The 72,089-nt window shown below is 34.5% G+C and overlaps 1 long non-coding RNA gene and 1 pseudogene across 3 annotated transcripts; both read left to right on the top strand.

Moving 5' to 3' along the window:
- Positions 1–20,728: 20,728 nt before the first annotated feature.
- LOC141696505 (EP1-like glycoprotein 1) lies at positions 20,729–43,574 on the top strand (annotated as a pseudogene).
- Positions 43,575–47,044: 3,470 nt separating this feature from the next.
- LOC141698236 (uncharacterized) lies at positions 47,045–49,737 on the top strand. Of its 3 annotated transcripts, none has more exons than XR_012565011.1 (4): positions 47,045–47,203; positions 47,697–48,157; positions 48,240–48,464; positions 49,224–49,737. It is a non-coding gene; the product is annotated as an uncharacterized LOC141698236 (long non-coding RNA). The 3 variants fall into 3 exon arrangements; XR_012565012.1 differs by having other exon boundaries at positions 47,066–47,203; positions 47,690–48,157; XR_012565013.1 differs by lacking the exon at positions 47,045–47,203 and adding an exon at positions 47,433–47,449.
- The last annotated feature ends 22,352 nt before the right edge of the window (positions 49,738–72,089 follow it).

The following is a 72,089-nucleotide window of genomic DNA, read 5'->3' as shown; positions in this document are numbered from 1 at the left end:
CTAAATTTGTAGCAACATTACCAGTAGCATCAACATTTGCAGCATCAGAACTGACAGAGTCAACATCCTTTGATAAAAGAACAGCATGGGAGGCTATGGAGGCTTCAACATCATCCTCTAAGTGCTGATCTGCTTCCAAGTTCTGATCAACGCCCATATTCTGATGCTCACCTATAGTCTGACCTTCAATGTCTAGATGCAGAGAAGGTGTTGTAGGCAATTCTGGAGTAACATCAGCATCATGAATTGGTGTTGTTGATGGATTGATTGGAGCTGGTGGAGCTTCTAAGTAGAGAACCTCAGGCACAATTAGGTTGTAAATATCAATCTCAGCACTTGTGCCTGGGTCTTCAGTAGATACTGGTTCATTTATAGGAGACACAGGTGGTGTAGATACTTTATCTTGAGCAGTTTCCTGAGTTGGTGACAATGGAGTTGTAGATGCAGTAGCTTCAGCAAATTATGGCTCTTGTGAGATTAGAGATTCCTGATCTCCTTCCTGAGTTGCTGCTTCCTCATCCTATGAAACTGGCTTAGCCCTGTCCCTGTGTGCTCTCTGTTTCTTGTATCTCTTTGAAGGTGGAGATATCTTGGGAGTTTCATCAGAATACATCCTTCTAAGCCTTTTGAGAAGCTTAGAACCCCCAATTCCAATATCCTTCTGAGAAGAGACCTTCTCAGCTTCTTTGACAACAGGTTCTGACACATGAAGCTGTTCCTCACTGTCTGACTCATCTCTTAGAACAATCCTCCTTCTCTTCTGTTGTGTCTGAGTTATAGTCTTTGTCCTCTTGGGCTTTGAAGATAAAGGCCTCACAGTATGTGTTGATGATGAAGGTTGAGATATCTGTGAAGGTTTGAAATATGTTCTGATGGAGGGTTGAGTTGGTTGAGGTGTATGTGTGTTGTGTTCTGATGGTTATTGTGGTGTCTGGGATGTGCTGGTGGGTTGAATATCAGGGTAAACAGATCTATAGGTGTGAGGATCAGCATTTACCAGGATATGTTTTACAGACTGAGGTATCTGTAAGGGTCTAACCACCTTCTTCTTAAGGTCAACATTTACCAAGTCATTAAAAGCCCGTTTTGCAAGCTTGAAGGGTGGAATTAAATTAGTGGTAGGTTGGGGTTCATCAGCACAACAGAAGGTATATATAAGCTGACAGAATCGAGAAAAGTACACTACATTCCTGTCTTCTGTCATCTTATCCCCTATAAAACCTAGCACAACACTTGCAAAATCAAAGTGAGTTTAGTGAATAATAGCATACCCGATGTGCTGACTCATAATTGGAATGGCATCAAAGTTGGAACACTTATTGGCGAATGCCTTAGTGATGCAGTCGAAGAAAAAGCACCATTCCTTCCTGATATGTGCCCTTTTCAACTGTCCAAGCTTGGCCAAACTCTTCTCATAACCCAAATTGGCCATGAGCTGCTGTAGAACATGGTCCTCCGCTGTTGAAAAAGTGCAGCCTTCTGGTAAGTGGAGAGCTTTACGAACTGCTCCAAGAGTTACCACATGCTCAACATCATTCACTTCAAAAATAATGCTTGTAGTGCCAATAGCACCACCATTATCAAAATGCCCAGTTCGCCAGAACGTCAGAACTTGTTGGCTTGAAATGACTGGAGGTTGGGTCAGCACATACCCAATCTCACTGTGTGCTAGAAGATATTGCACAAAGTGCAAATCAGATGGAGCTTCAGCCTTGTTTAAGATTGCAGCATAGTTGTTGGGTACAAACTTGGCTCCATCTATAATCAAAACCTTATGTGCCATGAGAAAAATTGAGAAATTAGGTTGCCTGTAAGGTGTTTGATAAATGTCTGTATGAAAAAGCGTCAGTAGATGAGAGAGAATAAAAGTAAAGAGAGAGAGAGATAAAATATGAAAGTAAATAAAAGAGTTTACAATCTTTTCTCTCTTTTACTTATACACGGTAGAAAAAGTAACCGTTGGGACACCTGTCAGACATGCAGCAGTAAAAGATAATTAATGGGCACATGTATTCAGTAATCATTACTTATCATATGCAGTTTTTCAAGGAAAAGCCGTTTCACTTACCAAGTAATCCCATTAATCAAGGTAGTTCAGTTTTATTTTAAAATTTAAAACTGTTCCCACTTAATAAATTATTTTCACTGCGAGACCAATATTCTGTAAAAATATGACCAATGAGAGAATGACCATAAAGAAACCAAGTAAACAAATACTGCCACGTCAGAATCAGAACTTGATTTGTATCAGAGCTAAAAAGGTTATCTGAATATGGTTAGTATCAGGATTTAAAAATGCATCAGAATATCAAACGACTCAGAGATAAAATCTTGCATAAATATAAAATTTCATTAATATATTGAGCAAATACATTTCATGAAATTTAAATTACATGCTGAAAAGTACAAGATTGTCCTAAGCTACAAATCCTAACATCAACAGTTTTTGTCCTAAGCTAAGAAGCTAGACAAAGCTGACGGTGAAGAGAAACAGGGAGCAAAAATTATTTCTTCTTCCTACTCTCAATAAAAAGAACAGCGAGACGAATGATTCGCTCTTGCTGTCGGAGATGACGGAGATGTAGATCTCTTTGGACTGTCAACAGGTCACGTTTAATGATCTCTGGAAATTGAATCCAGAGATTATGAGGAATGTTGTTGATATGGTATGGAGTTGGAATTCCATTTTGAAAAATATGTACAGTCTCAGTGCCATAATTGTAAAACCAGCCAAACTCAGCCATTTGCGGTGATAAGAATAAGAAGAGAGTGAGTTTGTGAGAAAATGAGAGATGTGCTGGCTGGAATGAAGTGTTGGTTAAATAGGCAATAGAATGCCAAGAGACACAAAGAAAATTGAATGATTACAGGTAGAAATAATTCTACCTCGTCTCCCTAGACTGAGGAGAATAATAACAACCATTGGAAGTGTAAAACAGGATTTAATGTGCACAAGAAACAAGTAAAAATTACTGACCATAGACGTGTACCACTAACCCAAATTATATTGACTATTAATATCTCACCCAAACATATTCTGATTTTAAATAAGACTGTTTCAGATTTTAACCACAAATAAGTCAAGTAAAGAATCAGAGTGTAATATCAGAACTTAGACTTATATCAGAACTTAACAGTCATCAGAACATGATTTCTTAACTCGAAAAATGAATGCCTATTTCTGTAATTCTTCACACAAATTCTGATTTCATTTCTTCAGAACTTAATCATCAGAACTTCCATCATAACTTGTCCTCGGAATTTATATAACTGACACTTAAACCTTCATCTAAAACACCATTTATCACCACAGTAATTTTCATCATTCATATGGAGTGTATGTGTGTGCAGTAAGCTAAATATCAGATAAAGATTAAAGTCTGATTCACTTCAGTACATCTTAGAAATAAGGCATAACTAAGAACTTTGCTCAAAATCTGTCATGATTCTGAAGTGTACTTTAGAATGAGTTCATGCATGAGTCCACCTCAACTGTTTTGTGCTCATTTTATGCATCTTTTGAAATTCCATTTTACAGTGGCTTCTCAGTGTAAGTGAGTCACGACTGCTTATCAGAATTTATGCTATTATCAGAGTATTTCTCCAGTAATCATAGAGTGTGAAAAGTCACCAAGAAAAAATATTTATTCTTGCTTTTCTGATGCATATTACTTAATACCAGCAATGCACTTGGGTCTTCCCTTCCACAGTTTTTACTCTAGATCTCAAAGGAGTACCTGATTTTTATTTCTTTTTCTTTTCTTTTGATAAGTGAGGCTTATCAGCACTTAGTACATTCACAAGATTTACTAACATTAGAACTTATCAGATGAGAAGCACTATTCTAGTTGTTGACTTAGTAATAAGATAGACAAAGTAAACTTAACTAAGCTCAATATCAGAATTTGCTTGTGTCAATAGATTTCCACATAAACAATTACTTCAAACATGGGATTTGTTAGTAAATTAAAGACTACTAGGTCAACATCTAGCATATTTATCCTCATTGGATTGAACAATCACAGAAACATTCATATCACTGTCAGAGTTTAGAAATTCACATCAGACAACAATCAGTACTTAAGCAATTTTCAATTAAGCACAAAATACACAAAGATAGTAATATCTGTAAATACTGATCATAAAGTCTGATGCATCAGAACAAAAACTAAGCAGATTTAGAGAAAGAACCTGAAACCATTCCAAGTTCATTTACCAATCTTGTAAAAGTAGCTTCACATAGTGGTTTTGTGAAGATATCTACTAGTTGTTGATCTGTTGGAATAAAGTGCAATTCCACTGTACCTTCATCCACATGTTCCCTTATGAAGTGGTACCTTATGCTGATGTGCTTTGTCATTGAGTGTTGAACTGGATTGCCTGTAATAGCAATAGCACTTTGATTATCACAGTAAATAGGGATTTTGAAATATGTTAACCCATAATCCAGTAACTGATTCTTCATCCAAAGAATCTGTGCACAACAGCTTCCTGCAGCAATGTACTCTGCTTCTGCAGTTGATGTGGAAACTGACTTTTATTTCTTGCTAAACCAAGAAACCAATCTGCCTCCAAGAAATTGGCAGCTTCCACTTGTGCTTTTCCTGTCAATTTTGTAACCTGCAAAATCTGTATCTGAGTAACCTATTAGCTTAAAGTCTGATTATCTAGGATACCACAATCCCAGATCAGCTGTTCCCTTAAGATACTTGAAAATTCTTTTCACAGCTGTTAAGTGAGGTTCTCTTGGATCGGCTTGAAATCTTGCATAAAGACAGGTATCATACATGATATCAGGTCTACTAGCAGTTAGATAGAGTAGAGAGCCAATCATACCTCTATAATCAGTAATATCTACTGATTTACCAGTATCCTTATCCAATTTTGTTGCAGTGGCCATGGGAGTGGATGCACTTGAACAATCTTGTATTCCGAATTTCTTCAGCAAATTTCTAGTGTACTTGTTTTGACAAATAAAAGTGCCTTCTTCATTCTGCTTGACTTGAAGGCCCAGAAAATAGCTAAGTTCCCCCATCATACTCATTTGATATCTTGACTGCATTAGTTTGGAAAACTTCTTGTAAAGTCTGTCATTTGTAGAACCAAAGATGATATCATCAACATATATCTGAACCAAAAGTAAGTCCTTTCCATGGTTGAGGTAGAACAGAGTTTTGTCAATAGTTCCTCTGTTAAATCCACTTTCCAGAAGAAACTGAGCTAAAGTCTCATACCATGCTCTTGGAGCTTGCTTAAGGCCATAAAGTGCTTTATCAAGGCTGTAGACATGATTTGGAAATTTGGAATCTACAAAGCCTGGAGGTTGTTCAACATATACTTCCTCTTCCAACTCTCCATAGAGAAAAGCACTTTTCACATCCATTTGAAAGACATTAAACTTTTTGTGAGCAGCATAAGCCAAAAATATCCTTATGGCTTCCAATCTAGCAACTGGTGCAAATGTTTCATCATAATCAATTCCCTCCTATTGAGAATATCCTTTTGCAACCAACCTTGCTTTATTCCTTGTAATTATGCCATCACTATCAGTTTTGTTTCTGAACACCCACTTTGTACCAACAACAAATCTGTTCTTTGGTCTTGGCACTAAGGTCCAGACTTTGTTTCTTTCAAATTCATTTAACTCTTCCTGCATTGCTTGCACCCAATCAACATCTTGAAGAGCTTCTTCCACTTTCTTTGGTTAAGTCTGAGAAAGAAAAGAATTATAGAGACATTTACTTGAAGTAGCTGTTCTAGTTCTGACACCTGCATCAGGATTTCCAATAATTAAGTCAGGTGTATGTGATTTAGTCCACTTCCTTGCAGATGGAAGGTTTTCTCTAGAACTGGATGCTCCCCCATGATCATGATCATTGAAATCTTCAAGTCCAGTAATCTTCTTATCATCAAAGGAGACATTGATAGATTCCATGAAAACCCTTGTTCTTAAATTATAGACTCTGAAGGCTTTTGTGGAAAGTGGATACCCAACAAAAATTCCTTCATCAGCTTTTAAGTCAAATTTGGATAGCTGTTCAGGGTGAGTCTTAAGAACAAAACACTTGCATCCAAATACATGAAAATACTTCAGATTTGGCTTCATTTTCTTCACCGTCTCATATGGTATCTTTCCATGCTTGTTAATGAGTGTTGCATTCTGAGTAAAACAAGCAGTCTGCACAGCTTCAGCCCAAAAAATAGGTTGGTAGCTTTGCTTCATCAAGCATAGTTCGTGCAGCTTCAATGAGAGTTCTATTCTTTCTTTCAACAACTCCATTTTGATGTGGAGTTCCAGGAGCAGAAAATTTCTGCTTGATTCCATGGTCTTTGCAGAACTCTTCCATTGTCAAATTCTTGAACTCAGTGCCATTATCACTTCTTATGATCTTCACAGAATCTTTGACCAATTTATCCAGTTGCTTGACATGATCAATCAAGATAGATGCAGTTTCACTTTTTGTGTGCAAGAAATACACCCATGTGTATCTGGTGAACTCATCCACTATGACCATAGCATTTTTCTTCTTTGCAATAGACATGACATTCACTGAACCAAATAGATCTACATGAAGTAGGTGATAAGGCTTAAGAATTGATGATTCAGTCTTGCTCTTGAATGAAGATTTTCTTTGTTTAGCCTTCTGACATGAATCACAAAGGCCATCAGGAGCAAATACTGATTTTGGCAGTCCTCTCACAAGATCTTTCTTGACCAGTTCATTTATATTATTGAAATTTAAATGAGAGAGTTTCTTGTGCCAATTCCAGCTTTCTTCAATCGATGCTCTACTCACCAGATAGATTGCAGACCCATCAGTACTTGTTGAAAGCTTGGCTTCATAAATGTTATCATGCCTGTATCCTTTCAGAACAACTTTTCCTGTAGATTTGCTTACAACTTCACAGTGTTATTCAAAGAAATCCACATGATAACCTCTGTCACAGATTTGACTAACACTCAGCAGATTGTGTTTAAATCCCGAGACTATAGCTACTTCTTTAATGATGACATTCCCAAGATTGATGTTGCCATATCCCAATATTTTTCCAATGTCGCCATCTCCATAAGAAACACTTGGGCCAGCCTTCTCCACAAAGTCTGATAGCAGGGCTTTATTTCCAGTCATATATACTTAGCATCCACTGTCCAGAACTAGGATGTTTTTCCTGTTGCCCTGCAATCACAAAGACCACTAATGATTAGTTTTAAGGACCCAGACTTGCTTGGATCCTTTGGCCTTATTAAGTTTGTTAACATTTACAGTGGATTTAACATCAGAGTTTATGTTAACATTTTTCTTATCAGCATTTATACTATCATATTTTGTATCAGAACTTACACTAGAAGGAACAATGCTAACTTTCTTTAAAGAAGGTTTTATTTGATAATAATCATAGTACAAACTATGATATTCCTTACAAGTATAAATGGAATGCCATAAACTACCACAATGAAAATAAGGATTTTGTGGCCTATATCTAACAGACTGACTCTTAACTCCTGACTTTGAAGGTAAGGAGTTTATGTTCTTATTCTTCCTGCAAAAAGAAGCCAGATGGTTAGAACTTCCACAGTTATGACATGTTTTTCTAGGAGCATTATGAACAGGCTTATAATCATTTCTTTTATTCACACCTTCCTTTCCATTCCTATTTTTCCTAGGTGACTTTACCTTGTTTATATTCTTTACATCTTTCAACTTATGCTTAAGCTGCTTCTTTGTCATTAAGCCTATGTTTACTTCAGTTGTCTTTTCCTGTTTTAGTTTGTCAGAAGTTAATTCCTCTTTAACTTCTGATTTCTCAGTATCAGACTTTACAGCTACAAACTTAACAGGTTTTAACTTTGGCTTTTGTTTAACAACTATAGGCTTAATTTCTACAGTTCCTTTATCATTCTTATCATCTCCATAACCTACGCCCTCTTTCCAGTTTCCACTACTTAACAAATTCTGAGTTGTTCTACCCGAGTTAGTCCAAGTCCTGATAATCTCTCTTTCTTTTTCTAACTCAGTCTTTAGAGATTCATTCATTTTAAGTACTTCATCCCTAACATAGAAATCATCATCTCTATCTTTCTGAGTTTGATGGAACATGACTAACTCTTTTTCTAAATAATCATTCCTCTTTTTACAAGCAAGATTTTCAGAAGTTAATCGTTTACATGTTAAAGTTTGATCTCTATAGCTAATGAATATGGTTTTAAGATATCTTCTCAACTCATTAATGTCATCAGTATGAAAGGCATAAGTAGTTTGAGGTACCTTTAACTCAACAGCTTCAGGACTGCTATCAGCATTTGCCATCAAGGCATAATTCACCTCACTTTCAGAATCTGAAGTGTCTGTCCATCTTTTCTTCTTTGTGACAAGAGCCTTGCCTTTGTCACTCTTCACTTTCTTGCAATCAGGAGATATGTGGCCTTTCTCACCACAGTTATAACATCTGACATTTGTGTAATCTCCTCTGTCAGACTTCCCTCCTTTGCCTTCATATTTTCTGAAACTCTTCTTATCAGACTTGCACCTTTCCTGGAAAACCTCTTTCCCTTTCTGAATTTCCTGTATGCAATCCTTGTGATTCCTTTCACCATAAGAGCACATAGCTTCATCAGCATCCGTCTCAGGCAAGCTTTCAGTTTCTGAGTCATCATCACCATCAGAATTTGATGACTCAGTATCAGACTTTGTGATGATTGCTTTTCCCTTGTCTTTCCTTGAGGTAGCTGCCTTGGGGGATTCTTCTTCAGCCTTAAGAGCAAATTTCCTTGACTTTCCTCCTTTCCTCTTGCTTCTTTATTCCATCTCAAGTTCATGAGTCTTGAGCATTCCATAAATTTCATCAAGAGTTGTTTCATCAAGATTATAGTTGTCTCTTATAATTGTTGCCTTCAAATCCCAACTTTCAGGAAGAGCTAACAGGAATTTAAGGTTTGAATCTTCAAGATCACACTCATTATCAACTAGTGACAAATCATTCAAGAGTTTGACAAATCTGTCATATAAATCAGTCAATGACTCATTAGGCTTTGAGTCAAAGTGTTCATACTCTTGAGTGAGTATTGTCTTCCTGTTCTTCTTAATCGAATCAGTTCCCTGGCACCTTGTCTCCAAGGCATCCCATATCTCCTTTATAGTCTTGCAGTTAATTACCCTGTTTGACATTACATTATCAATGGCACTATGCAGCAAGTGTCGTACCTTAGCATCCTTAGCAATTGATGTTATATCTTCAGCAGTGTAATCACTCTTCTCCTTTGGTAGAGACTTTGCTACTTCACCTGCAACTACAACAACGAGCTTTGTTGGCTTGTGAGGTCCTTCATTGATTCTGTCAAGATATTCGGGATCTGTAGCTTCCAGAAACATAGTCATCCTCACCTTCCATATGGGATATTCAGATGGTTTCAGTATGGGAACTCTAATAGCCTCATATCGACTATGGATTTGAGTTTTTGGGGATTCTTCAGTTTTGGTGGGCTTGGTTGGAGTTTCTGCTTCAGACATGATTGTTTTTGGATCTTAAACTGTTTGTGTGTTAACAGATAGGCTCTGATACCACTTATTAGGTCACACACACTGTAGATGTGGGTTGAATACAGTGTTTATCACAATTAAATCGAATTAAAGAACTCAAGTAACAGAAAACAAACTTTATTCAATATAATAAACTCTGTTACAATATGGAACTGTCCTATCTCAATGATGAACAAATATCACGAGAGCTGCTAGGGTTACAATGAATAATATTCTCGATAATGATAACACTTGTAGTGTAAACCCTATGTCTGTGTTATGAAATATAATTCTGCTTCCTAAAATATATCAATTAGTTATCTTTTCTTCCAAGTATTCCATTCTTCACAGAACTCCTTCTTCATGCATATCTCTTCTTACATTTGTCTTGATCTTCTTTCCTTTCAATCAACCGTCTTTCTTATCTGAAAGTTTCCTTTAAGTCCTGATATTATCTCCTGATAAATATCTACTGAATCTTAAGTACTAATAACTTAAGTTCTGACTTCAGTATAAGTGCTGATTTCAGTTAAGTACTGATTTGTCCTGTTTAAGTAAGATCTGAAAACTAAACATAAATTATATTAGATATGACATTATCAAATATATCTAACAGTATTGATCTGGCCAAACCTCTAGTTTGTTCAATGACTAATTTTTATTCTCAAGCCTATCATTTTCATTATGGTTGCTCTTCTTTTTTGTGTTGTAGCTTTGGATTTATTTGATTATGTGACATTTTTTATTGTTGGAAAACTCCCGATTCACCATTATGAATTTGAGGGACAATATTAATATACTTAATTTTATTTTCATTGGATAGTTCCGATATAATAATAGTTTATTTATATAAGAAACAAGATAAAATGTAATATTTTGGTTGATGAGACAAAATTGACAATCTTTATAGGTAGTAATCATTAGAATTTTATTTTACTCATAAAATTATCTTAGTTAAAAATAACATACAATAACTCAAATCACATATATAATGAATATCATTTAAATTAATTTATTTATATACAAAGAATACAAAAAAATTAATTTTTGAGAATCTTACACAAGTCTTGATCATTCGGTTTGGTTAATCGAAAACCGAACCGAATAACCAATATTTTTCCGGTTCGATTAATTAAAATGTAAATTTTTGTTCAGTTTTTGATATGGAAATTTCTATTGAGCTTTTTAGTTTTTTGATTTTTTAATCGTGGTTAATTAAAAAATTGAGTATATAATCAAATTATTTAATAATATACAAAATATTAAAATAATTTAATATGTACGAATACTCTGATACATTATAGACAATTCAATCTTTTGTCAAATTGATGTTCTGTGAGTTTTTCTAGACCAACTCTTTGACAATTTAACTTTTCTGATTTCTAGTTTTGGACTTGAGAATATAAGTTAATTTTTAGTTTCTGCCTTTTGATGAGTACATTCTCAGTATTAATTAGATACATTTGATTTTAACAAATTTAAATAATACAAATTATATACTTTCTGATTGTAATATACATGTATTCATCATCGTTACCGTCGTTGACTCGTCGGAAGTGATAACTATTTTTTAACAGTTTTTCGACTTCCGATTGTTTTTTTTGCATTGCCGGTGGCTTATAAAATCGGTCTCGATCGTCGCGATTACGATTGCCGAGCTGAGTAGACATTTGAGAGAATTACAAACATATTGAATTTGAATTTGTATACCTATATGTATTGTATGTCAAAATGTTTAGTTGAAAAAATAAAGGCGTTGAAATGTCTAATTTTAAAATTAAGGGTTTTAAGGATTTACGAATATATTGAAATGAAACGGTAATTTTTTTTAGTTTAAGGTAGGTACATGGTGAGTGGTAATTTAAGTTGTTTAATTTTATCTCTCTTTCTCACACACACCCTTTATAATATTAACCGACGTGTCATAAATTTTGGTCATATATGACATATAACAAGAAAATGGACTTCATTATCATGATTTACAACCTCAATTACATTAAATATATTATTTTATTTCGTGAGAAAATTTAAAATAATCAAAACACAAAATAACTAAAACTGCATTATTCATTAATGGTGAATTTAATAATTTTTGGATCAATCTTTGTTTGATTCATGTTCATAGTCATGTTTCAGACATCATATACCGACATCTAATAAATTTCAGTTATAGTGTTTGTTTGCTAAACTCAGTTTGTAAGTTGGTGACCCGATCCCACAATTTTTTACTTGCTCTTTGTTGATTTTCATTTTTTTATGTTCTAATCGCGTTTATAAATTCCACAACTGAGGTAGTTTAATTTGAATGGTGTCTTGGTTTTTTTTGACCATATCGATTCTGTAATCTTTGATTCTGTTCTTATTAATGTGAAATTATTTACTTGAATCTTTTATTGCTTATAAATGTTGTATTTAGTGTAGTCTTGAGACATTTATGTATAAATTTTCTTCTAAATTTGTTCTTTAGTATTTTATTTGAAAGTTGTATGTCAAGTTGAATATATATCTACTTTGCACTTTTGGATATCTTACGGTTGAATTATAGAGATTTTCCTGATATCTCCGAAATTTTTTCGTGTAAAAATTCTTGTGATATTACTTATCATCGTATTTTATATTATAATGAGTCTTTGAGTGCCCGCACTGCACTCGCTATGAGTTATGGGCATCTATTTATATCTTAATAACTAACTAAGTGCATAATATTAGCTATTAGCGGTTGAATATATTTTTCTAGAATTTATCCTATGTGCATAATATTAGTTGTTAGCATTTGAGTCGTTGTGTCTATTTCTCTAAAATTTTGCAACATAAATTAATATGAATTAAAGTGAGTCCAGACTTTTGCTTTTTGGATGTATGAAATTAGGATGACATAATTGGTGATTTTGCGTTTATCAAGCATTTTCTATAATTTCACCATCCATTTGAGAATATATAATTCGAATATTTTATCAATGAAATGTTCATCGTATTCACAATAAATAAATTTATACCGGTTGATTTTAAACGTGATGTTTAAATATATTTATCAAACATGTTGTTTAAATATATTGATCAACAATAAATAAATACATGACTGACTTGTAAAATATCTAAGAATGGTTGTTTTGTACAAAGAATCATTTTTTCATGTTGTGCCCAGGTTTAGCGTTCCTTTTCTCAAAATACCCACCTTTTCATTCATCTTCTCAAATTACCCACCTTTTTCTCCCCCATCTTCCATGTCATCTAATTTTTCTTACTCTTTTCTTACTTCACTCCTCCATGTCACCTAATATTTTAATTTTTCTCTTGTTCAAAACCTAACTCACATACAAATGTATTTTTAATATTATTTTATATTTTAATTTTTAATCATATGCATTACATTATTTTTTTAATAAATATACTAATTTTTTATTTAATTAAATTATAAATAATTCATTTAATTTAGTTAAGTTAAAAAAAATTAAATTATAAATAACTAATAAATAATGATATATTAGTACAAATATCACAAATATTTTTAGAATTAAAATTTTTAAATATATAAAAAAATAAGTGGTTGAATTATTAATAAAGCAATTTGCAGTGAATTGTCAAATCTTAGCTTTATCTTAGCTTTCAGGGACTTGTTAACTCAAACTTTTGATTGAGTGGTCACTTCCAACTTTTTAGTTCAAATTATTAGAGTATGGAAATACATTTCAACGGATATCTAAAATCAAGTAAGCTCATCAGATATTTTTTTTATATTTCTATCCTTGTAAATTTTATGCATTCTTTCACTTATCATTAATAATTATTTTCATTTGCCGCAGATGGACAATACTTCTCTTCTCAACGAAATCATGTGATCAGCTACAATATATAATTTAATGGAGCGGATGATGAACAAGAGTATCATCATGAATCAAAAATGGAGGAATCTGAAGGTGAAGAAATTAAAAATGAGAAACAAGAAGACTCAGATTATATTACCGATAATGATGGTGAACATATTCCCACAGCCCCTGGTTTACAACTGAAGATATTAACGTTAATTTAGGTAATTCTTCAAACATAAACTCACTTGGTGATGATTTGTTTGAAGGTCAATGTTTTGTAGACAAGCAAACTGCTATAAGTGTTATAAAAGCAAATCACTTACAAAATTCAAGAAATTATCTTGTTATGAAAAGTGATACAACAAGATATGAGGCAACATGTGTTGTTTGCAGAGGTTTTTGCTCTTGTGAAAAATGGAGTCGATACCACTTTCCATGTTCACATATTGTGGCAGGTTGTTTGACATGCAATATAGATTGGAAACACTACATTGAGGCATCCTACTATCTGTCGACACTTTGTGAAATCTATAAGTATAAATTTAATCTGATGCTTAATCAAGCGTATTAGACATTTCCACTAGCAAATAATTGAGAGATGTATGGTGTTCTCGTTGCAGATGAAAATACAAAGAGAAAGAAGAAGAAGCGTGGGCATAGGGGTCAAAGCTCACGTATTCGAACTGAAATGGACAATCCTCAAAAAGTGATAAGTTGTTGGTAATGCGGACAAGAAGGTCATACAAGACGCAGTTCTCAATGTCCTCAACATGGTCTTTAGTTTTCAATGTTCACTTCAATTAAAATGGTTTAATATTATATTTTATATTTTATGTGATGCATTTTATTTTAATGTGTAAGCAATGAATTTTATATTTTAATATTTATGTAAAAAAAATTATTTTATATATTGTATTTCATCTTATTGTTCATGTAATATATTTTATTATAATGTACATTTAATTTAATTTTAGTTGTATTTTAGTAAATTATTTAATTAACACATAAAAGATGATTAAAAATAATTAGTATATTATTTAGTCATGTTTTAAATATTTATAAAAAATTAAAGGACAAGCACATGCATATAATGGTTACAAAGGTGAGTTAGCTGCTGGATGTATTAAAAAAGAAAGAAAATTCAAAAAAGTTGGATGACATGGAGTAGTGAAAGGACCAAGTTGGGTAGTTTGGGAAAATGAGTTAAAATATGGGTAGTTTGAGAAATGGAATCCCAAATATGGGCACAACAGGAAAGAGCAGTACACTGAGAGAAATATCACTATATCAGTGCTAATTGGTTATTGTACATTCCACGATGTTTAAAATTATTCCAGGTTATGCATTCACAGGGTTAAATTACCTGATTCATTGGCCATGTGAAAACATCAAATTCAAGATTGCAAAGAATTCATGTTCCTCTGGAATCTCATCTACCTGATGGTCCTATTATTGTGCTAGCCAAAAAATTAGAAGGGCGAGTAATATAGAGGATGGTACAAGAACATGAAGTTCTACATTGACTTGTTTTTGCAGTCTCTGGACTTCGTATATGCACAAGATTTACAGCAGCGAGTTGGCGGCGGGCTGCCTTGCCGGGCACATTTAACAGGAATGTCAAGATTTGTTGACAAACATTAAAGAAGCTTGACAATAATGAAGAACAATGCAGAGAATGATAAATACAACTATGAGAGCTCTAGGTTTACCTGATCCAGAAAACTTGTATTATCACTCTGAAACATAGGAGACAATGTTCACACCCATATATGGGAGTAGCCAAAATACAACCGGTGGTCCCATTATATTACACCTGTCATACTCTTCATTCCAGTCCACTAATTCATAACAGCCTATCACTAGGACCACAAGATAAAACATAAACATAAAATAGAGTAATAGGTAGAACTCTTTATTTGGAAAATACTAGTGCATTTCCTTAATACTCCCTCTCAAGCAGCAGAGGAGTCTGGAAGTGAGGCTGCTAGCTTGCTGAGATGAGCTTTCTGAAGATTTTTAGGAAGTTGTTTAGTGAAAATATCTGCCACCTGTTCTTTGGAGCTGACATGAGCAGTCTGAATAGTTCCATTCTTCACTTGGTCTCTAACATAGTGGCAATCCAGTTCCACATGCTTGGTTCTCTCATGTAGTACGGGGTTTGCTGCAATTGCCAAAGCTGTTTTATTGTCATAATGGAGGACTGTAGGTGGTAGATTTTTGAGACCTAGGTCTTTCAGGAGAGCACAAAGCCAGGTGACCTCACAGGTGGTCAATGCCATGGCTCTGTATTCAGCCTCAGCCGAGGATCTTGCCACCACTTGCTGTTTCTTGGACTTCCAGGAGATATGTGACTATCACAGAAAAATACAATAACCTGTGGTGGATTTCCTGGAGACTGGACCAGATGCCCAGTCGCTATCACAAAATTAGTCAATTTTGCTGCAGACTGAGAAGCTAAGAGAATTCCTTGAGAAATGGATCCAGTGAGATATCTGAGAAGTCTATAGGCTGCTTGCAGATGGACATTAGTTGGTTTATTGATGTACTGAGATAGTAATTGAACACTGAAGCATATATCAGGTCTTGTGATAGTTAAGTATATTAGCTGTCCTAGTAGTCTCTGATAGACAGATGGATTTGGTAGGAGATTACCTGCATCTGGTGTGAGTTTAATGTGAGTGTCCAAGGGCAACTGTAATGGTTTAGCATTCAGCAACTTGTGTTCTTGCAGAATGTCAATTGTGTACCTCTTTTGGCAAAGAAATATTCCATCAGCATACCTGTGTATCTCCAGGCCCAGAAAGTATCTCAACTGTCCCAAATCTTTCATGTGAAAGGATTGGCTTAAGAACAATTTTAGGGCATCAATAAAAATCATACAGTTGCCATATAATAGTAAGTCATCCATATATACTAATATCACTGTGATTGAAGTAGAGTTGTGCTTACTAAATAAGCTTGGATCAGTTTTTGATTGTTGGTAATCCATTTTCAACAGTGTTGCAGATAATTTGGAGAACCACATTCGTGGAGCCCGTTTCAGGCCATACAGGGACTTATTGAGTTTGCACACCATCTGTGACTTTGAGTGATGTAACTCCATGTTGACAGAAATCCTTCCACCTATTTCATAGTAGCCTTGAGGTAGCTTCATGAACACCGTTTCAGAGAGATCTCCATGAAGGAAGGCATTTGACACATCCATCTGAAATGTGTGCCAAGATTCCATGGCTGCAACAGCTAATAGAGCTCTAAAAGTGGTGAGTTTTGCCACCGGAGCAAACGTCTCAAAGTAGTCTTCACATGGTCTTTGATTGCAGCCAAGAACCACCAGCCTAGCTTTGTGTTTGTCAATGCTGCCATCATGATGAAACTTGGTTTTGAATAACCATTTACAGCCTATTGTACATTTTCCAGGAGGTAGAGGTATAATGCTCCAAGTCTTGTTCAGCTCAAGTGCATCTAGTTCTTGTTTCATGGCTTTAACCTAATGATCACTTTGAACAACAATTTTGAATGATATTGGGTCTTGTGTCGTGGTTACAACAGACAGAAAACAGCTGGATGTTGAATCAATACCGGTGCATGCCAGATTAGAATATGATGAGTATTCGTGGTCGCAACATAGTCTTGAAGCCAAGCAGGGGGAGCTCTGTTTCTGGTGGATCTTCGCAATTGCATAGGTTCTGGGTTAGGAGGAGGAATTGGTGAATTATCACTGTCAGATTGTGTTTGAGGTGTTTGTGGTGATTGAGGTGTTTGAGATACAGTGTCCTCGGTAGTGTCAAAGAGATCATCAAATGTTGCAGGTATGATTGGAGTGGGCATAGAGGGTGGTATATGATGCATATAATATTTTTGGGAGTCAGGGTGGAATGGGAAAATGTGTTCAAAAAATGTACATCTCGAGAGACAAATTCTTGTTTGGTGCTGAGGTTCATTAATTTGTAGCCCTTCTTATGTGGAGGGTAACCGATTAATATGCAAGGGAGACCTCTGTGATTGAACTTATCTGAAGGAGGAAAACTATTGTGAGCAAAGGCCAGACAGTCAAATACCTTCAGTGTTGTGTAGTCTGGTAGTTCTTTGTGTAGTAGTTCATGAGGTGCTTTATAGTGTAGTAGAGGAGAAGGTAGTTTGTTAATTATGTGAACAGCTGTGAGTACACATGCTGCCCAAAGATCCAAAGGAAGACCAACATGACATCTAAGGGTTCTAGAGACCTCTAGGATGTCCCTATGCTTCCGTTCAACCCTAGCATTTTTCTGTGAGCTGTAGGAGCACGAGGTTTGATGAGTAATACCATGCTGAGAGAAGAAGGTCTGGCATGCATAAATGGTAAATTCCAAGGCATTATCAGATCTGATGGTTTTAATGGTTTTAGAGAAATGTGTAGAGACATATAGAAGAAATATTTGTAAGTGAGACAGAGCTTCATATTTGAGTTGTAAAAGGTATACCCAAGTGGTTCTAGAACAGTCATCGACAAGGGTGAGAAAATATCTGTATTTTTCTTTGTAAGGAACCTTGTAAGGGCCCCAAACATCCATATGAAGTAAAGCAAACAGTTCCGTGGCATGTGAGTTACTTGGTTGAAATGGTAGTCTAGTGAACTTAGACAGACGACAAGAGAGACAAAGTTGACTATGTTTAGAGGTTATTAGTTTGAGACAGGGGATATGTTGAAGAACTGGGAAAGGTGCATGACCAAGTCTATGGTGCCATAGAGCTGCAGGGTCACTATTAGGTGCAGAGTTGGCAACAAAGCACTGTGACATGACAAGGGAGGTAGAATTTAAGTAATAGAGACCATTTCGTGCAACACCAATAGCTTTAATAAGACCAGTAGTTCTATCAATGATATGACAACCAGTAGATAGAAATTTCACATCACAATTATTTTCCTTGATTAATCTTTGAACAGACAACAAGCTATGCTTAAAATTGGGAACACAAAGTACATTATTGAGAGTCAAATCAGGGGTAAGAGATACCTGACCATAGTGAGAAATAGTAACAGAGTCCCCTGTAGGTAGAGTGATCTTGTGTTGCTGTGGGAAGGCAGTTGTTTGAGAGAGAAGTTGGAGATGTGGTGTCATGTGGTCAGATGCACCACTATCCACTATCCACTCAGTGACAACACTCTGTGTTGTTGCCCCGGATATCATTCCAGAGAAGTGATGATCAATTTCCTCATCCGTTTCAGTAGTGCTTGACTGTCCCATCTGAAGTTGAGGTATGAGCCGTGCCAATTGGTCAAGATGTTGAGGAGTGAAGTAGTGAGACGCATCAGAGTTCAGTTGAACATTGGCAGCCATCCTTGTATTTGTAGGTCTGGGAGATGAAGACCACCGAGTTTGACTAGGGGATTGTTGAGTTTTCTTGGGAAATGATTGTTTGGTTATATTAAGGCTGCCATGTTTGGGATGCAAGCGTGGGTAACCAATGTTTCTCCAACATCGCTCTGAGGAGTGTCCTTTCACACCACAAGTGTTACAGGTCATTGATCTGTCTGGTGTGTTCTTGCTGTACATGGCCATTATCTTTGTAGACTTAAGAGCAAGTAAGAGACGCTGAGCTTCTTCCTGTTCAATCGAAGCACAAGCACTTTCTACAGATGGTAAGGGGTTTTACATTAAGAGGTTACTGCGTTGAGTGGTGTATTGTTCATCTAGTCCATTAAGAAACTGAAAAAGATACGCTTCCTCTCTTTGAGTATTTATGGCAGCTAACAAGGAAACAACATCAGGTAACAGATTGTGAACAGAGGGCAAAAGATTAAGCGAGTCCAGTTCTTCCCAAATGGATTTCAAAGAAGTGTAATACTCAGTTACAGACATTTGGTTTTATTTCAGTTCATATAAATCACGACTGAGTTTGTATTTATGACTACCATAACTCAAAGAAAAACATTTTTCAAGGTTGGACCAGATGTCTTTAGTAGAGGTCATGTGCATCACAGATCTCTTAATAGTAGGAGAAATATTATTAGTAATCCAAGCAATCACCATATTATTACAGGTCTCCCACATTTCAGCTTTAGAAACATCATCAGTTGGTAAAGGGACTGTACCTGTTATGAATCCAAGTTTTCTTTTTGATGAAAGGTTGATTTCCATGGACCTCTTCCAGCTCCTGTAGTCAGATGGGCCTTCAAGCTTATCCACCTGTATTGAGTTTGGATTATCTGAAGGGTGTAAAAAGAGAGGTATCATCATCTCTTGATATGTGAGTCTGTTGCCTGCCATTAAAGATCTGGGTTTTGTTTGTGAAAAGGGTTAATTGAGATTGACAGAAAAAGTGGGTTTTATGGGATGTAACAAGAAAATGGCAGATCTACAGTTTTCAAGAAAGAATTAAGGAAAATTATTTAAACCAAATAGTTGATAACGATTCTCTTTGCATTGAGCTCTGATACCATGTTGACAAGCATTAAAGAAGCTTGACAATAATGAAGAACAATGCAGAGAATGATAAATACAACTATGAGAGCCATAGGTTTACCACATCCAGAAAACTTATATTATCACTCTGAAACATAGGAGATAATGTTCACACCCATATATGGGAGTAGCCAAAATACAACCGGTGGTCCTGATTTACTGTAATGAGTTAGGGGTGGGCTGCCTAGCCAGACACATCTAACAGGAATGCTAAATTTTACGAGGAAGAAACGACTCTACTTAACACGACTACTGACAAAAAGACCATACTCTAACCATGAAGCACACATTAGACAAGGGATCACCTATCTTAATGTATGTTACTGATCTCGACGAATCTTGACTCATATAACACCTAGCATTACTTTGTTCTCTTCTATACTTGCATAAACAGCTGCGTACTAATTTAAATTGTTGAACTATCATGGCCTGTCCTATGAAGTTGATGGCTTTATTTTAGGTATTGATCATCCGTCCACTAAACGATGTCTATATCATATGCACATGTAAAATAGTTACTCAAGGAGTTAAAGAAACAACTTAGCACATCTGAATTGACCCTTTTTTCGAGTTCATTCCTCATAATCCACCTCCCAACTCTGTATTCGCTTCTCTCAAACCGCAAGCCACCATTTCATAAATTTAGTTTTATAACTGCAATGTTTTAAGTAAAAAACTTGTGTGATGGCTAATGGTGACATATTTTTAAGAACATTAGTCTGATTTTTAAAGTGTTGGTGCTAAGCCATCAAAATTGAAAGTAGCCATCATTTCCTTTATAAATCTAGGGATTCATTAACAAAGATCTATTTATAAATATCTTGGCTTAAAAACATATCATCACTACAGCCTCAAACCATGTCTTCTCGGCTTTCTTTCATAATTTCGGTTTCACTACTCATATCAATCTCCTTAGCTCAAGATGCTGTGCTAGCTAACAAAACTTTTAAAAATACCAATGAAGGTAATCGAGGCGAATACATTGTCGAATATGGTGCCAGCTACCGTGTACTGCCCATTTTTAGATTTCCATTCCAGTTTTATTTCTATAATACCACTCCTACCGCCTTCATCCTCGGATTACGCATGGGAAATCGTCATATTGAGTCAACTATGCATTGGGTTTGGGATGCAATTCATAATTTTTCCTTTCACAAATATAAATCGCGATAAAATTTGGGCATACGAATTCCGCCTCCAGTCTTTCATGAATAATGCTACCACCTCCACTGGTTCTGCTACATTTTCAAGAGCAAAGTACAACGCTACTTACTCTACGCTGCGTATCAATAGCGATGGAAACTTAAAAATCTACACATACGAAGAGCACGTAGACTATGGTACATGGGAGGTAACATACGTGCTCTTCGACAGAGATGAAGGAAGAGAGAGCGAATGTAGATTGCCACAAAGATGTGGCATGCTTGGAGTTTACGAACACGATCAATGCGTAGCTTGTCCAACGCCTAATGGACTTACAGGATGGAGCAAGACATGAGCTGTAATATCCCGTATCTTTTAGAATTAGATTAATAATTGAATTATAGAAAAAAAAGGGATTAAAATTAGATAAAGACTGGGATTTAAAATTGGGTTAAACTAATGGGCCTAAAATTTGGATCAGATTATAATATGGATAACTTGTAGGTTAAGAAATAAGGTTTTGAATCGTTATAAATACACCATATTCATCTTCATCGCCTTAATTATTAAAATTCGTAGGGCTTTATTCACAAAAATCAGCAGTCTTGTAAAATTCGTAGAAAATTCATCGTAAGTCGGAATTCAGTGATCCCCGACTTTTCGAAAAGATCTTTTCGTTCTCTATAACTTTTGTGTTTCGTATTTTTCAAGATAACGTTGTTTAGAGGGTCAAAAAGGCTAAATTCGGATCTGGTCAAATTTTGAGGTAAGTTTTCAATCGATCTTGCTAGTGTTTTCGAAATTGTGTGTTATGTGTATATATTTGATTATCAAAACATAGGCTAAGTGATGATATATTTGGAAGTATTATATGTTACAAGTATACGTATTATTGTATCTCTGTGGTGTCTAGACGATAATTTGAGATCTTTGATTTGTGCCATGGTTTGTGATAATATCAAATAAGAACTTAGGACCGCAGTCACCGGATTGTAGTGACAGTTTTATGAAAATTTAGGACCGTTATCACCGGGTTGTAGTGGTCGTGGCATGGATTATGGGTTTTGAATTATTGTTGTTATGTGATTATATGTATTGTGTGTATCGAATAAGAATAAGAATAGGAATATATCTCGAAAGTGTGTGTTTCGTATATCGTATCGTATAGATTATCGTAATTTTTATATGTGTATATGTGTTGCTTGGCCTACTAGTTGGATCGATTATTTTCTTGCTGGGCTTCATAGCTCATTACTTACAATTTCAGGTTTCGTCTAAGTTTCGAGTTGGTTAGCATTGGAGTTCGAGGACTTAGAATGGGAGTAGATTGACCTTTGGGCTTCCGCTTTTAGCTGCGCGTTTATAATAGTCACCTTTGTAATAGACTTTTTGATCAAGAAATTATATTATATTTGATTTTAGTTTTGATTTAGAATTAATAGTCCGGAAGTGCGGGCTGTTACCTGAGCACCTCCGGTTTTGCCAGCATGCGGGAAAGGGGTTGTGGACTCCTACAAAGTTGTAGGTGTTGAACATTTTACGAATAGTATCACAAGTGTATATGGGCCAATTATATTCGGTGATTGCCGGAAGAAATGCGACTCGAACTGAGTGTTTAGGTTACCAACACAGTGTCTCAGCCAACACAATGTCTCAACCAAAATCTCGGAAAATAATTTTGTTAAGATATTTGTACCTTTAGATATAGAATCTTTCTTTCTCATCGTTTAACCACGCTTTCATTTCTGCAGTTGTGCAATGTCTTACTAAATAAATGTTGTTCTAAATTATGTCAGAAATAAATATATTCACAATCCATGTTCAAAGTCTTAGTGTTGTTTGTAATCAAGTGATCATATAAGAAAACTTCCATCTCCTCCATTGAGAATTCGATTAAATGCTACACACCTCTAGCATTATTTTTTCAACTTTAATGAAAGCTTTTAATTCTAAAACATATATTGTTTTACAGAAAAACAACTTAAAATTTCTATTTTTTTATAATGCGATATTGGTTGCTTATATTCGGTTGAAAATGACAGTTAAAACTAACAAACAGTGACCGCCGCTTATAGCCCCTATTTCTTTTAGTGTTACTTTGTAAATGCCCTGAAAGATATATAGTGATGCACTTCCTCTTTGTTAGAAGTTCAGGTTTATGATGATTTCCAGAATGCAGATAAACAGAATGCAAATAACCGAGATTCAAGCATTGTAGTTTGCTCAGATATTTCAGGAAGCTATCTCAGGTTTAGATAAGGGTTAGGGTTTTATGTATATCTTGTTTGACTGGATAATTATCTCTCTAACTTATTTCAAACAAACCCTATCTTATAAGCCAAGTTTGAATTATTCAAACCCTATCTTATAAATCAAATTTAAATTTCTCAAGCCTTATATTCACTTGATTTATCTCTTTCAAACGTACTAACAGATTAGTTTCAGAGATTCATTCAATATATTTTCAAACAAACTTATCTTCCAATCTTATCTTGTGTTTGAATCTAAATCTGTTAGAACTTTGCTTATAAATACAACTCTTCATTTCAGATTTGTTGCTAACACTTTCACGTCTTTTCTTCATCATCTAAAATCACTTTCTTGTTCCATACCCGAGATATATATATCCAGAAAAACAAGGAATCTAGTTTGAGTTGTAAACTTTCACATTATATTATTGTATTTGAATCGTGTATTATATCACTTGTCCCGGGTTCTGGGAGGTTGATTACAACAAGAAGGCCAAGTAGCTTTGTGCTAGGTAGCTGTGTGTTAGGGAAAGGTTTCTTTCAAGTGGGACAAGATTGTAATCAAGGAAAGTTTGTAAGTACTTTATTTAAGTGGATATAATATATTCTCTATGCTAGTTGGCATGGGGACTTGGATGTAGGTCATAGACTAGGTGTAGGGGCCGAACCAAGTGAAAACTCTTGGTGTTCTGCATTGTTTGATTTCTTTATTACTGCATTTATATTTCAGTATTTTACTTTCTGCAGTTAAAAGAGATTATCCCATACCCTGTCTCATTTGTAAAGGGACTGTCCCATTTGCATAAGAGACTGTCTCATTTGCCTTGACAGTTAGAATATTATTTTATCTATCGAGCCATCGAATTTCATTTGGTATCAGAGCAGGTGCATTTAATTCTCTTTTTTAGTGTTTATTTTGCTAGCGATTCATGGCTCAACCAGATAGGTATTCAAACAATTATCCACCATTGCTTCATGGTGCTGAAAACTATAATGACTGGAAGTTTCGGATGAAAATCTTTCTCCAGCGTGATGCTTTTGAATGGGATGCTGTAGAAAATGATTTTACAATTCCTATGAAAGAAGGGAAGCCAAAATCTCTCAAGGATCTTTCTCCTGAAGAAGTGAATGCAATGAACTCAAATGCTAAAGCTATGAACTCACTTCTCAATGGCATGGTAGCTACAGAATTAAGAAAAGTTTCAGCATGACTACTGCCAAGCAGATTTGGGATACGATCAAAGTCAGCCACGAAGGCACGTCTAAGGTACATGAAGTAAAATTAAGTATGCTAATGAGTGACTATGAAGGTTTCAGGTTGGAAGGAGATGAAAGCGTGCGAGATGCTCAAGGGAGGTTTCTGACATTGATGAACTCTATCTCACTTCTGGAAAGGATCATTCCTCAATCCGAGATTAATAGGAAAATCCTCAGAGCAATGCCAAAGAAGTTTGCTCCAAAGGTTACCATTCTGCAGGATTCTGCGCTGTTTTCGACTATGGACACTCTAACACTGTTCAGTGAATTGGAAGAATTCAAAAATCAGCTACGCAGATATGATGAAGAAGATGAAGCTCCTCGCAAGAAAACTCTGGCACTTAATGCAGATGCAGACGAGTCTCCTGATGATTCTGATGAAGAGATTTCTCTTCTAACAAAGAAGTTTCATAAATTTCTTGCCAAACGGAATGCTTCCAAATGACCTATGAAGTCACAGTTTCCAAAGAAAGACTTCAAATCTAATCCGAGCAAGGAGAGTAAAACAAATCAAAGCAAGGATACCTGTTTTGAGTGTGGAAAGAAAGGGCACTTCAAAAAGGACTGCTACATGCTGAAGAACAAAAAGAAGGCATTAATTACTTGGAGTGATGATGAATCTGACGTGGAGATCGATTCAGATGATGAAGTTGCTCAACTTTATTTTGCAGGACTAGAGGACAACTCCAGTGATAATGATGAGGTACTGAATATTAAGTATAATTCAAATATATCTTCATCTATTTTAAATTTGCAGGTCTAGGTTAAGAAGTTGAAAGAAAAGAATGCTTATTTAAAGCAAGCTTTAAGTGAAGTTCTTAGTGAAATGGATGACCCCATGAAGGAAGAAGCCCTAGTTGCTGAGAACAAATCATTGCTTGAAAGGGTTTCAAAACTTACTGAAGAAAATCAATATCTCAAAAATGAGATTGAGATGAAGGATGTATGCCTTGAAGCCTTGAAGAAAGAGTCAATATTTGTTAATCCAGAAACCGTTAAAGAAGACAGTGCTCCTGATCCCTTGGTTCCTGAATTAAAGCAGAAAGTCGAACAGCTTGAAAAGGATTTAGCTAAATGTTTCCATGGAGAAGGAACTTTAAATGCTCTTCTTGGAGAACAAAAATCTTCTCTTGATAAAGAAGGTTTAGGATGTGAATCAATCAAGAAACGTGCATTTCAAGGAGGGTATAAGCGAGCTCCTATGAAATATAAGATGCCTTATGAGAAATGTCGAGATTGTGGCAAAGCTGGCCACCTACAGCTGAATCTAGATTATGTGGTATCAAGGGCCACTCCTCTAACTCATCTTATAAATCGTCTACTAGATATAAATCTGCTAATACTTCTGCTAATATTGTTCAGATGTGGATTAATAAATCAGATAGACATTTATCTAAGATTTGTGATACTAACCAACCAGGACCCAAGGTTAAGTGGGTACCTAAGAGATAAAGCAATTCTTGCAGGTCTGTTTGAAGGTCCATGTTCCGCGAAATAAATGGATCATCGACAGTGGTTGTTCACGTCACATGACAGGTGATAAATCCAAGTTTTTATCTCTAGTTGTCAAGGAAGGTGGCTTAGTTACTCTTGGAGATTCAAACACCGTCAGAATTATTGGAAAAGGCACCATTGGTAATGACAGGTTTGCTATTTCTAATGTTCGTTTAGTTGATGGTTTGAAATACAATCTCATTAGTGTAAGTCAACTTACTGATGCTGGTCATAAGGTTAAGTTCGATAAAGATGTATGTTATATTGGTACTAAGACTAACGAGTTTGCTTTAGTTGCCAAAAGAAAAGGAAATATTTTCGTGTTAGATTTTGATGAACAGCAGGAGGAAATTTGTCTTGCTACTATTCAAGATCAGCAGAATCTTTGGCATCGACGTCTAGGCCATGTTCACATGGATCTTCTTCGGAAGATATCTTCTCATGATCTGGTTCGAGGTCTTCCAAAGCTGAAGTACAGGAAAATAGAACCTTGTTCAGCTTGTCAAATTGGAAAACAGGTGAAAACTTCTTTTACTGCTAAGAATAAAGTATCAACTTTTGTTCCTTTGCAGCTCCTTCATCTAGATCTTTTCGGTCCAGAAAGGTATGTAAGTTTGGGAGGTAAGAATTAAGCTTTTGTTATAGTTGATGATTATTCTCGTTTTACTTGGGTATTATTTTTACGAACTAAGGATGAAGCTTTTGTTGAGTTTAAGGATCTTATTACTAACCTTGAGACTAAGTATTCATTTAAGCTCAAGACTATTCGTAGTGATCATGGAGGTGAATTCGAGAAGGATTTCATAACCTTCTGCAAATCAAGAGGAATCACTCATGAATTCTCAGCTCCTCGAACTCCTCAGCAGAACGGAGTAGTAGAACGCAAGAACAGGACTTTACAGGAAACTGCCAGAACTCTACTGCATGAGAGTAAGCTTCGAAGGAAATTTTGGGCTGAAACGGTACACACTTCCTGTTATGTTTTAAATAGAGTACTTATTCGTCCTATTTTGCTTAAAACTCTGTATGAATTGCTTAAGAAAAGGACTCCTAACATTAGTTATTTTCGAGTATTTGGTTCCAAGTGTTTTATTTTAGATACTCAAAATAATCGAGGCAAGTTCGATGCGAAATCTACGGAAGGAATTTTCTTGGGATATTCTACAACAAGCAAAGATTATCGTGTTTATAATTCTGTCAAGAACAAAGTAGAAGAATCCATCAATATTGCGTTCAATGAATCCTCAAGGAATATATCTCAAATTGATGAAGACACTGCGGATCTATCGTCTCATTCTCAAATGAGATAGTCTCATTTTGAAAAGAGTCAGTCTCATTCTGACAAATCAAACAGTCAAGACTCTCCAGGTCCATCTCAGTCTTCTGATAATTCTTCAGGATCTACACAAGCTTCAGATGAATCTTCTCGCTCTCCAAAGACTCCTGATAGTGTTTCAAATGTAATTTCTATTACTCCTCCGGACAAATCTTCACAAGCGGAAATGAGGCAGTCTCTTTTGAATGAGACAACTCCAATTCATTTCCAGGCAGACAATTCTAATGAGGAAGAGATGAGTAATATTCAACTTCCTAAATGTTCTAGGACTGTGAAGAATCATCCACCAGATAATCTTCTTACAGATTTGGAACAAGGAATCTCTACGCGAAGCAGACTTCATAATCTATGTGCATTATGTGCTTTTATTGCTGAGTTCGAACCAAAGAACGCTCAAGAAGCAGTTGCAGACGAAAACTGGTCTGTTGCAATGCAGGAAGAATTGAACCAGTTCGAGCGTTGTAATGTTTGGGAACTCGTCACACCTCCTCAGGATGCCAAGATCATTGGTACTCGTTGGGTTTTCAAGAATAAGAAAGATGAAGATGGAAATATCATTCGAAATAAAGCTCGTTTTGTTGCTCAGGGATACAACCAGCAGGAAGGAATCGATTACGACGAGACATATGCTCCAGTAACTCAAAAGGTTTGCACTTGATCATGTCTCACCTAAATCAACTCCGATGAGTACTTCAGTTAAGCTTACAAAGGATGAACAAGGTACACCTGTAGATGTCACTAAATTTCGAGGTATGATTGGTTCATTATTATATTTAACTGCCTCACGACCGTACATATGTATAGTGTATGCTTGTGTGCTCGTTTTCAATCTCAACCTAAAGAATCTCATTTGAATGTCGTTAAACGTATTTTTAAATATTTGAAAGGTACGAGTGACTTGGGATTATTTTATCCAAGCTCCTCTTCCTTTGACTTAATCGGTTTTTCAGATGCTGACTATGCAGGGTCACAGGTTGATAGAAAAAGCACAAGTGGTGCTTGTGAATTTTTGGGAGATTGTTTAGTTGCATGGCATAGTAAAAAGCAAACTTCAGTAGCTCTCTCTACCGCTGAAGGAGAGTACATTGCAGCTGGAAGTTGCTATGCTCAAATTTTGTGGATGCAACAAACATTGCAGGATTTTGGTATTTCTTACTCAAATATTCCTATTTATTGTGATAATACTTCTGCAATTAATATCTCTAAAAATCCTGTCATGCATTCTCGTACTAAGCATATTGATGTTCGTCACCATTTTCTACGAGATAATGTTTCTAAAGGTAATATTGAGCTTATTTATATTTCTACTGAGAAACAGCATGCAGATATCTTCACTAAGCCCTTAGCTGAAGATAGATTTTGTAAAATACGTCATAAATTAGGTATGTGTTCTCTGTAATTTATTACGTGATTTTATGTAATTTATGTGTTTAAATGTGAATTATGTCATAATACTTAAATATTTGTTGAGTATTTATTGTTTGTTTTTGAAATTAGGTTTCGTGTTAATTACATCTTGTACTTATGTTTCTGAATTTGTGTTTTATATCTTTTATTTATTTATTTTGTAAATCTTTGATTAGACTTCTCATATCCTTGAAACTCGTGCATGTATTACTCTTTCAGTACATAACTTATGTCTTGCATCTCTTCGACTTCTTTTCAATCTCTATCTCTTCAATTCTCACTTTTTATTTAAACTCATCTTCTTAACCCTTTCAGTTTCCTATTCATCTTCTCTCTCTTAAACACAATCAAACACCTTTCTCCATCTCTTTTCTACTTTCTCATCTCTATCCATGGCACGCAAATCGACCCCTTTCACCCATTCTCGATCTACCGCTCAACGTACCCCAACTGATGCGGCTTCAGGTTCCAAGCATCAACGGGTCGGTAATTTCGAACCGGAAGTATCAAGCGGAACGACTGATAGTTCTTTCGAGCGACATGCAAAGGAGACTACTTCGACGAAAGTGATGTCAAAGTTGATTCTGAAGGAACGCCTGTGTGATCTGGATATTCTGAAGAAAATCGGTATTGTGGACTTGTTTGATTCAGTTGGTTGTTTGTCATTGTTGTCGCCCCCGGAGATTATTTATCCCGAGTTAGTGAAAGAATTCTACGCCAAGCTACGTATTTTGGACGGAAATATTGTGTTCTCAGAAGTCCAAGGGAATCCCGTTTGTTTTAAGGCCGATCTTTTGGCACGGCTTACTGGTGTTTCTGACAAGGGAGTTTGTCCGTCGACAACTCATCAAGCGTTTCAAGATATTCCTGGTCTCCAGTACGAGGAACAACTCAAGGTTATTCTTGGTGACAATTTTGTTTCGGTGTCAGTCAAACCTTCGGTAAATGATTTAACCCCAGTTTCGGTAAAGAGTTTTTGATTACTTACCCAACACTCGGGAAGTAAAATTTTTGGAACAAGTTAATCCATTAACAGGCATCGCCTGAGAAATATAGGTGAGTTTTCCTTTCCAACTAGATACGACTTCTTGATGGAGCCGTATCAACAAGTTTCTACTTGGGGAAAGTGGGGACGAGCTTTACGTTTCAGAGTCATGGATTTCATCTGAACTAGGAGTGGCGTAAGTGGTCGAGTAGCGCCGGCCCAGCCTTATTATATTGGCCCAAATGGCCTGGAAGTTCCGCTAAGGCGGTCCATTCCTTAGGAGTTCAGTGTTCGGTTGACAAGTAAATCCGACAGGTTCTCCTCTACATGTAGAAAATGGTGGGGTTGCACTACTACGACTGATCATCGTAAGTGGTCTTCCTGGCGCGACAAACTCCCGTAATGAGTTCATCATCCAATTGGATATTTCTGCAACACTACCCAGAGCACTTCGATAGAAAGGCTACGGTTGGGCGATTGTTGAGTGTTGGCAGGGTCAAGTTTTCAAAATGATGTTTGCATCAAATGAAGTATCTCGTAACTTCATTGTATTTTGATGATATTTTAAAAGATTTAATCTATTCAAATCTGGTCTTGTAGTCTCATCTATGTGATGAACTTTTGAAACTAATTATAACTTGAACGGTGGTAGTTCAAGTAGTATTTGGAAAAGATATAAGTATATTGGAGTATCTTGTAACTTCACCGTTTTAAACTTATATCTAGTTAATGGTTGTCTTATGAATGACAGAGACTTTCAGAAAAACGTTAAGACAAGGTTAGATATATGAGATCACCTTGCAACGATATTTTTTATACAGTTATAAACTGGAACTTTGTGTATATTATGCATGGAAGAGGACTTCCAAGATTTTGAAAAGTATATATGTATATATACTGAATATTTTGCGACTTCATCGCATTAAGATATCAAACTTGGTTCATTTCTTTTGACCAAGACTTTCATGAGTACTATGAGAAGGCTCATATATTGTTAATCATATTATATATTATTTTGGTGGGCTTGTTGCTCACCCTTGCCTTCTTCTTTCATCACACAACATCAGATAGACAAGATGAACATGACCAAGCTCCCGATTCGCAAGCGGTTAGAAAACGTTCTGCAATCTTCTGGAAGCATTGATGCCGCTATAGCTGAGGTAGGAACTACCAATAGGCTAGGCTTTCAACTTTTGATGTACCAGACTTATGTATAATATGAATTGTAATAATGGCAAAGAACATGTAAATTTATTCAGAAACCCTTTTAAGGTGTATTGGCATATAATTGTGGAATAAAACGACTTGTGATTATTTTTGGATATTCATCTCTGAGACTATAACTTGTGGTGTGTGTGTTTATTGTGGGGTCACAGTACAGAGTAGTTGATTATTTATTAAGATTGGGTGTTGTTAAGGGAAATGGAACTCGTGACAACCCGGATCCCCGACCCCGGATTTGGGGGCGATACACCCGAGATATATATATCCAGAAAAACAAGGAATCTAGTTTGAGTTGTAAACTTTTACATTATATTATTGTATTTGAATCGTGTATTATATCACTTGTCCCGGGTTGTGGGAGGTTGATTACAACAGGAAGGCCAAGTAGCTTTGTGCTAGGTAGCTGTGTGCTAGGGAAAGGTTTCTTTCAAGTGGGCCAAGATTGTAATCAAGGAAAGTTTGTAAGTACTTTATTTAAGTGGATATAATACATTCTCTATGCTAGTTGGCATGGGAACTTGGATGTAGGCCATAGACTAGGTGTAGGGACCGAACCAAGTGAAAACTCTTGGTATTCTGCATTGTTTAATTTCTTTATTACTGCATTTATATTTCAGTATTTTACTTTCTGCAATTAAAATAGACTGTCCCATACCCTGTCTCATTTGTAAAGGGACTGTCCCATTTGCATAAAAGACTGTCTCATTTGCCTTGACAGTTAGAATATTATTTTATCTATCGAGCCATCGAATTTCACTCTTTTCTAATCTTAATTTCCTAGTTTATTTCCTGCTAGTTTAGCTTCTATACTCTTCAAATTTCAACCCATACAACCATATTCGTCGATTGTGTTGCTTCAAAAACACATGTCTACCTTCAATAAATCGCAGCCTTTCTCCTTCCGAACCAAAATATTGCTCATAATCACCCTCACATACACGCTTATGAACATCTCTGCATCGCGGACAATAAATATGTCAACAAATTTTGACGAAAAATCAGCTACAACATTGTTGAAATTGCGACCGCAGTTGTATCATGTGGACGGAAAACGCCACCTTCTGCTCCAAGGCATAAGGGACACAAGGTGGTCGTGTTCAGACCGCCCCCTTGAATGGAAATTAATATCATCGCAACAATCCACGAAGCTTCTTATTGACATGATAATGTAGATGATGAGTTGAGTTGCTACATCCATTTGGTAGCCGAAGCTTCATTTTGTGTGCTATTTTCTGAATTCTCTTTGCTTTGCTCCGAAGAAACACGCGGGAGGTTAGAAATTTAGATGTATTCATTTAGTTATACAAAGTTATCTAGCTAACTGTTATATTTAGCTAGTTGTTCATGTCATGCTTTACTGTTGGACTGACAACTAATTTAGGCTGGGGACTCCCTGACAAGCGATGACCGTAACCATCTGTCTGCGTAAAATTTTCACACATAGATTTAATACGGTATCAAATTCGCGCTTAAGTTTATGGTTTCAGGATCATTCCTATTCATGAAAAAATTTCATCAGATAAATGATTTGTCAACAATCGTAGACTATTGAAAGATAATAAAATACTTATTTATATATATGTATCAGTAAGGAGCATCTTCTAGTCCCATTACGGCCTAAGAAAGGTGATGTACCAGTATCACCATTATATTTTTTTGATTTTTTTTTTATTTTTCGCAATAAGAATCATCATAAATACGTAACGTAGCCAATAGCTAGGATTACATACATGAATTACCCAGCTGCAATTCCATATATATGATTAAGAGAGGAACAAAATGTATCCAAAAAATAAAAAATATACTTGTTAGATTGTTATTAAAAGTATGGAGGGTGTGACAACTGACAAATGTAAAAGGACCCGACGTTTCAAAATGTTTCGAATGATTGTTATTTTCAATCATTCAACATATAGTCCAATACATGCGACAACTATATATTTTCTGAAAACAAAATAATTAAGTTGGAAGTTATTGTAATATTATAAAGAATTTTTTATTTGCTACCAAGCATTAGGAAGATATAAAACTTGGTTGTAGTCCAATACGTTCGATCGATATTTTCTGAAGGTCAGTTAGTATTAGCTCTGTATTAGCTCTGGCTATTTTTTTTAGAAACATGACGTGCCTGAACATGAAGGTCAGTTAATTAGTTGTTGGAGTTGATGGGAATAGCGAAATGTACTCCTAGTATTTAGAAGTGTGGGCCAATTTTTTGTTTGACTTTATTTTTTGTTCATATTTTTAAGCGCATATTAAACCTAAATTTTTATTTTATTTTTAAAATTTTCATTTTTTAAATAAAAACTTAAAATCTATTTTTTTTTAAAAATGAAATGTAAAGCTATGTTAAATATATGCTTAAAAATGTGTACAAAAAAGTAAAGTGAACCAAATCCGGAACGAAAACACCATAATTTCTGAAATTTCCATAAATTATAGTCTTTGATCGAATTTATAGAGCAAATGTTTTACGCATCTTGAGATATCCTTCGAAATATGGCCCAGGTTTTAAAGTATCATCGTTAAAATTGTGACTATGTTTCTCGCCATTCTTGTAAATAGTTGGTGGTAGATAGACTGTACCGAGATGGAGTTATGCAGCTACAAGCAAGTTCATTTCACACTTTTCAACGTAAAATAACATAATCGTCCCATGTATCTGGCATTCACGTATTATTCATTTTCAATTGTGTTCATAACCTTTTTGTCTCATAATTCATTTGATGTGATGTTTAAAATTTTATTGATTCTACTCTATTGAACTAATGTAAAAGTCACCGGCTAAGCAAAATCCGATTAAAAAGGGGACAATGAAAGGAGTAATAAGAATGTAAATACGAGAGCAGAAATGACAAAATGGGTTAGGATTAGAAAAATTGATCGAAATTTATAAAATTAAGATATGATCCAAAATTCGAATTATATAACTTCATAATAATTTAAAAATTAATCTAAATTGATTCAAAAATTATCTGAACTGAAAATTTATTTAAAATTCATCTAAAATACTAGATTTGTTTAGACCCGATCAAAATTGAATTATATATAATTCAAACTGATATGACTCGAAGTACGTGATTCAATATAAATCTCAATTAGAAAAATGAAATAATTGAGTATAGTTAAGTTATTATAGTTAAACGTGTCATATAAGCAAAATTTATACTTTCAAATATATGTTTATGAAAATATAATTATTTATCAAAGTTTTTGATAAGGTACATTATATTGTATTAAAGTACAATATTTAAAAAAAGATATTTTAAAAGTCTTAAAAATAAAAAAATGATTAAGTTGTGATCCGAAAATATACTAATTAAATTAAATCCGAACCAAATTTTGTCTCATCTTTATATAAATTTATCTTAATTAGATCCAAACCGAATAACACTCGATCTGATCAATGATCTCCAAATTTAAAGTAATCCGAAGAGGATATGATCTTATCCAGATTGCCGGTCTACGTGTGAATTTGAACTTTTTTGCAATAAAGAAATACTGGAAAAGAAAAATGTAAAAAAGCACTATAATACATAAGGCCTTTACGACGGAATTTTTACCCTCGTTTTGTCATAATCATTTACTACGGATAACTCACTCTAGATTCTTTGTAATTGCAATGTACCAGAACATTCAAAATTGGAAAAAAAAGCAATATTATCTGTATGTGCAGATCGTAAGTGATCAATGTTTCTATCATTTCAACTAATGTAAAATTTATCGAAATATTGGAAAGCGGTTTGTAAGTAAAAAAAACAAACTTTGATAATCTTCACCTTTACAATTAAATTTTAAAAACAAAATTTCTAAAAAGTGTCATAGGTCAAAAAGCTGTTTTTAGGAAAAAATAGATCCCTCGTGCATTTGAATAAACTATTTTTCAGTTTTTTGAGAAGATTTCGGTATTAAATCTCAATTTAAGAAATAATTTTATTTTATATAATAATTAAAAATATGTGTGATTAAAAATTTACCAAAAAATAAATTTTAAGGATATAGACTATTTTATCAGCAATTCTTTTAACCGCATAACAATTATGGAATTTAAGTATATTGGAATAATTTCAGTTGTATAGAGCTCCCGTATACATTACAAATATTTTTATTTTGATCTTATCAATTTTTTCTTCAAAATCACATATTCATTCTCATCTCGGAGATGTTATGGAACCGTCGTCCGTCATCAATCTTGTTTTGTTGTCACGTACTGATCGATGTTACAAATAAGATCAGAGAACGTAAGAGAAAATTGAGCATTATCAATATTAAACTTTCAATTTCAGATAACTTTCGATAATGAGGGGTACTTATAGGATTATTCATGCAGTTAAAGAGTATAGATTGTATTTTATATAAACTGATAACATAAATCCAGCCGCAAGCACTTTTTCACATTTTCTTTAAAAATAACATAATCGTCGCATGTCTCTCGCATTCATATATTTGTCATTTTCAATTGCGTTCACAACTTTTTTATGTCATCATAATTTATTTGATGTGATGTTTTACATTTTATTAGCCCCATTTTATTGAACTCGTGATTACTTTCATCTATATTATATTATTATATTATAAGCAAAACATGAATAAAACTAATTAGGTTACCATATTTATGATAGCTCGAGTTGATTTAGATATAGGAGAAAACTATATATCTTCACAGACCTAGAACTTGGAAGTATGACTGAGATATATAGTAGAGATCCTGATTTAATTCCAATTTGTTTCAATTCTGTTACTCGAAAAACCCCTCACAAAATATAAAATTTATGAATAATAATATTTCCATAATAGTTACATGCAGATAGAAAGGATTTATAGGTTTCTTTTAATCTTGTTAATGAAAGGTTAGTGAAATGTTACATAATGTAACTATGGTAAATTGTAATAATGTAACTATGGTAAATAAATGAATTGGGATAAAACTTATTAATTTCCATTCATCGTTTTTGTTTTCTTAGTCTTGCATAGAAGACTAGAAGGTGTTTTTTTGGCTTGCTTGAAATCAATAATAATCCCTCCGTTTCACTCATTTATTTACATATTTTTTTATTAATGTTTGACAAATATTTTAAGACTACAATAAATATAATTTATAATTTATTTTAAAATTTCTTATTTTTATAAAAAAATAAACATTGTATATTTATTCATATCAAAAAATATTTAAAAAAAATTGGAGAAACATATTTCACGAAAATCTTAAAATGCGTGTCAATCCCCCGTTCTTCAATATAAAGAACTTGAATGGACAGATGGAGTAATTATTATGCATACTGTTGTTGGGAGAAATTCGTAACAACACGAATTCGGAGGTTGCTGGAATCACAGAGTAAATTATGTTGATTTGAGGCTATTTTCATGAAGAACGCGAAGAACACGGGATGAGAATTGATGGATGTTATAGCTGATCTTGTTCGATGATTCTTAGAATGCCAGAGGAATAGTGTTTATTCTCTCTTATTTCAAACTGTTGATCATCCGTAAACAAGATGTCTACGTACCCTTTTATAGGGGTTCAAGCTACATGTAGTTCTTGGAGGACAAGTTACCTAGACGGGCTAAGGTTTGGCCCGATCCATCAAATCTCAGGTTCGTTGACCGTTGGATAGTTCGTAATAAGCCCATATTATTCCATGGCCCAAGCCCAATTAGGATGTAATAGGCTGTCATGGCATTAGGCGAAGATATCTCGTTGGTGAGGCACGAGAACACCTAGAGTCCTCACATGCGACCCCTTAGAGTCTGGTCATGTGACGTGAACCCATAAATATGTAAGTAGTGTTGACCTCGATGAGGTCCTTCCAAGCGTAATGTAGTCCCGCTAGATTTCCATGATGTGCCCCAATAGGGTCATGTAGTCATAAAGTGTTGTAATAATATTCCTTGTGCAGTTGACATGTGATCGTGAACTCTCACTTGTCTCTTCAAGTCTCTTAAAAATACGAGGTGAGGACTCCCCTCCTGTTAATATGAGGACATGCTACCCCTCATAATGATATGGTGGTAGACCATCCCTTCTAGTAATATGGAGTCATGCATGATATGAGGAGGGGACTCCCCTCTTGGTGATATGAGGAGAGGACTCCCCTCTTAATAGTATGAGGAGAGGACTCCCTTTTTAGTGATATTAGGAGAGGACTCCCCTTTTAGTGATATGAGGAGAGGACTCCCCTCTTAGTAGTATGAGGAGAGGATTTCCATCTTAGTAGTATGAGGAGAGGACTCCCCTCTTAGTAGTATGAGGAGAGGACTCCTCTCTTTGTAGTATGAGGAGATGACTCCCCTCTTAGTTGTATGAGGAGAGGACTCCCCTCCTGTTGAGAGGTGGACTTGATCCATATCTTGTTCAGAGGTGGACATGACTCCCTTCCCGATTGCGAGGTGGACAGGACTTCAGTCTTGTTGAGAGGTGTACCTGAACCCCTTATTACTGGAGAGGTGGATAAGACTCACCTCCTAGTAAGAGGAGGGCATGACTCACTTTCTTGTAAGAGGAGGGCATGACTCACCTCCTAGTAAGAGGTGGACATGCCTATCCTCCTTTATATATTCCCACGTGTCATCATGCGAAATCTTGGTCAACATACGGTATATGGTCCCGATCCATATATAAATTAGGAGAGCTCTTCCATATTTTTGAGCTTGTTTATTAAGCCCAATATTATTAATAATTCTTGTAATGGGCATGTTTAGAGCCCATATTTATATTTGGGCATAACAACTACCCCCAATTTCATGTTGTCATTATGAATGCAATGTGGAATCAAGAAAGTATTATTCCTCATTGAAGTGGCGTATGGGAAAGGTCCAATTACTACGTTGAATGTGCATCTAAACAGGAAGCCTTTTCGAGTGACCGCTAGGAGCCGAAGAAATGAACCTTTGTTGGGGGATCGCCGCCAAATGATTGCTTAAACTGATTACCAAAGTAGGGCAAAGACTCTAACCTTCTTTCACCTTCTTCTAATGTAGTAGCTCAGACATAGGCCAATTTAAGGTTGTTATGCGTGATTGACGTGAATTCTTTGTCTACTGATATTGTGGATAATAACGTTGTGATCATAGAGCTCAACTTTGGGTGGGATCTTTTTCACATACGCTGCATACCGCAAAAAGATTCTATATTGAGTACTTGTAACTCTAGACTAGAGAATTAGGTTTATATCAAGAACTTAAGGAGGGATCTCCGCAAGGCAACCAAAAAGTTAAATGATTTGGAGAGGTCTTGTGATTTTTAGGAGCACAATTTTGATCTCTTTCATACCGGTCTCGTACCGAAAGATATTGGCTCAAACTTGCTTCATATACGATGGTTGGTTGGCCTCGCATCGTTGAAGATTGGATATTAGAGAATAGAACTTTATATCTTCACCTTCTTCTAAAATATATGTTGCAAATAGGATCCTTATAAAATTATTGTATAGCTCTTATCGACCTCACATAGCGGACGATGTCCCTACCTTCATGACTCATGCAAGAAGGCGCTGCATCATAAGTGTCAGCCTCGAGAGACTCGCGTTGCCTCATGCAGATTATAATTTATTTATTTTAAATTTTTCCAAGTGCTTTAAGATAACTGATTGAGTCTTCAAATAATTCTCCTTGCTGACAGATGTCTTTAGCACATACATTGAGATCGATTCATAATGTATGGACTTACGGACTGGCCCATCATCGATCGCCAGCGGGTCAAGAAGTCTCATATTGCAAGATTCCAAATTTGCGGCCTCGTGTCACTAAATGTTGGCCTTTCCCTATAATTTTTAATATCATGTTGGAGGAGGTGTTTCGGTAGTACCACTACCCCCCGATTCCTTGTTATCATTAGAGATGCGACGAGGAATCAAAGTATTGTAGTGCTCTTTTTGAGCTATTTGAGTTAACACCATGTGTCCAACATTATCACGGCTCAATTTATCTCTTCAATGTTATCCTGGGGACATGAGGCGTCATCAACGCTACCCCGGGGTAATTTTCACTAATGTCTTCGTGTAATTTATTTTTAATTTCCCTCTAGTCTATCCATACACCTCAGTAGCGGTGTTTTGAAGCCTCCCTTATAGAACCTTATCATAAATAAGATAGAAGGTCGTTGGTTATCTGATAGTTCATGTTTCCATCCTATTTTGAGATAAATTCTCCATTTTGACATAGTCCCGGAGAGGGTCATCAATGTAGGCCCCGGGGTCGCTATCTCCATGGTGAATTCATCAGACACGCTAGCCTTGACTTGAAATTTTATGGAAAATATTTCCAAGTAGTATGGCCTTTCTTTGAGGGCTCAACTTTGTCAATGTATTTCACTAATAAATTACACAATTCAATTCCACATAACAACAAATCATAATAATTAATTAACAATCTATAACTGCTGCCATAAACCAATACACATCTTTTATTTATTTACTTAAACCTTTATTACACTTCCAAATATTAGAATTAAAATAAAAATACACGAGTCGTTATACCCTGTGATGTGTCTTCCCTGATTATCAAAAATATGCATCATTGCTCGACTCACAAGTCGATGCATTTGCCTTATCCTGCACTGTTATCGAAAGTGTTTAGGTATTTTTATGTTTCTGTTGCTTCCGTTAAATCTGAAAAAATTAGTACGTTGTTTGATTTGTCTGTTTTAAGAGCAAATATTTTGTTTGTTTCTAAGTCGAATGAGTTGTTTTTTGATGAAACTCATAGGCTAGTTGGTGGACTTCCAAAATCCCCAAACTATTCCTCAGACCCCTCTGATCAACCTACAAATTCTCTGCTAAATTCACTGTTAGTCAAATTGAATGAAAACTCGGTTTCTTTGGCTAATCTTAATCAACACTTTGCTTCTGTTGAGACTCTTGGATCACTGACTTCACAAGTCAGTATTATGAATGCTTCTTTTGAGTTGTTTAAAAAGTTTGTTTGTTCGTCGTTGGATTCAATGAATGCAAAACTTTATGTGTTGCATGCTTCTGATGTCAAGTTGGCCAAAACAATGGACTTTGAGTTTGGGACTCTGCAAGAAGGTCTGGTTTCCTCGGCAAAGGCCTGGGAAAAAGAGTTTGTCAAGTTATTTTTTAAGCTGGGATCCGGGACGAAGTTCGTGTCACAACAGTTGTCCGCTATGCAGGACAAGAGCAAACTGTATTGGCATAAGAAACGTGACTGGATTGATGATTGCTCTTTGGAAGAAATAACAGCTGCTCTGCCACTTCCTGCCATCCCTCCACCTTCGGTCTTTGGCATGACGATGGAAGAATACAAAGCGAAGATCTTCGACTGGCTTCGGGAACGGGACGGCAAAGCTCCAGCACAAGATGCTTTTGACAAGCTCTTCTCAGAATATGGCTCTACTCCTATCTTTTCAACAACCAAGGATAAAGCTTCGGGCTCGGGCATAGACAAAGGGAAGACTCCAGTTAATGTGGATGACTCAGATTAAGCCTTTTACGATGATGAAGGGGGAGGAATTCGTTGTCTTTGGTTTGGATTGTTATGTTTTTAAGACTGTGGTTTTATGTGGTTTCATTTTATGGTTTTAAGACTATGATGCTTTGATGTTTTTGTGTTTCAGACTAAGGTTGTTTGATGAATGATTCTGAATGTTCTAAAAAGACAACTAGACACCCTGGTTGAATCGGTGGGTTATTCTTTGGTTTTTTAAGTTTTATATATAATTGAGATTGTCTCATTTGTGTGTCTCATTATATGTATTGTCTCATTCATCCTTAACATATCTTTTTTTTTGTTGCTAAGTTGTTGTATTGTATATATAAAATAAAAAGTACAAGTGAGGGATTCACCCTCTGCGCCTTGGCAAGCCAAGGTGAAGACCATAGAATCAATCCAAAGGAAAGAAACTAAAGACACACTCAATCCCACGCAGGGGATGACAAATCTATGAGAACAATACAATAAAGAAAATACAATTGGACTGCATAATAACATAACCTCTCCAACTTGAACTTGGGAACACTAACAATTAAACAATGACCAAGGCATCTCCTTGGTATGCTAGATTCTAAACACTTCGAGTTAACCAACGGAGCTAAACATAGTAGCCTGATGTTTGACAAAGCCCGGGGCATCTCCCTGGAATGCAGCTTCCCATGTTAGCATAAATGTGGAGAACAATCGTGAACAAGTCAAAAGCTAAGATGTTCTGTTATGATACCAAATTTCTGAGGAGCCGATTATGAAATGAGAGGGAGCAATGCAACCACCACATCTACAGCCAAAACCAAGTGAATAAAACAGAATAAGGCTAATCCCAACCAATCAACATCTACTAGGCATCCAAGCACTCTTCAATGAGGGCCAATCAAGGCTAACAATAAAACAGTTATATCCAAATGAAATTGACCGTCCAGCATGCAACATCATCCTAGCAAGCTATGCCTACTTAAACAAGGTGGCAAGTCTTGAACTAAGTAAGCAAAGCTGCCAGAGTGGAAATCCATAGCTAAGCAAATTGGGTGTTCAAGCAGCGTACACAACAAGCAATTTGGCGACCGAGAACCGCGTCAGTAGAAAACTCAACAACAATGTCACTAGCCATCCTATCAACCAAGTTGCTCAAGCTTGCATTTACACAGGAAACAGGGTTATTGAAGTGAGCTATCCCCAAACTTACAAGAGTGTTGCATATCCGCCCTATAGCAAGTACCCCCAAGCTCGCCAACACCTTAGCAATCAAAGCAAACCAGCAGACCCACCAAGTTTCAGCCTAGTGGTACAACAGTACTAAGCATTTAAACACTCTTCCATGCTTCCAGGAGGTTTTAACAAGGTTGTCATGAGGTAGACTAGGAGGCAAGGGCCTCAAGCACACAAAACCAACCAACAACCAGAAAACATCCAAACGAACAACCAAACCTAGCAAGTGGATGTTAATGCTACGAAACAAGAACTGCAAACATGAAAGTATCCTTACCAATCTGCACAACAAAATTTCAGCCAAAAACAAAACCCAAAGGTGCGAGAACTAATAGGCATCCAAGCACTCTTCATTTCAAGCCTAAAGGAGATGGCAAGGAGAAAGATGGCATACAAATATGAGGCGAGAATCATGGTTGAAGCTTGAAAACAGCAAACAGCTAGAAGCTAGGCTGGAAATCCCGTGGCTATGATTAAGGCACCACAATGTGCCGACTGCAGGACAAAACAACAAGGAGCAGCGCCCATCGCCTCAATTTCATCCGTTCCAGTGACCGAGAACCTCGTCATTAAACAGCATCTTCAACCAACTAAGACAACAACCTGCAAATGCACCCAAGTGGCCCAGGCTTGCGGCTACATAGAGGTCGAAACTAGATGAGATCAACTGTTCCCAGAGCAGAGAAGCTGCGAAAAGCAGCGTGCCAATGTCGCCCAGCACTCCAAATCAACACACTATGGTCACACTGCCAAGCACTATAGCAAACCCTTCCAGCTCACTCCAACAAACCATCAAGCAGATGGTGTGCCCAAATAAAAATACACAGCCGGCAGCGAACTAGAGCAGGAACCCCATAGCAAATCAATCAAACCACAAGACAACGCGAGCTTGAGCTCAACAAAACCCAGCAGAAGCAAAGGCGCCAGGACCCAGTCAACTCAGCGAGTCAGCTCGCAAACTGAGCAGATCTAGCACAAAAGCAAGCAAAACACACGGATAAACCCAACCAGACCACAATGACAGCAAAGAGATGTTGAAGAAGCATCAAGAAACTGCCCAGCGACTCATAAGAGCCCAGCAGCCATGGCTGAGTCAAGAACCGAGTTATAGCTTTGTGGAGCTAAAAACTCAGCAACAATGGGTGAAAACCCAAAACCAAAATGATAGAAACCAACTACGAGCTATAAACAGCAATGGGTAAGCAAAAGAACCCAAGAAAAACCAAGAAGTAAGAACAAATCTAGGTTTTTCAAGACTGATGAACAGTGTTACGGGAAGCCCCAAAACAACCTTTTGATCCCCAAAAACAAGTGAAAATAGCTATAAATCGGTTGCAAAAAATTGGAAACATGAAGCGAAAGCTTCAAACATTGCCGGGAAAGCAACGAATCAAAGAGAAATCCAAGAACAGAACTTGAATTTGAAAAAACGTATTTAAAATTTGAAAAAGAAAAGAGAAAAGAGGAGAGAGAAGAGAGCGTTTTGCACGAGAGACTCTCAAAACCGCCGGAGAAAAATACTGTCTCATTCACATTGTTGTATTCATATCATACTTGTTCTGTTATTGCTAATTTCTTCCTCCAGGAGCTTTAAGTGTTTTTGATAGGGGAATAATTTGTCATCATCATAAAGGGGAGAACATATGTGCTCTTCGACAGAGACGAAGGAAGAGAGAGCGAATGTAGATTGCCTTAAAGATGCGACATGCTTGGAGTTTGTCAAGACGATCAATGCATAGCTTGTCCAACGCCTAATGGACTTACAACATGGAGCAAGACATGTGCACCACCGGTTTTTCCAGCATGCGGTAAAGGGGTTGTGGACTACTACAAAGTTGTAGGTGTTGAACATTTTACAAATAGTATCACGAGTGGATCGGGGCCAATTACAGTCGGTGATTGCAGGAAGAAATGTGATGCGGACTACGAGTGTTTAGGTTTTTTCTACAGGGAAGAGTCTTCAATATGCTTGTTGGCTACTGCATTAGGCGCTCTGAACAAAGTTGCTAATTAATCTCATGTTGCCTATATAGTATCTTTGTTTCTCATTGTTTAACCGCGCTTTTCATTTCTGCAATTGTGCAGTGTCTTCCTAAATAAATGTTGTTCTAAATTATGTCAGAAATAAATAAATATATATATATATACAATCCCTATTCAAAGTTTTAGTGTTGTTTGTAATCAAGTGATTATATAAGAACTTCTATCTCCTCCATTGAGAATTCGATTAAATGCTATGCACCTGTAGCATTACTCTTTCAACTTTAAAGAAGGCTTTTAATTCTAAAAAATATAGTGTTTTACAGAAAAATAAATTAAAATTTCTATTTTTCTTAAAATACGATATTGGTTGGTTATATTCGGCTGAAAATGACAATCAAAACTAATTAACAGTGACGGTCGCTTATAGCCCCCGTTTCTTTTAGTGTAACTTTGTACGGACTTTTTTTTATGTTTCATTATTGATTTTTTTTATTACAACCAATATATGCGTTACAAACCACGTCCACTAAAAATGCCGTGAAAGATATAGTAATGCACTTCCTCTTTTCTAATCTTAATTTCCTTGTTTATTTCCTGCTAGTTTAGCTTCTATACTCTTCAATAGATCGCACCCTTTCTCCTTCCGAACCAAAATATTGCTCATAATCACCCTCACACACATGCTTATGAACATCTCTGCATCGCGGACAATAAATTTGTCATCAAATTTCGACAGAAAATCAGCTACAACATTGTTGAATTTGCGACCGCAGTTGTATCATGTAGACGGAAAGCGCCACCTTCTGCTCCAAGCCATAAGGGACATAAGGTGGTCGTGTTCAGACCGCCCCCTTGAATGGAAATTAATATCATCGCAAGTATCCACAAAGCTTCTTATTGACATGATAATGTAGACGATGAGTTGAGTTGATACATTCATTTCGTAGCCGAAGCTTCATTTTGTGTGCTATTTTCTGAATTCTCTTTGCTTTGCTCCGAAAAAACACGCGGGAGGTTAGAAATTTAGTTGTATTTTATTAGTTATACAAACAAAGCTATCTAGCTAACTGTTACGTTTAGCTGCATCAGGTTAGATGGTTGTTCATGTCGTGATTTACTGTTGGACTGATGATTAATTTAGACCGGGTCCTGTCCTGACAAGCTATGACCGCAACCATTTGTCCGCGTAAAATTTTCGCACATAGATTTAATACGGTACGAATCCGCGCTTAAGTTTTTGGTTTAAGGTTCATTCGTATTCATGAAATTTTTTTACTAGACAAATGATTTATCAACAATTATTGGATGTGGACCAACGCCTCTTATACTATTCAAAGATAAGAAAATACTAGTTTATTTATATATTTATCAATAAATGGATTTTTACATGTGTTGTTTCCCACATGTATTTTTTTCTCAACACATGAAAGTCGAACTTAGTTTTAAAGGTTCAAATTGTATACGAAATAAATCCCTTTGTCCTGTTTTGTATGCTATGACTTAAATAAAAAATGGTATCTTTTTTTCAAGAATCTTTATGTCCTACAATCAAAAATCAAGGTATGAAAAGAGCATCTTCTAGTCCCATTACGGCCTAAGAAAGGTGATGTACCTATATCACCATTATATTTTCTTGATTTTTTTTTTATTTTTCGCAATACGAATCATCATAAATACGTAACGTTGCCAATAGCTAGGATTACATATATGAACGGCCTAAGAAACAGGATGTGCATGAACATGAAGGTCGGTTAATTAATAGTGGGAAGTGACGGTAATAGTCGAATGCACTTACAGTCACTACAAGGAAAAATACGGCTATTTGTGACGGAAAACTTGCGATGGAAAAAAATGTGCGCCCAACTTACGATGGAAAAAACTAAAACGTCGTAATTATTTATGACGAAACCCAAAATTGTCGCAAGTTTAGTATTTTATTAATAAAATTCTGCACGACACGATTAAACAAAAATGAAAATCATTTAAAGTTCCGACGATTTGATTATTTCGTCGTAAGTTAACTATTTTTATTAAAATTTTAACTTAAAGTTAAATAAAAAATATTTTATCTACATTTACGACGAAATATTTGTGACGGAAAAGATCGGAACGTCCAATTTACGACAGAAATTAAAATGCGTCGTAAGTTATCAAAGAGGGAAATTCAAATTTTTCCCCAAAACTTTGGCGGGAAAATGAAAATCATTTGAATGTGCGACGATTTGGACATTTCGTCGTAAGTTAATTATTTTTATTGAAATTTTAAGTTGAATTTAAATAAAAAATATTTTATCTAAATTTATGACGAATTATTTGTGACGGAAAAAATCGGATCGTCCAATTTACGACGAAAATTAAAATTCGTCGTAAGTTATCAAAAAGGGAAATTCAACTTATTCCCCAAAATTTTGGCGGTAAATTTGTTTTTTCTCAAATTTTTGGCAGTCAATAATTTATGACGGATTCCATCGTAAATTATTACATGATTTTTGATAATTTCAATTTTTAAAAAATATTATTTCATGATCCAACCATATTAATGTCAGCATTTATTTGTTTGGGTCACATTTTAGAAATTTCAGAAAAAAATTAAATGTTTTGATAAAATTATTTAATATGAAACATTGATTATATCACCAATACACATACACACAAACATATATATATATATATATATATATATATTATCATCCATATGGTTGGATCGATGACAAATATTTTTAAAATAATCGAAACACAAATTCAGAACTAAACACTAGTTAGTTGTACAAGTAAAACTCATGCTTGAATATTAAAATGACAAACCAAATAAAATTATTTGATATTAAATTTTGGTTATATCACTATTATAAATATCTATTGAAATACATACGGTTGGATCGTTACAAAATATTTTAAAATAATCGAAACACGAATTCAAGATTAACCACTAGTTAGCTTTACTAGTCAAACTCATGCTTTATTGTTTAAATGTCAAACCAAATAAAATTATTTTGATATGAAATTTTGGTTATATCACTAATATATATATCTATTGACATCCATACAGTTGGATCGTTGAAAAATATTTTTAAAATAATCGAAACATTAATTCAGGATTAACCACTAGTTAGCTTTACAAGTCAAACTGATACTTTACTGTTTAAATGTCAAACCAAATAAAATTATTTTGATATGAAATTTTGGTTATATCACTAATATATATATATATATATATCTATTGACATTCATACGGTTGGATCGTTGAAAAATATTTTTGAAATAATCGAAACACTAATTCAGGATTAACCACTAGTTAGCTTTACTAGTCAAACTGATGCTTTACTGTTTAAATGTCAAACCAACTAAAATTATTTTGATATAAAATTTTGGTTATATCACTAATATATATATCTATTGACATCCATACGGTTGTATCGTTGAAAAATATTTTTAAAATAATCAAAGACTATAAAATTTTATTTCCCGAAAATAAGTTAATCCTGAATTTATAGGCTAAATTTTGAACAAGCGGGAAATGAAATTATTTTCGGGCTAAGTCTTTGATGAAAGGGGGAAATCAATTTCTATAGTCTTTATTTCTTTGTCCACTTCCTCTCTCTCAATCTCCTTGTCTTTTGCTGTCAAAATATTACATTGGAGCTCTATTAGCTTTGAAACACCATTCAAGCAACAAATTCAGGTTGGATTCAAGGGATTCAGGTAAAATAAAAATTGGACCAAAAGATTTCGCTTCAATTAGGGTTCGAAAAATATTTGGGTTCAATTAGTTTTGTGGTATACAACTGTATGTCTCTTTCACCTCTCTTTCTCTATCCTCTCCCCCTCACTCTATCTCCCTGTTTCTCTCACTTGCTATCTGAAAGTCTTTGTGAATTAGGCAAAGCATAGGCTGAGATTTAGGCACTTAAGCTCTCTGAAAGTCTTTGTGAAAAAGCCGTGGAAGAGGTCTTTTAATTTTTTTGTTCATAATTTGTTTATATTGTGTATGTACCTCTGTTTTGTGTCATAGATATTCCTGATAATTGAATTTCTGTTGTAATTAAAAACATTCTCTGTTTAGAGGTGAATTCTTGCTACCTGGAATATGGTCAACATGACTATTTCAATGTTGAGTTGTAGCATAGTCACTTCTTGATTTAGTTAGAACAAATTATTTTAATTAGTTTCTGTTCTAACTAATCTTAGTGTGCAGGGAATTAGTGATACAGAGGATGTCATTGGAGCCCTGTCTTTAATTATATACTCATTCACGCTTATCCCGCTCCTTATGCAGTGGACTAATGGATTTCCTACCAAGGTATTCTGATTATCATATATAACAAGGTCATGTATACTTTAACATTGAGTGATTATACATGTCCTGCTTTTCAATTTCTCTGCTTGCATGTAAGTTGTCAATATGTTTATTCTGGATGTGTTGATATGTTTCTGCCTTTGGTGTTGTTAGCTACTGCAACTGATAGTATATTTCTGAGTTAATCGTTTAAGGAGGTGACTAACTATTATTTAACTATTATGCGGAGGACTGGCAAACCTGTACAAAGGAGTTAATGAATATGTTCAAGTCAAATTTAGGAAAGGTTTATGTGCTGAAGAGAAAGTGATGGCTCTCTAAAAAAGGAAATGTGAAGCTCCTCTTGGGGCAGGAATAAGGCAAGGATTAATTACAAAAGTGTGTATTGGTATTTTTTTATAAAAAAGACTCAACTATTCTAAGATACTTATAATCTTGCAGGTTTTCTTTGCACTGACCATGGCAGCTACTGGAATTTCTCAGTCGGGTTCTTTTGTAACAGATAAAAGCAAAGCCAGTACTGCTACAACTTCTATCTTCTCAATCTTAGACAGAAAATCAAAGATAGACCCATGTGACGAGTCTGAGATGATACTGGAAAATGTTAAGGGAAACATCGAGCTACAAAACATTAATGTTCTTCTTTTGCTCGCTGAGATCCACAAGGTAAATTGATTCTGTATCAGTCTATTATTCAGTAGTGATAATTATATTTGCAGATGACTCTGTTTCCATGTAAGGTTATAACATACAGAAGTAATTACTTAGAAAAAAAATATACAGAAGTAACTGGAGTATAGTATATCTCCCGCTGAATTTTCTCGATATGTGTCTACATTTAATTTCTGTAAATGCTATATTTATACAATTACTATTGTTAATATATCATCATTGCACAAATCTAACTGAATTAAGTAGGTATATCTAAACTAAGAGTTCAATGCCTCCAAGTTGGTAAAAGATCATTGGCCAACTTATTATCTGTGTTTGGTTGTATTGACCGAGTTGTCGTGACTTGTAATAAAAGCTCTTTATTTTCTGTACTGCATATGTACAGAAATTAGGAAATGCTTTTTAGGAATTCCTTATGTGCTCGCTAGCATCTCATTTTTCATGTTATATAATTTGGCTCTTCTCAAAGCCTCGGTTTCCATACCCTTTTTTGCGTTATGGCTTTCTCTTGGGTCAACTCCAGTTTTTCCATGTAGATGATAGTATCATATACTGTATCAGCATATATGGTGAATACTATAATGTAGCAAAAATATTTTTTTGCTAACCACTATGTATATGTCTATGGTGAATACTAAGTATAATGTAGCAAAAATGTTTTTTTTATGATATGCTTATGGAAATGGAGGGGTGACTTTGGTGACTATGAAAATATCCTTTTTTGTATGTGTTAATCAGTTACACTTTGATTAGGTGTGAAGTTGGAATCCGAGAGCTTCCTAAAGAATCTGCTTCGGGTAGGCTAAGAGGAAGTGATAATGTGTGATATTTTAATGTGCGAGAGGCTGTTTCTTGAGGTCTGGATGAGCCAATGGAGTCCGTTTTTTATGAGGTTCTTTGCTGCATTTGGTGTCATTCGAATGCAGGTGATAGTTTTTGTCTCAGGGAGTTCGAGATGCTGTTGTTTTATCCGGTGTTAGCTTGGTTGGAGGATTTCTCTGATTGGATTTGCTTTGCTTCTGGTCTCTATTTGGAGTCTTGGTTTGGGTTGTGCCTTTGTTTAGGCTGTCTCCTGAGTGATGTTTCTGTTCCTGGAGATTGTATTTTATTTGTTAATTAAGTCTTTTTGGTTTTTGTTTTTGTATTGCCTAGTCTTTTAGGTGTGTTTCGTTTCTTGTCTTTTGGTGGTTTGTTCCAAGAGATTTTAACTCTTTGTATATCCTTCTCTTTTTAATCCTCATTTACCCCAAAAAAAAAAATTCGAGTTTTTGTTGAGTTTGTGATTGCATTATACAAGTTTAGAATTCAAATTGGAAGCCGAATTTCCAAAAAATCAGTATTTGGCCCTTCTGAAAATACATACTTATGACGGTTGTTCATCACATATTCAGTCGTAAATAGGTCCCAATTCCTAACATACAACGGTGTATTCCGTCGTAAATTACTAATTTACGATGTATAGTTGCGTCATAAATTTATGTTTTATTTTATCAAAGGTGGGCTCCACTTCCCTTACTTGCGACGTTTTTCTTAATTTTGTGACGAAATGAATACTTATGACGAAAAGGTTACTTATGACGAAACATGTACTTGTGACAAAATTGGAACTTGCGACATAATTGATATTTGTGACGAAATGGTTGTGACGAAAATCTGAACTTAAGACTTGAGTAAAAACGTCGAATATTTTTCGTCGCAATTGGCCATTGTAGTGTAAAATTTCCGTCGTAATTGGGCATATTTCTTGTAGTGAATACTTAGAAGTGTGAAAATAATATTTGTCCCATCAAATTTTATATATTACTTTTTTGCACGTTTTCAATACTCCTTTAAAACTTAACTCCTTAATATTTTTAATTTTTTTTCTAGAATAAAAATTTTAAGTTTAAACTTTTATTCAAAAAAATAAAATTAAAAAAATATTATAAAACTATATTTTATAAAAGATTCGAAATATGTGCAAATAGTAAACGTATAGAACTCAACGAGACGGAAGGAGTAAATGCTTAAAAATGTGTGCACAAAGTAAAGTGAATTACAAATCCGTGAAGAAAAAATCATACTCCCTCCGTCCCACGAGATTTTTTTACATACTTTTTCATTATGCTTGACACATATTTTAAGACTACTATAAAATATAGTTTTATTAATTTATTTTTAAAATATTCTTTTTCTGTATAAAAATTTAAATATTATATTTTTATTTAAAAGAAAAAAAATATATAAAATTATTTAGGGAAGCACGCTTTACGGGAGATTTAAAATACGTGTCAATCTCCCATCCCCCAACATAAAAAAACCCAGTAAAACTGAGGGAGTAATTTCTAGCATTCCGATAAATTATAGTGTTTGATCGTATAAATAGCGCAAGTCATCCATGTGTTTTACGCGAGATATCCTTGGAAATATGGCCCAGGTTTTGAGGTACCATCGTTGAAATTGTGACTATGTTTCCGGCCATTCTTGTAAATAGTTAGTGGTAGATAGACCGTACCAAGATGGAGTCATGCAGCTACAAGCAAGTTCATTTCACACTTTTCAATATAAAATATCATAATCGTCGCATGTATCTGACATTCACATATTATTCATTTTCAATTGTGTTCGCAACCTTTTTGTCTCATAATTCATTTGATGTGATGTTTAAAATTTTATTGATTCTACTCTATTCAACTCATGATTATAGTTTCATATTTACATGATAAACTAGGAAAGTTCGAGGTGACTTAGATATATGAGAAAATTAATTATTTACTTGTGTAGAAAACTTTGGAAATCTGGGCGGAGTTATACAGGAGATCAAAAATTATTTAATTATTGTTATATATTTGTCATAGCCTACCGGAAACCAGACCGAGATGATATATATAGATAGACAATAATACTTTCATTTTCATGAAAAAATAATATCTTAATTTTAAAAATTACTATTAAAAATTAATAAATAAAAAAATTATGATATTAAAAAATTTATAATATATACCTTCTTCATACCAATTTATCTTTCTGGTTTGATTTTTGATGAAACTTTGGCCATAAATAAAAAATTATTCTTTCATTATTTTAAAAATTTTAAAAATATATATTAAAGTAGAGTAAATATAAATTCTATTAATATAATTTTTATAGATATTTTCGATAATGTATTATGTGAAATTTTCGATTAAAATTAAATTAATTTAACCGTAAAAAAATTGAACAAAACAAATAAATTGGAATTGAGGAAGTATTAGAAAAAGGTACATATGGTACCACTTAAAATGGCAGCTGGTGCTGAGATAAGAATTACTTCCTCCGTCCCTTCCAATTGTTTACATTTATGATGAAGTGTCCGACACGCATTTTAAGGTGCATAAAAAATATAGTTATGTAACTTATTTTTACAATTTTTTTTCTGAATAAAAGTTGAATGTTTTAATTTTTATTCAGAAAAATAAAATTATAAAAAAAATTACAAAATTATACTTTATATGCACCTTAAAACGCGTATATAACACTCTCTCTACAAAATGTAAACAATTGAAAGGAAAGGAGTGAGCACAATATGTAACTCGTTCCTGACGACATGCATAATACAACTACCGTAAAAGTCTAACAGTCAGAGAGGACAATGAAGGGAGTAACAAGAATGTAAATACGAGAGCAAATAACAAAATGTGTTACGATGAGAAAAATTGACCTAAATTTATGAAATTGAGATATAATCCAAAATTGAAATTATATAACTTGATAACATCTAAAATTTAATTTAAATTAATTCAAAAATTATTTAAACCAAAAATTTAATCAAAATTGATCTAAAATATTAGATCTAATTATAATTTTTCTTTATGCTTGACACGTATTTTAGGATTATTAAAAAATATAGTTTTATTAATTTATTTTTAAAATTTTCTTTTTCTATATAAAAATTTAAATATTATATTTTTATTTTAAAAAAAAATATTTAAAATTATTTAAGAAACCACGCTATGCGTGCCGATCTCCCGTTCACCAATATAAACAATCCAGTAAGACCCATCGCCATTCTTGTAAATAGTTGGTGGTAGATAGATTGTACCAAGATGGAGTCAAGCAACTACTACAAGCAAGTTTATTTCACATTCTTCGACATAAAACAACATAATCGTCACATGTATCTAGCATTCACATATTATTCATTTTCACTTGTGTTCACAACCTTTTTGTCTCATAATTCATTTAATGTGATGTTTAAAATTTTATTGATTCTACTCTATTGAACTCATGATTATAGTTTCATATTAATAGGATAAACGAATTAGGTTATCATGTTTAGGAAAGTTCGAGGTGACTTAGATATAGGAGAAAACTAATTGTTTACACTTATAAATTTTTTTGGAAATCTGACAGAGTTAGACAATAATATTTCATCAGGAACATAATATCTTAACTTTTAAAACTACTATAAAAAAATAATGAATAAAAAAATTATAATATTAAAAAGTTTATAGAATATATATACTCTTTCTGTTCCATACGCTACCACTTAAAATGGCAGCCGGTGCTGAGATAAGATTTAAACTAATGTAAAAGTCACCGGCTAAGCAAAATCCGGTTAAAGAGGGGACAATGAAAGGAGTGTTAGTTGTTCGGATTTATGATGATAAGATAAGATTCTTCAACAACAAAATGCAGAAACAACGGAATGGAATCCGAGACTATCAATGCAGTTTTTCCAGGAGTTCAGTTAGGGTTTTTATGTATATCTTGTTTGACTGGATAAATATCTCTCTAACTTATCTCAAACAAACTCAATCTTATAAATCAAGTTTAAATCTCTCAAGGCTTATCTTTACTTGATTTATTCTTTTCAACTTACTAACAGATTAGTTTCAAAGTATCATTCAAATATTTTCAAACAAACTTATATTCAAATCTTGATATATCTTATCCTTTGTTTGAAAATTAATCTGTTAGAACTTTACCTATAAATACAACTCTTCATTTCAGATTTGTGGTTACTGCTTTTCACGTCAATTCTTATCATCTGAAATATACCTTCTTGTTCTATATCCGAGATTCATATCCAGTAAACAAGAAGCTTTAGTTTTGAGTTGTAAACTTCTATATTATATTCTTGTATCTGAAAGGTGTATTATATCACTTGTCCCGGGTTGTGGGAGTTTGATTACAACAGGAAGGCCAAGTAGCTTTGTGCTAGGTAGCTGTGTGCTAGGAAAATGTTTTTTTCAAGTGGGCCAAGTTTGTAATCAAGAAAAGTTTGTAAGTACTTTGTTTTAAGTGGATATAATACATTCTCTATGCTAGTTGGCATGGGGACTTGGATGTAGGCCATAGACTAGGTGTAGGGGCCGAACCAAGTGAAAACTTCTGGTGTTTTTACTTTTCAGTTTTCAGCATTCTGCATTTTAATTACTGTTATTTACATTCTGCAGTTAATTGAGACTGTCTCATTCATTGTCTCATTTGTAAAGGGACTGTCCCATTTGCATAAGAGACTGCCCCATTTGCCTTGACAGTTAGAATATAATATTATCTATCGAGCCATCGAATTTCATTTGGTATCAGAGCCAGGTTCATTTAATTCTCTTTTTAGTGTTTATTTTGCTAGCAATCCATGGCTCAACCAGATAGGTATTCAAACAATTATCCACCATTGCTTCATGATGCCGAAAACTACAATGACTGGAAGTTTCAGATGTAAATCTTTCTCCAGCGTGATGCATTCGAATGGGATGCTGTAGAAAATGGTTTTACAATTCTTACGAAAGAAGGGAAGCCAAAATCTCTCAAGGATCTTTCTCCTGAAGAAGTGAATGCAATGAACTCCAATGCTAAAGCTATGAACTCACTTCTCAATGGCATGGTAGCTACAAAATTAAGAAAAGTTTCAGCATGTACTACTGCCAAGCAGATCTGGGATACGATCAAAGTCAGCCACGAAGGCACGTCTAAGGTACGTGAAGTAAAATTAAGTATGCTAATGAGTGACTATGAATGTTTCAGGTTGGAAAGGGATGAAAGCGTGCGAGATGCTCAAGGGAGGTTTCTGACATTCATGAACTCTATCTCACTTCTGGAAAGGATCATTCCTCAATCTGAGATCGGTAGGAAAATCCTCAGAGCAATGCCAAAGAAGTTTGCTCCAAAGGTTACCATTCTGCAGGATTCAACACTACTTTCGACTATGGATACTCTAACACTGTTAAGTGAATTGGAAAAATTTGAAAATCAGCTACGCAGATATGATGAAGAAGATAAAGCTCCTCGTAAGAAAACTCTTGCACTTAATGCAGATGCAGACGAGTCTCCTGATGATTCTGATGAAGAGATTGCTCTTCTAACAAAGAAGTTTCATAAATTTCTTGCCAAACGGAATGCTTCCAAATGACCTATGAAGTCACAGTTTCCAAAGAAGGACTTCAAATCTAATCCGAGCAAGGAGAGTAAAACAAATCAAAGCAATGATACCTGTTTTGAGTGTGGAAAGAAAGGGCACTTCAAAAAAGACTGCTACAAGCTGAAGAACAAAAAGAAGGCATTAATTACTTGGAGTGATGATGAATCTGACGTGGAGATCGATTCAGACGATGAAGTTGCTCAACTTTGTTTTGCAGGACTCGAGGACAACTCAAGTGATAATGATGAGGTACAGAATATTAAGTATAATTCAAATATATCTTCATCCATGTTGAATTTGCATGTCCAGGTCAAGAAGTTAAAATAAAAGAATGCTTATTTAAAACAAGCATTAAGTGAAGTTCTTAGTGAAATGGATGACCCCATGAAGGAAGAAGCCTTGGTTGCAGAGAACAAATCCTTGCTTGAAAGGGTTTCAAAACTTACTAAAGAAAATCAATATCTCAAAAATGAAATTGAGATGAAGGATGTCTGTCTTGAAGCCTTGAAGAAAGAGTCAATATCTATCGATCCAGAAACCGTTAAAGAAGACAGTGCTCCTGATCCACTGGTTCCTGAATTAAAGCAGAAAGTCGAATAGCTTGAAAATGATTTAGCTAAATGTTTCCATGGAGAAGGAACTTTGAATGCTCTTCTTGGAGAACAAAAATCTTCTCTTGATAAAGGAGGTTTAGGATATGAATCAATCAAGAAACATGCATTTCAAGGAGGGTACAAGCGAGCTCCTATGAAGTATAAGATGCCTTATGAGAAATGTCGAGATTGTGGCAAAGCTGGCCACCCTACATCTGAATCTAGATTATGTGGTATCAAAGGCCACTCCTCTAACTCATCTTATAAATCGTCTACTAGATATAAATCTGCTAATACTTCTGTTAATATTGTTCAGATGTGGATTAAAAAATCAGATAGACATTTATATAAGATTTGTGATACTAACCAACCAGGACCCAAGGTTAAGTGGGTACCTAAGAGATAAAGCAATTCTTGCAGGTCTGTATGAAGGTCCATGTTCCGCGAAATAAATGGATCATCGACAGTGGTTGTTCACGTCACATGACAGGTGATAAATCCAAGTTTCTATCTCTAGTTGCCAAGGAAGGTGGCTTAGTTACTCTTGGAGATTCAAACACCGTCAGAATTATTGGAAAAGGCACCATTGGTAATGACAGGTTTGCTATTTCTAATGTTCGTTTAGTTGATGATTTGAAATACAATCTCATTAGTATAAGTCAACTTACTGATGCTGGTCATAAGGTTAAGTTCGCTAAAGATGTATGTTATATTGGTACTAAGACTAACGAGTTTGCTTTAGTTGCCAAAAGAAAAGGAAATATTTTCGTGTTAGATTTTGATGAACAGCAGGAGGAAATTTGTCTTGCTACTGTTCAAGATCAGCAGAATCTTTGGCATCGACGTCTAGGCCATGTTCACATGGATCTTCTTCGAAAGATATCTTCTCATGATCTGGTTCGAGGTCTTCCAAAGCTGAAGTACAGGAAAATAGAACCTTGTTCAGCTTGTCAACTTGGAAAACAGGTGAAAACTTCTTTTACTGCTAAGAATAAAGTATCAACTTCTGTTCCTTTGCAGCTCCTTCATCTAGATCTTTTCGGTCCAGAAAGGTATGTAAGCTTGGGAGGTAAGAATTATGCTTTTGTTATAGTTGATGATTATTCTCGTTTTACTTGGGTATTATTTTTACGAACTAAGGATGAAGCTTTTGTTGAGTTTAAGGATCTTATTACTAACCTTGAGACTAAGTATTCATTTAAGCTCAAGACTATTTGTAGTGATCATGGAGGTGAATTCGAGAAGGATTTTATAACCTTCTGCAAATCAAGAGGAATCACTCATGAATTCTCAGCTCCTCGAACTCCTCAGCAGAACGGAGTAGTAGAACGCAAGAACATGACTTTACAGGAAACTGCCAGAACTCTACTGCATGAGAGTAAGCTTCCAAGGAAATTTTGGGCTGAAGCGGTACACACTTCCTATTATGTTTTAAATAGAGTACTTATTCGTCCTATTTTGCTTAAAACTCTGTATGAATTGCTTAAAAAAAGGACTCCTAACATTAGTTATTTTCGAGTATTTGGTTCCAAGTGTTTTATTTTAGATACTCAAAATAATCGAGGCAAGTTCGATGCGAAATCTACGGAAGGAATTTTCTTGGGATATTCTACAACAAGCAAAGCTTATCGTGTTTATAATTCTTTCAAGAACAAAGTAGAAGAATCCATCAATATTACGTTCAATGAATCCTCAAGAAATATATCTCAAATTGATGAAGACACTGCGGATCTATCGTCTCATTCTCAAATGAGACAGTCTCATTCTGAAAAGAGTCAGTCTCATTCTGACAAATCAAACAGTCAAGACTCTCCAGGTCCATCTCAGTCTTCTGATAATTCTTCAGGATCTACACAAGCTTCAGATGAATCTTCTGGCTCTCCAAAGACTCCTGATAGTGTTTCAAATGTAATTTCTGTTACTCCTCCGGACAAATCTTCACAAGCGGAAATGAGGCAGTCTCTTTTGAATGAGACAACTCCAATTCATTTCCAGGCAGACAATTCTAATGAGGAAGAGATGAGTAATATTCAACTTCCTAAATCTTCTAGGACTGTGAAGAATCATCCACCAGATAATCTTCTTACAGATTTGGAACAAGGAATCTCTACGCGAAGCAGACTTCATAATCTATGTGCATTCTGTGCTTTTGTTGCTGAGTTCGAACCAAAGAACGCTCAAGAAGCAGTTGCAGACGAAAACTGGTCTGTTGCAATGCAGGAAGAATTGAACCAGTTCGAGCGTTGTGATGTTTGGGAACTCGTCCCACCTCCTCAGGATGCCAAGATCATTGGTACTCGTTGGGTTTTCAAGAATAAGAAAGATGAAGATGGAAAGATCATTCAAAATAAAGCTCGTTTGGTTGCTCAGGGATACAACCAGCATGAAGGAATCGATTACGACGAGACATATGCTCCAGTAACTCGTTTAGAAGCTATTCGAATCTTAATGGCTTTTGTAGCTCACAAGAAGTTCAAGCTCTATCAGATGGACGTCAAGAGCGCTTTTCTAAATGGCTATCTCAAGGAAGAAGTCTACGTGAAGCAGCCTCCAGGCTTTATTCATGAGAAGTACCCTAACTATGTTTACAAGCTCAAGAAATCTGTCTATGGATTGAGACAGTCTCCTCGCTATTGGTATGAACGTTTCAGTCAGTTTCTTGTGAACAATGGTTTCATTCGTGGTACACTCGATCCAACTCTCTTTATTTTTCATAAACGTGATAACTTTCTTTTAGTACAAGTTTATGTTGATGATATAGTATTTGGATCTTCTAACGTATCTTTGTGTAAGTGGTTTTCTGACTGCATGCATAAGGAATTCGATATGAGTTTGATGGGTGAATTGCAGTACTTCCTAGGCTTGCAAATTAATCAGTCTAATGCAGGAATTTTTATTCACCAAGGCAAGTACATTAAGGATCTACTCAAAAGGTTTGCACTTGATCATGTTACACCTAAATCAACTCTGATGAGTCTTTAGTTAAGCTTACAAAGGATGAACAAGGTACACCTGTAGATGTCACTAAATTTCGAGGTATGATTGGTTCATTGTTATATTTAACTGCCTCTCGACCTGACATTATGTATAGTGTATGCTTGTGTGCTCGTTTTCAATCTCAACCTAAAGAATCTCATTTGAATGCCGTTAAACGTATTTTTAAATATTTGAAAGGTACGAGTGACTTGGGATTATTTTATCCAAGCTCCTCTTCCTTTGACTTAATCGGTTTTTCAGATGCTGACTATGCAGGGTCACAGGTTGATAGAAAAAGCACGAGTGGTGCTTGTGAATTTTTAGGAGATTGTTTAGTTGCATGGCATAGTAAAAAGCAAACTTCAGTAGCTCTTTCTACCGCTGAAGGAGAGTACATTGCAGCTGGAAGTTGCTGTGCTCAAATTTTGTGGATGCAACAAACATTGCAAGATTTTGGTATTTCTTACTCAAATATTCCTATTTATTGTGATAATACCTCTGCAATTAATATTTCTAAAAATCCTGTTATGCATTCTCGTACTAAGCATATTGATGTTCGTCACCATTTTCTACGAGATAATGTTTCTAAAGGTAATATTGAGCTTATTTATATATCTACTGAGAAATAGCGTGCATATATTTTCACTAAGCCCTTAGCTGAAGATAGATTCTATAAAATGCGTCGTGAATTAGGTATGTGTTCTCTGTAATCTTTTACGTGATTTTATGTAATCTTATGTGATTAACTGTGAATTATGTCATATTACTTAAATATGTGTTGTGTATTTATTTATTTTTTTTAAATTAAGTTTCGTGTTATTTATTTCCTGTGTTCGTGTTTATGAAATTGTGTTTTATTTTTTATTTATTTGTCCGCGTATTTATGCGTGTATATAGCATTAGATTTTGTAAATCTTTGATTAGACTTCTCATATCCTTGAAACTCGTGCATGTATTACTCCTTCAATACATCACTTCTGTCTTGCACCTGTTCACTTCCTCTTCCATCTCTAACTCTTCAGTTCCTACTTCTTTTTAAACTCTCTCTCTTAATCTTTTCATTTTTTTTTCTCATTCTATCCTCTCATTCTCTCAAAACATCTTATCTTTTTATCTATTAACCCTAAAATCTTCCTTCTTCCATGGCTCGCCGTTCGAGATCCACCGCTAACCAAACCCCGACCGCTGGTCCGTCTGGTTCGAAGCGTCGTCGTGTTGCTGCAGTTGTTTCCGAAGCATCAAGCGAAGCATCTCCTGATTCTTTCGAATGTCATGCAAAGGAAAGCACTACCAAGGCGTGGCACAAGTCTATTTTGAAAGAAAGGATGTGTGATATTGATCTTCTTACTAGGATCGGAGTATCATCGTTGTTTGAAGTTGTTGGGTGTGCTGGGTTGTTGTCGCCTTCAGATGTGATCTATCCAGATTTAGTGAAGGAGTTCTATGCGAATTTTTCGATTTTTACCGATAATATTGTGTTCTCTTCGGTGAAAGGAAGTCCGGTATGCTTTAAGGCGGATTTACTGGCTAGACTCACAGGCGTATCCGATCAAGGCCCCTGCCCGTTTACTACCCATCAGGCCTTTGACGAGATTCCTGGATTACAATATGAGGAACAACTCAAAGCTATTCTCGGTGACAACTTTATTTCCGTGTCTGTCAAACCATTGGTAACTGATTTAACTCCTATGTGTTTATTGTTGTTTAAATTTTTTCACTCGAATGTTCTGCCTCGTAAATCTGGTCGTGATAGAGTCACATTTCAGGATTCTATTCTCTTGTCTGTATTTGTTAAGAAAACCCCTTGTAATTTAGCTTTATTGATTATTTCCAACATGAATCATTGTGCTAAACATGAATCCATGCATCTTCCATACCCTGCTTTGTTAACAAAGATTTTTCAGTATTTTCGTGTTCCTTTTGAGTCTGCTAAATCAGAAAAATTGAATGTTATTTTTGACTTGTCTGTTTTGACTGCGAATGTTCTCGTAGTATCTGAGTCAAATGATTTGTTCTTTGATGATGCCCACCGTTCTTTTGGTGGTTTGCCCAAATCCCCCCATTATGCGTCAGACCCAAATGACCAAAACACCAATACTGTCCTCAATTCGTTGTTTTCTAAGTTAGAAGAAAATTCTGCTGCTTTAGCTTAAATTAACCAGCATTTTGCTTCTGTCAAAACTCTCGGGTCACTAACTTCTGAAGTTAGTATTTTAAATGCTTCTTTTGAGATGTTTAGGAAGTATGGTTGTTCGTCTTTGGATGATATCAATGCCAAACTTTCTGTGTTGCATGCTTCCGATGTCAAGTTGGCTAAGACAATAGATTTTGAGTTTGGGACTCTGCAAGAAGGGATGATTTCCTCGGCCAAGGCCTGGGAAAAAGAGTTTGTTAAGTTGTTTTTCAAGCTAGGTTCGGAGACTAAGTTTGTGTCTTAGCAGTTGTCAGCCATGCAAGACAAGAGCAAGATGTACTGGCACAAGAAAAGAGACTAGATTGGAGATTGCACTCTAGAAGAAATCACTGCTCCTCTGCCACTTCCTGCCATCCCTCCATCTTCAGTTTTTGGCATGACCAGAGAAGAATACAAGGCAATGATATTTGACTGGCTTCGTGAAAGGGACGGAAAGGCACCAGCTCAAGATGCTTTTAACAAGCTATTTTCAGAGTACGGCTCAGCTCCGGTGTTTCCTTCATCCCAGAACAAGGCTTCTGGTTCAGGCAAGGGCAAAGCTCCAGTTAATGTTGATGACGATTTCGATTAAGGACCCTTTTATGATGAAGGAGGAGAAATTTTATATGTTTTAAGACGATGTTTCTTTTGGGTTTTTAAGACTGTGTTTATTGTTGGTGTGTTGGTTTTTGAACTTTGTTTCTGGATGTGCTTTATGTGTTTAACCGATGTTCTGGATTCGTTTATGTGATTAGATAACAACTGGACATCCTGGTTTATGGATGGGTTGTTATGTTTTAAGTGTTTAATGTTTGAGACTGTCTCTTTTATGCATATTGATCTAGTGTCTCATTCATTCTTTAGTTGTCTCATTTTCATGTTTTATAAACTGCAATATATTCTGTTGTATCTAACTCTGTTTTACAGGCCTTTAGTGTTTTTGATGGGGGAGCATTTATGCTTTCTTTGTCATCATCATAAAAGGGGGAGAATGTTAGTTGTTCGGATTTATGATAATAAGATAAGATTCTTCAACAATAAAATGCAGAAATAACAGAATGGAATCCGAGACTATCAATGCAGTTTTTCCAAGAGTTCAGTTAGGGTTTTTATGTATATCTTGTTTGACTGGATAAATATCTCTCTAACTTATCTCAAACAAACTCTATCTTATAAATCAAGTTTAAATCTCTCAAGCCTTATCTTTACTTGATTTATTCTTTTCAACTTACTAACAAATTAGTTTCAAAGTATCATTCAAATATTTTTAAACACACTTATCTTCAAATCTTGATCTATCTTATCCTTTGTTTGAAAATTAATCTGTTAGAACTTTACCTATAAATACAACTCTTCATTTCAGATTTGTGGTTAATGCTTTTCACGTCAATTCTTATCATCTGAAATATACCTTCTTGTTCTATATCCGAGATTCATATCCAGTAAACAAGAAGCTTTAGTTTTGAGTTGTAAACTTCTATATTATATTCTTGTATCTGAAAGGTGTATTATATCACTTGTCCCGGGTTGTGGGAGTTTGATTACAACAGTAAGGCCAAGTAGTATTGTGCTAGGTAGCTGTGTGCTAGGGAAAGGTTTCTTTCAAGTGGGCCAAGTTTGTAATCAAGGAAAGTTTGTAACTACTTTGTTTTAAGTGGATATAATACATTCTCTATGCTAGTTGGCATGGGGACTTGTATGTAGGCCATAGATTAGGTGTAGGGGCCGAATCAAGTGAAAACTTCTGGTGTTTTTACTTTTCAGTTTTCAGCATTCTGCATTTTAATTACTGTTATTTACATTATGCAGTTAATTGAGACTGTCCCATTCATTGTCTTATTTGTAAAGGGACTGTTCCATTTGCATAAAAGACTGTCCCATTTGCCTTGACAGTTAGAATATATATTTACTATCGAGCCATCGAATTTCAAGGAGTAATAAGAATGTAAATACGAGAGCAAAAATGACAAAATGGGTTAGGATTAGAAAAATTGATCGAAATTTATAAAATTAAGATATGATCCAAAATTCGAATTATATAAATTGATAATAATTTAAAAATTAATCTAAATTGATTCAAAAATTATCTGAACTGAAAATTTATTTAAAATTGATCTAAAATACTAGATTTGATTATAATTTAGACCCGATCAAAATTGAATTATATATAATTCAAACTGATATGACCCCAAGTATGTGATTCAATATAAATCTCAATTAGAAAAATGAAATAATTGAGTATAGTTAAGTTATTATAGTTAAACGTGTCATATAAGCAAAATTTATACTTTCAAATATATGTTTATGAAAATATAATTATTTATCAAAGTTTTTGATAAGGTACATTATATTGTATTAAAGTACAATATTAAAAAAAAGATATTTTAAAAGTCTTACAAATAAAAAAATGATTAAATTGTGATCCGAAAATATACTAATTAAATTAAATCCGAACCAAATTTTATCTCATCTTTATATAAATTTATCTTAATTAGATCCAAACCGAATAGCATTCGATGTGATCAATGATCTCCAAATTTAAAGTAATCCGAAGAGGATATGATCTTATCCAGATTGCCGGTCTACATGTGAATTCGAACTTTTTTGTAATAAAGAAATAGTGGAAAAGAAAAATGTAAAAAGCTCATGTGGTAAATGAGGGCTATGCCTTGTCGAACCACCAAGGTTCGATTCTCCCCTACCACGTTATCAGAACAGATACTAAGTTATAAGCAAAAAGCTTGGCAAAAAAAAATACATAAGGCCTTTACGACGGAATTTTTACCCTCGTTTTATCATATAATCATTTACTACGGATAACTCACTCTATATTCTTTGTAATTGCAATGTACCAGAACATTCAAAATTGGAAAAAAGCAATATTATCTGTATGTGCAGATCGTAAGTGATCAATGTTTCTATCATTTCAACTAATGTAAAATTTATCGAAATATTGGAAAGCGGTTTGTAAGTAAAAAAAACAAACTTTGATAATCTTCACCTTTACAATTAAATTTTAAAAAAAAAATTTCTAATAAGTGTCATAGGTCAAAAAGCTGTTTTTAGGAAAAAATAGATCCCTCATGCATTTGAATAAACTACTTTTCAGGTTTTTGAGAAGATTTCAGTATTAAATCTCATTTTAAAAATAATTTTATTTTTATAATAATTAAAAATATGCGTGATTAAAAATTTACCAAAAAATAAATTTTAAGGATTTAGACTATTTTATCAGCAATTCTTTTAACGGCATAACAATTATGGAATTTAAGTATATTGGAATAATTTCAGTTGTATACAGCTCCTGTGTACATTACAAATATTTTTATTTTGATCTTATCAAATATTTTTTCAAAATCACATATTCATTCTCATCTCGGAGATATTATGAAACCAGCGTTCTTGTTCGATCTTGTTTTGTTGTCACGTACCGGTCGATATTTATAAATAAGATCAGAGAACGTAAGAAAAAATTGAGCATTATCAATATTAAACTTTCAATTTTAGATAACTTTCGATAATACGAGGGGTACTGCTAAGGATTATTCATGCAGTAAAGAGTGCAACTCACCTGAAACATGTGTCTACTTCTCCCACCAGTTTTGTAAATAGTGAGTCGTTGATAGATTGTATTTTTATATAAACTGATAACATAAATCCAGCTGCAAGCAAGTCTTTTTCGAATTTTCTTTAAAAATAACATAATCGTCGCATGTCTCTCGCATTCATATATTTCTCATTTTCAATTGCGTTCACAACTTTTTCATGTCATCATAATTTATTTGACATGATGTTTTACATTTTATTAGCCCCATTTATTGAACTTATGATTACTTCCATCAATATTATATTATTATATTATAAGCAAAACACGAATAAAACTAATTAGGTTACCATATTTATGATAGCTCGAGTTGATTTAGATATAGGAGAAAACTATATATCTTCGTAGACCTAGAACTTGGAAGTATGACTGAGATATATAGTAGAGATCCTGATTTACTTCCATTTTGTTTCAATTCTGTTACTCCGGAAACCCCTCACAAAATATAAAATTTATGAATAATAGTATTTCCATAATAGTTACATGGAGATAGAAAGGATTTATAGGTTTCTTTTAATCTTGTTAATGAAAGGTTAGTGAAATGTTACATAATGTAACTATGGTAAATTGTGACAATGTAACCATGGTAAATAAATGAATTGGGACAAAACTTATTAATCTCCATTCATAGTTTTTGTTTTCTTAGTCTTGCATAGAAGACTAGAAGGTGTTTTTTTGGCTTGCTCGAAATCAATAATAAATCAATAATAGTCTCTCTGTTTCACTCATTTCTTTATATATTTTTTATTAATGTTTGACATGCATGTATTTTAAGACTACTATAAATATAGTTCTATAATTTATTTTTAGATTTATTCTTTTTTTAAAAAAATATTATAATTTTATTCAAATCAAAAAATATTTAAAATTATTTAGTAAACCATATTTTACGGAAATAAAATACTTATTAATCCCCCGTCTTTCAATATAAAGAATTTGGAGGGATAGAGGGAGTAATTATTATACATACAAAAACACGTGTTTATGTAATGGCGTATTATGTATAAAAATATGAATTCTATTTAAAGTTTTTTACATTTGTGTATGTTTCCAATCTTTTTAAAAAAATTTTAAGCTTGCTCTCTGTTTTTATTTTTTGAATAAACTTAATGTGTGGTACGAGCCCTTATAGGAGCTAGCAAGACTTACAAATTACAATATATCAATATGCAACTAGCTCTAAATAACATGCATAATGTACATCTTCGTGTACAAGTCAACACTTTGACCAATAAAGGTTAATCCAGTCAAGAGGAGTATCAGAGGAACGGAGATATTAAAATGTAAATATGAGTGAATTTGAGATTTTTGCGAGAAAAGAACTTGAAAAGCTCTATATATTCGTAATGTATGCAAGTTACAAGCTAGATCATACAAAATTGAAAGCAACAATATTTGTATGCATGTGTGAATCATAATTAATCATTGTTTAATGTTCAACTATATTATAATATTTCTTTATGATATCAGTTAAATGTATTATTTACGAACCAGTGCCATTAGTACTTTTAATTTAACGGGAATAAAATGTAATTTACATATGCAACCATAATACTAGGGGTGAGAGATTATTCTACTTGGGTACTAAAAGTTAATCAAATAGTGTTGTTAAAATAATGATGATTAAGTTGGAAGTTGATATAAAATTTTAAAGAATTTTATATTTGCTACCAAGCATTATGAAGAGTATAAAACTTGGCTTTGGTCCAATACGTTGGAGGACGGCTTTTGATAGTTTAAAGTATTTGATCGAATATATAACGCAAGTCATCTATGTGTTTTACGCATTCAGAGATATCCTTTAAAATATAGCCCAGGTTTTGAAGTACCATCTTAGAAATTGTGATTATGTTTTCCGTCATTTTTGTAAATAGTTACATGTAGTGTATGCAACAACAAGCAAATTCATTTCACATTTTCTTCGACGAAAAATAACATAATCGTCACACGTATATAGCATTTATTTATTATTCATTTTCAATTGTGTTCGCAACTTTTTTGTCTCATAATTAATAACCTTTATTAATAAGAGAAACTCCTTTTAAGTGTTATTTGGTTTCACTTATTTTTTGGTACCAGTGATTTTACTTTTCATGATTCATGTTATAACTCTAACTCTACTTGTATTATTATTATCCTTTTTTTATTCCTATATAACTTATAATTCTATATATATATATATATTATTTTTACCCGTTTTTCTTTATTAATAAATTTTGTAAGTGATACTTTATTTTCACTTATTTTTTGGTTCTATCAACTTTTGTTTTTTTGTTTTTATGATTCATGGTGTAACTCTAGGTGTAATATTTTTATCCTTTTTGATTCATATATAACTTATAATTCTATATGTATTATTTTTACCCGTTTTTCTTTATTAATAAACGAAACATATTAAATTATTTTATAGTTCCACCACCTTTTGGTTTCACCTTTTATAACTCCAAGTGTATTATTTTTATCCCTTTTTATTCCTATATGACTTATAATTGTATATGTATTATTATTACTCATTTTTAAATTTTTTATAAGCCATAATTTTTTATTATTTTTATAGGTTTGAATCCTATTTTTAATTATATTTTAAAATAAATAAGTTCATAAATTGGCTCAACTAAATAGGTTCCGGGAAATATAAACCACGATCAAGTAAATATGCCATGTGTTTAAATTAAAATTTTTTAATTTAGAATTTTTTAATTTGTTGGTAGAATTCCTTTTTAATAAAATGGTATGAATAGTATAAAAATTGTATTTTGGTTTCATCACTAGAGAATAATAAAATTGTTCAAACCGTAATATAATTACAATTCTATTTTCGTAGAACTCCAAATTATTTCTTGATAGCGTACTTGGTTTCATCTTCGTAGAGTTCTATGTTATTTTTTAACAAAATATAGAATGAAATCATATTATAATTACGATATTTCTATTTTTCGTAGAATTCTTTTTTATTTTTTATTAAAATAATAAAATGGAATCCTTTAAACAGTGTTATTATTAATTAATAAGGAAATCATCTTTTAAGGAATACTTTGGTTTCACCTCTTTTCGTTTTTACGAACTTTTGGTTTCTCCTTTTTTTTAATCTTGCTATAGCTCTACATATACCATTTTTTATTCTTTTTTATTCATATATGACTTATAATTCTATATGTAATACTTACCCGGTTTTTGATTCTTATATACCACATATTTATATTGTTTTTATATAAACAAAATCGTATATACATTATGATTTCCAGATTCATATCTACAGAATACTATTTTAGCACCAATTACAAATTTATACATACATAATGAATATTTTATCAGAAAAAATTATGCAGTCACAAACTAAATAAAAACACAAATTCAGCTAATAATAAAAAATTTAATAAGCAATTACTTAGTGATGTTGATTTAATTTTTTGTTAAATTATCCATCAATCGTGTCGCGACTAAAGTTTTGATATAAAATATTAGTTATGTCTTTTTGAACAATAGATACATAATAACGTTGAGTTTGTTGTTATAATAAGATTTGAATTAATGAAAGCTACATATAATTTAAAAATGAAAATTGCAATAATCGTACAATTTTGTTTATTATGTATTTAAATAAAAAAATTAAAATAATTTTTTATAATCATTATTAAATATTGATATTTTGATCTCGGCCCGTGCTTCGCACGAGTTATCTACCGGTATATTTAATGTGATGTTTAACATTTTATTGGTTCAACTCTATTGAACTAGATAATGATTAGTTTCATATATATATAGGGTAAGATTCACTGGGTAACTATTTTATTAATATAACTAAGTAACTATTTCTTATACGTCCACGTATATAACACGTTCATCAACTTTAACCACGTTTATATTCTACAGTTTATTATTCTTAACTATTTAAACAGTTTATTATTCTTAACTATTTTTATGTTCTTACAGTTTATTGTTTTTTTGTTATGCAATTTTGACATCTTGTTTGTATTCTTTAACACGCGTGCTGTGTTTTTTTAAGTATATTACATTGTAGTGTTCTTAATTTTTTTGCATTAAGTAATTATATATTCTATAATTATTTTTATATTCTTTAATTATTAATTTTATAGGATTTATTCTTTACAAGTGTTCTTTATTTTTAATTAATGTTATGTAATTTGTCGTGTTCTGTATTTTTACTAATGTTATGTAATTTTATATGTTTTTTTAGTTAATGTTATTTTTAACTAATATCAGTGAAAGTTTAGCATGTTATGTAATTATTTTGTGTACTGGATTTGTTTTTAGTGTTCTGTATTTTTAACATTGTTGTATTTATAGTATTTGTTTGTTCTTTAAAATTTTGATCTCGAGTATTGTTTTTCCAGAGTTTTATTTGTTTGTTTTATGTTATTTTTAGGTTTTCTAATATTAAAATACTATTTGTTAGAAAACAAGGGATAGAAAATATGTAAAAAGAGATTATTGACAAAATTAAAAGATTTACATGACATATCAATGTTGTGTTGCAATTAAAAACACATGTGACATATTAAGATTAATAAATTAAGTTTAACGTGTTTTAGAAAATTAAACAAATTAAGGTGTTTAAAAGTGCAAGTTAATTAGGTTTTTAAATATCTGTTAATGTGTTAACTTCTTGTAGTTAGTTATTTTTTTTGTTTTCCAAATCATCTGGACCGTTTATACAAAATCCATCTAATTGCTCCAATTTAGTTACTAAGTTACCTGATCAAATTGAGTTATCATATGATCCTCCCTCTCTATATATATATATACATAAAAAAATATTAGGTTATCATGTTTATGAAAGTTGGAGGTGATTTAGATGTAGGAGAAAACTAGCTATGTGCATGTTAAAATAGAAAAGAGAAAAGAGAACTAGCTCTATTACTTTGATATGGAAAGCGTACAACTTCCTTATTACTGCTTATGCAAAACAGATACTTAATAACGTGATGCCTACTAAACTCCTAAAAACCAGGAAGACATGACTAATTCCAGTTTCCTGAATAGATGCAACTACCCCAGACTAAGTCTGCATTCCAACGTTTATAACACCACGTTGGTTTATTCAAAATAAAACAAATAACTAAATAAAACATGTTTAGATTAATATTATTTCTAACATACTCCCCCTTAATCTAAACATTTCCAAGTTCCTGAACTCCAAGCAACATTCTCATCTTCTCAAATTTTGTAGCTGCCAATGCTTTAGTCAATATGTCTGCTCGCTGCTCGCCTGTACTAACATGCTTGATCACGATCAAACCTTGCTCGACACAATCACGTATAAAGTGATATCGCAAATCAATATATTTACTTCTTTCATGAAACATCGGGTTTTTAGCTAGATCAACTGCAGAACGGTTATCAATATACAGTGTGACTGGCCCAGATTTAATATCCATGACTTGGCTGAGAACTCGTTGGAGCCAGATTGCTTGACACGCAGCGGCCGTAGCTGCCATAAACTCTGCTTCACAGCTTGAAAGAGCGATACAACGTTGTTTTTGAGAGACCCAAGTGATCAGATTTTCATCAAGATAAAAAGCCATTCCTCCTGTGCTTTTCCGATCGTCCATGCTGCCAGCTAGATCACTATCGGAAAAACCAGACAGGATGTAGTTTCCACGTCCCCTTGAGTACACCAATCCATAATGTAATGTTCCTTTAACGTACCGACAAATACGTTTGACTACAGCTAAGTGAAGGTTTGTAGGCCTTTCCATGTATCGACTAACCATTCCTACCGCGTAGGCGATATCTGGTCGTGTGTGTACCAAGTAGCGTAGACCTCCTACCAAGCTCTTGTAATATGTAGAGTTTACAGGTTCACCTGTACTGTCCGCATGAAGCTGCAGTTTGTATTCCATAGGATACTTTACAGCATGACATTTTCGCATTCCAGCCTTCTCGAGTACCTTCTGGGCATAAGCTGATTGTCTAATCATGATACTATGGTTGCCTTGAGTGACTTCCAAACCCAGATAGTAAGCTAATTTCCCAAGGTCAGACATGTCAAATTCAGCGCTCATCTCCCCCTTGAATTTGACAATGTGTGACAAGCTTGTACCGGTGATAATCAAATCATCGACGTACACCCCGACAATCAAGGAATCAGTGCTATCACGCTTAGTATAAACAGCATGTTCGTACGGGCACTTAACAAATCCCAACTTCAATAAGTACTGATTAAGACGAGCATACCATGCCCGTGGGGCTTGACGTAAACCGTATAAAGCTTTGAGTAATTTATACACCTTATGTTCTCGACCTTTCTGCACATATCCTTTTGGTTGAGACACATAAACCTCTTCGTGTATAACACCGTTAAGGAAAGCTGATTTGACGTCTAGATGATGGACTTCCCAATCATTCTTCGCTGCTAGTGCGAGAAGCAAACGTACAGTTTCCAAACGTGTCACAGGAGCAAAGACTTCCTCATAGTCTACCCCATGACGTTGCACATAACCTTTAGCCACGAGACGAGCCTTATGTTTTGTTACTTTACCGTGTTGATCCCTTTTAAGTTTAAAAATCCATTTAAGATCGATGGGTTTGTCTCCCTTAGGCAGCGTTGTGAGTTCCCAAGTGTTATTTCTTTCTATAGAGTCGATCTCTTTGTCCATGGCATTCTTCCAAACATCATCCTTTATGGCCTGTTCGAAACAAATTGGCTCATCAATACCCATTAGAAGGAGTTCTTCTTCCAGCTCGATTGCTGTTGTATGCTCATAGATGTCATTGAGAGAACGAAACCTTCTGGGTGGTGTACTGTTATCGTTGGAGGTACTCGAATTGTCAAAACTCGAGTTGGCAGAACTAGCAGTGTCAAGTTGATCACTGTTGGATGTAAATATTGAAGAAGTTATCATTGATGACTGAGAGGTTGGCGATGACGTACTGTTGACAGACTGAGAAGAGGTTGTATGCTCTGGCGTGACTGATTCATGATCATCAAGTGAATCTGGTGCATAATCCTCCAAGGTAAAGTGCCCGTTTCCATATACATCAGGAACCTGTGCTTGCTGCCATTCCCATGCTTTATCTTCATTGAAGACTAAGTCCCGGCTGACATGTACAATTCCTGTACTGGGATCAAAAAGTCTGAACGCTTTAGTGCCCGGTTCTCTTCCAAAGTACACAACCAATTTGCTCCGATCATCGAGTTTTTTTGTATGTACGGCGGGCACCTTCATATAGGCTGTACAGCCAAAAAATTTCAAGTATTCAACACTTGGTTTTCTACCATACCAAGCCTCATGTGGAGTGATAGTTGACAGTGACCGTGTGGGAAGTTTGTTGAGTACATAGACCGCATGTCGTACTGCCTCCCCCCAGTATTTTGAAGGCACTTGTCGTTCTTTTAACATACTTCTAGCCATGGCTGCCACGGTGCGATTACGGCGCTCTACTACACCATTTTGTTGGGGTGTGTAGGGTGCTGTAAAGTGTCTCAAGATACCTTGTTCTTCACAATATGTTTGGAACTCCTTAGAATAAAATTCCCCTCCACGATCTGTTCTCAGTACCTGAATACGCTGTCTTGGACCATTTTCAACCAGTGACTTGAACCTTTTAAAATAACTCAAAGCCTCATCTTTTGTTTTTAGCATGTATACCCACATCATACGACTAAAATCATCAACTAGTAGCATAAAATATCGATTTGCAGCTGGAGTTTGAGGAGATATAGGTCCACAAAGGTCCATATGAATTAATTCTAAAGCACTTTTAGCAGTAAATATTGTTTGAGAAGGGAAGGGCTTACGTGTTTGTTTTGCCATGAGACATCCATTGCATACATCTTTGGGTTGATTAATTAAGGGTAGTCCATGTACCATGTGGTGTTTCGATATTAGGTGTATTGCTTGGAAGTTCACATGTCCCAGACGCCTGT

Source organism: Apium graveolens, chromosome 11 (genome assembly GCF_009905375.1).
Source record: "Apium graveolens cultivar Ventura chromosome 11, ASM990537v1, whole genome shotgun sequence".
Lineage (NCBI taxonomy): Eukaryota > Viridiplantae > Streptophyta > Magnoliopsida > Apiales > Apiaceae > Apium > Apium graveolens.
The sequence above is the reverse complement of the archived record's forward strand: the minus strand, read 5'-3'. Positions and strand labels throughout refer to the sequence as shown.